We start from the raw sequence: 72,089 nt of genomic DNA, 5'->3' as shown, positions 1-72,089 counted from the left end.
AAGCTAGTTAAATAACGCATGAAGTTTGGGGGTGGGTATTCTTAAATTGAGTTTTCTTCTCCTTTTTTTTTTTTTTAAGCCAGGGATTGAACTTGTGCCCCCTGCAGTGGAAGCATGGGGTCCTAACCACTGAACCTCCAGGGAATTCCCTGGAGTTTTCTTCTTGTATCAAAATACAGTGTCTATGTGGTGAAGGTCAACTGGGAGTTAGCGTTGGAAGTTATTGATCAACATGTCTTTAGACTGGATTCCTCAGTGCCCTGGTGTAAGTTGATACTTAGAGCCTAGATTTTCTCTTCAAATGGTTATTACTGACACTGCCTTTGGAGCTTCCATACTTGACCAATTCCTTTTCTAAAGTCTATCCAAGCAGCTATGATGCCAGGCCAAATTTTGAACAAGAGGAGCTTGTCTTTCATGCCATCACAAGTTTCCCACGAATCCAGCTTCCAACTCTTAACCACATTCTACATCACCTCTTCCCTCCTGAGGAAACTTAGGGTCCGCCTATGTTCTCTCTGTCAAAATCTACTAAGAATCAGAAATTTATCAAAATGCAACTGTATGGCTTCCCTGGTGGCACAGTGGTTGAGAGTCCGCCTGTCGATGCAGGGGACACGAGCTCGTGCCCTGGTCCGGGAGGATCCCGCGTGCTGCGGAGAGGCTGGGCCCGTGAGCCGTGGCCCCTGAGCCTGCACGTCCGGAGCCTGTGCTCCGCAACGGGAGAGGCCACAACAGTGAGAGGCCCGCGTACCGCAAAAAAAAAAAAAAAAAAAGAAAAAGGCAACTGTAAAGGCTGACAACAACTAGAAGCATTGCCTCCGCAGAGAAAATTTGTATCTACTTTAAAAAGAAAAAATTTAAAACCCTAAGCTAAAAGATTCAAATATCCACTGTGAAATTACAGGTTTTTGGCAGAAGCAAGTAGAAAGATCCCTCAGTGTTTCTCTGCTTCCACGGTATAGATCAGGTTTCAGTGAACTACAGTCCCAGGGGCTAAATCTGCATGCAGCCCTTTTTGTTCAGCCCACATTTTTAAATAGTTGGGGGGAAAAAATCAGAAGAATATTTCGTGACAAATGAAAAAAACATGAAATTCAAATGTTAGTACTCATCAATAGTTTTATTGGCACACAGCCATGCTCGTTCATTTGCATACTGTCTATGGCTGCTTTCAGCTTCCACAGCCGACTGAGCATTTGTAATAGAAACTCTATGGTCCACAAAGCCTAAAATATTTACTATCTGTTCCTTTAGAAAAAAAAAAAAAGTGTGCCGAGCCCTGGTATAGGTGATTGCCCACATCACCTCCTTATAGGTATATAGTTGTGCATCTAAAACACTTTTCTTAGAGCTACAAAACAGGTCTGTGTTAGTCACAGAATCATAATATCATGCCTGTTTTACAGAAGCTTAGGAAATCTGTTATGTGAATAAATTATGTAAAAATCTAAACTGCCCGTTAAAGACACCCACAATAACCAGACTGGCTTCACATTTTATGCAGAAGGATGTTTCTACATAAGGATTATAGCAGCCTTCATACATGTCAGTCAAGCTACAATCAAAGATTATAATAAACGCTGCTGCCTGGGTCTCCCTCCCTTTCTCCTTCCCTCTCTCTCTCTCTTCCTCCTACCCTCCTTTCCTTCCTCCTTCTCTTTCCAATCTAGCTTCTCCACCCCCCAAAGATACAGAGATCTTATGTTGCACAGTCTGTAAGAATTGGAAGGAACTGTTAGAAAGTAAAATGCTTGACAAAATGCTTTAACAATCAGAGTAATATTTTCTCACACTATTGACTTAGTTCAGCCTAAGCCTGAGTGGAGACTAAATGACTAATTCAAGAACAGTATGTGTAGAATCATCAACACATATGTTCACAGGGTAAGTGTTATACCGGGTGAGTATGTAAGTGGGATTGGCAGGCATGTGATAAACCTATGCACTAATAATAGAATAATTAACATTTATGGAACACCTACAAAGTTCCATAAATGTGATAAACATATGCACTAATAAAAATTATTATTATTACCCTCACAACAAATCTATCAGGTAGATACTATTGTTTTCTCTGCACAACCAAGAAGTCAAAACTTAGAGATTTTTACCTGCCCAAGGGCACACAACTCATAAGTAACGGAGCCACGATTCTAAGCTAGCTTTGTCCATGTCCCGGGGTAACCTTATTAAGTGTATGAATGTGCCCTTTCTCTTCCTCCCACATATGTATTTTCATGTTGTATACTTTTCTCTCAGATGTATACAACCTTCCTCCTAGAGCGCCTAAGGAATATCAAGGACATGAATGAGGCAGGGAGCGGGTGAGAATGTGAGTTGGGATTGTTGTAACAGGAAGGCCAAAAAAGAGAGAGAGAGAGTTAATATTCAGCTGCCAACATCCAAAATCAGATTTTCAATTCCTTCGCAAGACAACAGGCTTGAAAGTCAGGCTTTGTCAATAGAGAACAGAATTTTTCTAAATTCTCTCACCTCTTGCTTTGCCATAACAAGAAATGCTATTTGGAAGACTTGATGCTGGACTTTCAGAGAGAGGCGTAGGTAAAACAGAAAAGCCTCCTCTCCTTCTCTCAATGGCCTGTGGTGAGAAGAGCAGAGCTGTAGTGGCAGGGAGAGATGTGTGTCCCAATCTTCCCTCTCTGTGCCAACGGCCTTGAGAGAAGAGTACTAGTAGACAGGGTGAAGGGAAAGACCAAATCTGAGGGGTTTCTGCCCTGCTCTCTGCAGAGGGCTCTGGGGAAAAACCGCCTAGGAACCACCCTGCAGCTGCCTGGAGGCCGCCATGTTGAAGCGAATCCAGGAGGCAGCGTGGTTCGGCAGGGGGAGGGCCCCACTCCAGTTCCCCTAAGGGTATCAGTTCCCACGCAAAATATTGGGGTTGGGGGAACAGGGGTGTGTGTTACAGACATGAGTTTAGAGACTGGTTGAAGAATTTGCCAAAGGTGTTGGTGTGCAAAGACCCCTCAGGCCCAGTGAAGACCGAGCCAGGGCCCAGGTGTTGGCGGTGGAAAGGGCTGCCTAACCAAGCCGAGAGAGACTACCACAGACCCCCTTCAGCCGCGGACACTGGTAGAGTACCCGGGGTCTGGTCTGTCACCCTTAACAGTTGCCAATCCAGGATGTAGCTCTGAGGACCTCACCCTTCTCCACCACAGACACTCCGTCACACTTCTCCACGCCCAGTCCCCCAAAACACTTAGCACCAACTGGAAGAGGGGGGCCAGAAATCTGACAGACTGGGCACTGTCCCCAAAGAAACAGAATATGTTAAGTCTAAAGAGACTAGTTAGTTAGGCTAAAATAGTTTTGCTGAATGCAAAACAGAATTTTCCCACTAACAAATACCATGGGGGGTTATAAAGGGTCTCAAATAGGCTATCATTGTCCATAGTCAAAAATCTGAGCATATAATGGGAAGCAGCCGCATAGCACAGGGAGAGGAGCTCGGTGCTTTGTGACCACCTAGAGGGGTGAGATAGATAGGTAGACGCAAGAGAGAAGAGATATGGGAACATATGTATAACTGATTCACTTTGTTATAAAGCAGAAACTAACACACCACTGTAAAGCAATTATACTCCAATAAAGATGTAAAAAAAATACAAAATAAAAAAAAAAACTGAGCATAAGGGGAGTAAATTTGTCCAACCTCACAGCCTGTGCTCTAAACCATCACATTTTGCTGCTAGCATATACTAATGGTAAAACTTTGGTCAAAATCTTAGGAAAGTGAAATCTTTTAACATTCTCCAAGCATACTTCTGGGCTGAAATGGGGGCAGAGGGTAAATAACGTGTTATAATAAATAATAACAATACCATTCTCATTGAGCAGCTGTGAGAATTGAGGGCTTAGAACAGAGCCTGTCGGGAAGCGCTACATGTTTGCTATCATCATCGTTATTATTTTCTATGGTAACCATGATGGATATTGCTGGCTGACTCCCTAGCCTCTGTGTGTCCCTTTCTCCCACTGGGTAGCAACCACAGTTTAATTGGGATTAAACCCAACCCCAGGTGTGGGTCCTGATTACTGCATGAATCAGGGTAATCCAGCCCCTTGTCAGAGTGATTGGTGTAAGAGGGAGCAGAGAGCCTAAGTTGGTTCAATCAAAATAAAAGCTGGGGCTTCTATCTGATGTTTTGGGAGGAAAACTCTCTCTTTCCTTTGTATAGTACAGTGAGCGACCGACCTTGTGATTTAAAATTGCAGCAACCAATTTTGTTACTATATTATTTAGGATATATTAGTGTTTCTCAAATTTTTATGGTTTAAGGATAGTTTTGCTCCCTTAAAAATTATTGAGGACCACAAACAGCTTTTATTGATGTGGATTATATTTATCAATATATACTGTATTAGAAATTAAAACTGAGAACTTGAAAACTATTAACTCATTTGAAATCACAGTGAAAAGACTTCTTCTTTAACGAAAGTCTTCTTTAATATAAAGAACATAGTTTTAAATGAAAAAAACACTAAAATTTCCAAAACAAAACACTAAAATTTCCCCCAAAAAACTTAGTGAGAAGAGTAACATTGTTTTTATATTTTTGTTAACCTCCTTAGTATTCAGTTTAATGAAAGACAGCTGGATTCTCATAGCTGATGCATTCAGTCCGTGCTGATAACACATCATCTATCCTCTGTAAAACTCCACTGTATGCTTGGGATAAAGGCAAATAACGTCTAAGCATTTATATTAGTTTCTGGTTGTTACTGTAAAAAATAAACTTAGCTGCTTAAAACAACACAACTTTTACCTTATATTCCTCAGTCAGAAGTCCAAAAATCAGCTTCACGGGGCTAAAAACATGTCATCAGAGACGGTTCCTTCTTGAGGCTCTAGTGGACACTCCAGTTCCTTGCCTTTGCCAGCTTCTAGAGGCTGCCCAGTATTCCTTGACTCGGGGCTCTCTCCTCCCACCTCCAGCGCCAGCAATGTTGTGTCATCACGGCTTCTCCTCTGACTCTGCTCTCTTATATCCTTCACTGATTATATTGGTCCCACCTGGATAATCCAAAGTCATCTCCTCTCAATATCCTTAATCATGTTTGCAAATTCCCTTTGCCATATAAAGTAACATGTTCACTGGTTCTGAGAACTAGAATGTCAACATCTTTGGAAGATCATTATTCAGCCTACAACAGCATTATTACAAAAATAGACTTGACCTCAGGGATCCCCTAAAAGGGTCTCAGGGACCCCAGGGGTTCAGGATGGATGCTCTAAATAATAGTTATATAAACAAAATAGGAGTGTTTCTTTCCTGTATTATAGTTAAAGCATAAGCAGTTCCAGACTGTCATGGCAGTTCTGGAATTCCCTGGCAGTCCAGTGGTTAGGACTCGGCACTTTCACTGCTGTGGCTGGGGTCTGATCCCTGGTTGGGAAACTAAGATCCCACGTGCTGGTGATGCAGCAAAAAAAAATAAAACAAAAGAAAACTGTCATGGAATTTCCAGTGTCAGGGATCCAGAATCCTTCCCTCTTGTTCTGCCTTAATATGTAGGATTCAAGATGGCTTTGTCCTCAAAAGGGTTGCCTTCATCTGTATAATTCAGTGACTCATTACCATGCCCAAAAATCTATCTAATAGGAAGGAGGATAAGGGTGGAAGGAGCCCACCCCCCTGGCCCCTGATTTCTAAAAGCAAGACTCAGAAATCACATACATCCCTCTGCTCATATCCTGTTGGCCAGATCTGGTCATGTGGTCACACCCAGCTGCAAAGGGGCTTGGAAAGTTAGCCGTGGCTGGGCCATCATGGATCCAGCTAAAAATTTTACTGGAATCGAGTAGTCTCTACCTCAGTTCTCGTGAGGAAAAGCTAACCTGATGATGGAGGACAGCAGAGCCAAGAAACTGTCAAAGAAATGAAGCCAGAAAAACCTTACGTGAAACCTACATTTGAACTTTTCAATTGCATGGGCTATTACTTTTTTTCTTTATGTTAAAACCTCTTTGTCTTGGGGTTTCTGTTATTTGCAGCCAAGAGCTATCTGCTTCAGTAACTACATAGTATTTCCCCAACCAAAGAGTGGGAATACAGGATTTTACAAGTTCCCGTGCACTGCAGGGACAATGAGACAGGTGATTTAAAATTAGAGCCATGGCAAAAAAATTGGGGGGTGGGGGATGGGATGGTCACTAGTTTTAATACTAATTCTACTTGTAACACAGGCTCCTTATTAGCTAAAACTCCAACCATAAAATTTTTTAAAGAAGCCTTGAACACTGTGGATTAATGAATCAAACTCTTTTACCTGGATAAGCCGTAGAACTATAATATAAGGTGGCATCATTCAACACAAAACTAAGGATCTTATTGGGGCTGGCACAGCGTCTTCATGGTATCAGGAACCTGGCTTCTTCCATCTTGTTCTGCTTCTCTAGAGCGGTTGCCTGTATTCACGTGATCCAAATTAACTCACTATCACATCTGAAGTCTCATCAGGAAAAAGGAAAGGAAGAGCATTCACTGGCCCTCTAAGGGGCATGGATTTTTGTCCAGGAAAATCATCTATCACTAGTCCTTTAGATTTTACTGAAAAATACATAAGAACATAGATAAGGGTAATGGCTCACAAAATGTCTTTTGAATTTTAAAATACTGTTTTATTCTCAAAGCTATAAATAAAACATAACATTGAATTACCATAGATATGGGAAAATGTTGAGGCGAAGGCACACTTTAGGCAGTCAAACCACATTGGATGATAAGAGACAAACCATAGCAAACTCATCAGAAAATTGCATCGAAATAGTGAGATGCTGATTTCCGGTAAATGAACCAGGGATCTTGCAACTGGTACCCATGAAACTCACTACAGATACGGGGGTGTCCAATTCACTTGTAAAATAGAAATTCTCTCCTCCCAGCAGCTATATAAACTTTTCCCTTTATAGACACAGAGAAGAAAATGTCTAAAAACTTGAATATGAGAATATGAGTTTTCTCAAATTAACAGGAAAGAAAGAATAAGAACAAAAATGAACATTTGCAGGCAGGAAGGGGTTAACAAATGGTTCTTAGCCTTCATCCCTGAAGCTGGTCTCATTTAATATCTCAATAGCATGCTCTGGAAGAGGGACCGCATAATCAAAACTTCATTTATGACAACATTGTGTTGGAGAGGGAAAAGACAATCCAGTGAGACCAAACACAATTTGGAGACTTTTTTCAAGGCTCTATAAATGTACAAAGAAGTAGAAGATGACATTTGGGCTTGATAACTCATTTAAATTAAATGTGAGATAATGGAGTGGAAACTTGAAGAATCCCAACATAGAATTGGACCCCCGAAAGGAGAATCCCACAGCAAGAGGAAAGAGAAGTAAAGGAACAGAGGTTGGCCTAGGCAGCTGCTGAGAGGAGAGAATTTTTATTTTACAAGGTCACCAACCGTCCCAGACACCCACCTAGAAGTTAAGCCTCGCACCTGGTCACCTGGACACCTGGACACTTGGCATTAGAACCCCAATTTGTCCAATGAAGAAAATGAGATTCAGGGAGATTAAATGTACTTGCTTGCTTGCTTCACCTATGATGCTTTTTTTGTTGTTTTTGTTGTTGTTGCAAACAGGTGGATTAAATTAATCAACACTAAATAAAAGCCACCTGCCCATGGCAACCCTGTAGACTCCTTGACCCCTGCGGTTCTGACCTGAAGCTGCCGCACATGTGAAGAATTACGTGCAAAAACGGGCTGTAAATAATTGAAGAGGAATTGCACCTTGTAATCAAATCTCTTGAAGGGCATTGAGGAGGATCCAATTTATAATTCCCAGCTGTACCTCTAGTGACTCCTTTCTCTCCTCCCTAATTCCATCCCTGATTTTCCTGGGCTCTGCGTTTATCACCCCCACCGGAGCCTCTACTCTCACCCAGCCCAGCTGGCTTTTGCTCCCCTCTTCTCGTCTCTGTTTTGTGTTCTTCTTGTCACTTAGACTTTTAACTTTTATACTCGCTGGAAGAGGTCTTTCAGGCTTAGATTTATGGCATGTGTAACTGTGCATACATCAAAAGGAAAATGTAAGTGAAAAAAAATCATTAAGGTATGTTCCAGGCAGGGGGACTTCTCTGGCTGTCCAGTGGTTAAGACTCTGCACTTCCACTGCAGGCGCCACAGGTTCTATCCCTGGTCAGGGAACTAAGATCCTGCAAGCCGTGTGGCACAGCCAAAAAATAAATTAAAATGTGAAAAAAAAAAAAAGATACGTTCCAGGCAACAACAACTATGTCATCATTGCCACCTGCTGACAGCAATTGTAAGATACTCTGATGTCAGAGTAAAACCCCTGTGACCCACCACCTTGCTGAAGCATTCCCAACACTATTGGAGGCTTCTGTGTCAGCCTCCATGGCCACCTCTCCATCCTTTCCACCCACAGAGGCAGCCATTCTCCTGGATTTTGTGTTTATCATCCCCTTGTTCTCCCTACAGTTTTACCAAATATGTAAACTACACAATACATTGTTTGGTCTTGTTTTTGATCTGCTTCATTAATGGAATTATATCATTAAAAAAATGTAAAGTAATGAATTTTTGAGCCAACAGTTATGTCTCTATGGTTCACAATAGCCTGTCCTCTGATTGGGGTTGCATTACGTGCTGGGTTAGCTTGGATCAGAAAAGTGCAACAGTAAAATAGATTTTAATGTTACTGGAACAAAAGAGAAAAGCCTACAGGAATCCTGTTTCCTATTTTTAGAAATAGAGCAATGCAGCAAAGTCAATTATTAATTAGTACTAGTGAATTTTGTCAAGAAAACGCCTCCATTTTCAATAAAGGAAGTCATTTTTCCTTCCCTTTCATAACCAGTTGCCCATGATTTATGTGTTCTTTCCCTCTCTGGTTCTAACACGTTGATTACATGGTAAAGAACACAGTAAAGTTGGCAGTACTTGCCTATTCAATTGCTTCATAATGAACTCAAAAAACATCCAATCATTATAAATACTAATAATACTAGAAGCAGAAGTTCTTAAACTTACAATGGGTTGCATTATTCAAAACAGTATAATAAATCAGCAGATTGTGAATCAAATCTGATTTTCTCATAGGAACAATGCTGCAAGAGCAGGGTTATGTTTGTAACCAAATGCCTCATGTTATACACTGTTTTTTTTTTTTAGAAATGACCACAGTATCGCATGTAGTCAATTCTGAATTATATGTCTATATGCTATACAATATACACTTTTTAATGTGTACATAAATCAATTGCCAATGAAGTCCAATAACCAAAGTATAAGAATTGTGTTTATTCACAAAGCCCTATGGAGAATTCTGGCAAGATGTGCAGGGAGGCTCTGATGGAACAGTTGAGCACGCCTAGAAATGATTGTGCTTGGGACTCAGGAAGAAAAGAGGCTCCTGGGAAATGAGCTGTGTCCAGTGAGGTAAGCCTCACACAGTAGAATGGGGAGTGCCCAGTGAGGGGGGCATGAGGAAGGGAGAGAGAACCTGAGGTCATAAATACCTGGTCCCACCAGATGGTATCTCCTTTCACACAAGCATTGGTTGGTTCTGGGAACCTCCTCCAAGGCTTCTCTGCTTCACTTGTTTTCGCTGGGTCCTCTGTTGGGCGATAGGAATAGCAACGTCTGCCTGTCCCACGAGCACATGCGGAGGAAAAATGGAATGTTTGCATCACGTCCACGAAACCCTTTAAAAATCTTCAAAGGTCAGTGCTATTTAAACAGATACAAAAGGTAAAAGGTTATTATAGTTTCTCTTCTTATCTAAATCTATTGACAAAACCAAAAATTCCATCTTTACTATCTCTTGATTGGCTTTGCTCGTTGACAAGTAAAATTGATGTGGTGAAATGCAACTTGCATTTTTATTGTGCATATTTCCATAAAATGTAATACCTTTTTTTTACAATGAGCATGTGTAACTTTTGTGCCAAAAGAAATAAAAATAGAAAATGAACATGGGAAGGAGAGTATAGAAACTTGGGCCAAATTAAGGGAAAATTAAAAGAACATGAGGTAGTTATGATAGAGCAAGATTTTTTCTTCTTTTTTTTCCTTCTAGTTTTATTGAGATGTAATTGACATACAGCACGTGTAAGTTTAAGGTGTGCAGCAAAATGATGTGACTTACATACATCATGAAATGATTACCACAGTAAGTTTAGTGAACATTCATCATCTCATGTAGATACAACATGAAAGAAATAGAAAAAAATTTTTTTCCTTGTGATGAGAACTATTATGATTTACTCTCTAAAAACTTTCATATATAATGGACAGAAGTGTTAATTATATTTATCTTGTCATACATTATGAAAGTTTTTCATACAAATTAAAGTTTGTACATTTTAAATGCTTTCATCCAATTCACTCTCCTCCCACTCCCACCTCTGGTAATCACAAATCTGATCTCTTTTCCTATGAGTTTGCTTGTTTGTTTTTGAAGCATAATTGACCTACAACACAATGTTAGTTTCTGGTATATAATATAGTAATTTGATATTTATGTACATTTCAAAATGATCACCATGATAAGTCTAATTGTCATCTGTCACCATACAAAAATATTACATAATTATTGACTAAATTCCCCACATTTCAAACCTGTGATTCATTTATTGTGTAACTGAAAATTTGTACCTCTTTATCTCCCTCACCTGTTTCTCTCCCCTTACCAATTCTCTCCCTTCCAGCAAACACCTGTTTGTTCTCTGTATCTCTGACTGTTTCTGTTTAGTTGTGTTTATTCATTTGTTTTGTTTTTTTAGATTCCATATGTAAGTCAAATCATACAGTATTTGTCTTTCTCTGTCTGACTTATTTCATGTTGTTACAATGTCAAGATTTCATTTTTTTAATGGCTGAAGAATATTCCATTGTATATATGTACCACATCTTCTTTATCCATACATCTACTGATGGCCACTTAGGTTGCTTCTATATCTTGGCTATTGTAAATAATGCTGCAATGAACATAGTGGTGCATATATCTTTTCAAATTAGTGTTTTCATTTTGTTCAGATAAATACCCAGGAATGGAATCCTGGATCGTGTGGTAGTTCTATTTTTAGTTTTTTGAGCAATCTCCATAATGTTTTCCCATAGTGGCTGTACCAATTTACATTCTCAGGAAGAGGGCCTGAGGGTTCCCTTTTCTCCATATCCTTGCCAACACTTTTTATTTGTTGTCATTTTGATGATAACCATTCTGACAGGTGTGAGGTGATATCTCTTTGTGGTTTTGATTTGCATTTCCCGATGATCAGTGATGTTGAGCATCACTAATGGTGATGGGAGAGGCTGGGTCAGATCGCTGGCTATGGGGGACTCAGGGGTCCCAGGGCTAGTGCTGGTCTACTAGTGGGTGGGGCTGAGACCTGGGCCCTCAGGTGGGCAAAGTCAGATTCCCATGTGGCCAGGGTGGCTCAAGGAATCCAAGGTGGCTGGCCTGCTGGTGGGTGGGCCTGTGCCCTCACCCAGCTAGATACTTGGCCTAGAACTAAAATATTCCCTCCCCTCCAGTATATGGGTTATTATTTCCATTTTACATATGAGGAAATTAAAGAGTGATTAAGTGGCTTGCCCAGGTCCTCATGGGAAATAAGTGGTGAAGAATCAGGACCAGGGCAGAGGTTGCCTTACGGATGGGAAAAGATGAAGCTGAGACACTGAAGAGAAAGAAGAGGATTTGGAGACACTACAACACAGTTAAAAATGAAAGAGAAATCAAGGCTGATTCCAAACCCTCAAGCTAGGTTGATAAGGAGAGTGATGTGGACAAAGTTGGGGAAACCAGGAGATGAATTTGTAAGAAAGAATGAAGTCATTTTATTTTTATTATCAATAAAACTGTAAGTATTTTCAAAAAACCGGCAAAACAATATGGTGTATATTGAAAAGTACAATCCTCAGGACTTCCCTGGTGGTGCAGTGGTTAAGAATCCGCCTTCCAATGCAGGGGACACGGGTTCAAGCCCTGGCCCAGGAAGATCCCACATGCTGCAGAGCAACAAAGTCTGTGTGCCACAACTACTGAGCCTGCACTCTAGGGCCTGCGAGCCACAACTACTGAGCCTGCGTGCCACAACTACTGAAGCCTCTGCACCTAGAGCCTGTGCTCTGCAACAAGAGAAGCCACCACAATGAGAAGCCCACGCACCACAATGAAGAGTAAGCCCGCGCCCAGCAACAAAAACCCAACGCAGCCAAAAAATAAAGAAATTTATAAAAAAGAGAAAAAAGGAAAAGTACAATCCTCTTCCCCATCTCATAGCCTCAGAACATAGTGACTATTAGCTGCTTCTTGTGTGTTCTTTCTTGAACGTTTTTTTTCCCCACAAATATGACCATACTCTATCAATTCTTATTTACATTACATTGAATAGTATATTTTTAAGACAGAGCTTTCCAGAGATGCCTTATTCTTTGTAAAAGCTACATAGTATTACACTGTATGGACATACTGTTGTTGTTTTTTTTTTTTTTGCTGTACGCGGGCCTCTCACTGCTGTGGCCTCTCCCGTTGCGGAGCACAGGCTCCAGACGCGCAGGCTCAGCGGCCATGGCTCACGGGCCCAGCCACTCCGTGGCATGTGGGATCCTTCCGGACGGGGGCACGAACCCGAGTCCCCTGCATCGGCAGGAGGACTCTCAACCACTGCACCACCAGGAAAGCCCTGGACATACTATGTTTAACAAGTCTTTCCTGATAAGTATTTTGGCTGTATTTATTGGGATTGTTTTGGTAGGGTGTTGTTGCTGCTATTTTTTAAAAATTTATTTTATTGAAGTATAGTTGATTTACAATGTTGTGTTAATTTCTGCTGTACAGCAAAGTAATTCAGTTATACATATATATATTCTTTTTCATATTCCTTTCCACTGTGGTTTATCACAAGATATTGAAAATAGTTCCCTGTGTTATATAGCAGGACCTTGTTGTTTATCCATTCTCTATATGACAGTTTGCATCTGCTAATCCCAAACTCCCAATCCATCCCTCCCCCACCCTCCCCATTGCTGCTATTATTGTTTACAACTACAAAACATTCCTGCAATGCAAATTCTTATATGCAATTATTTTTACATATTTATGGACACGTATCTCTAAGCTAAATTTTTAGACTAGAAAAGTTAGGTCCAATAATATGTTTTTAAAATTTTAATAAATATCTTTTAAATGTTGATAAATATTGCCAGATAAATCACATGCACTAATAAACATCTTGTACTCACGGAGCACAGACGGCCTTGATTCTCCACACTCTCATTAGAATGAATATTTTCAAACTTTTTGTCTTGGCAGACTGACACATGAATAATATGACTATATTATAGTTTTAAGTTGCTGCATGCAATTTTAGACATTCTGAGTTTGGGGAACTGCAGGCTCACTTAAAGGGAACATTCATGTAGGCAGCTACAAGTATAGGATCTGCATTTGAGTGGGGAGCATAAATGCTGATTTTGGAATCACAAGCATGGAAAGGATAAAGTTCTCTCCAGACTTGTGGTTGCCAAGGGGGAGAGGGAGTGGGGGAGAGATGGATTGGGATTTTGGGATTAGCAGAGGCAAACTGTCATATAGAGAATGGATAAACAACAAGGTCCTACTGTATAGCGCAAGGAATTATTTTCAATATTCTGTGATAAACCATAAAGGAAAAGAAGAAAAAGAATGTACATATTTGTATAATGGAATCACTTTGCTGTACATCAGAAATTAGTACAACATTGTAAATCAAGTATACTTCAATTTTAAAAAACAGCAAACAACAACAAAAACAACAAAAAAAGAATAAACGTCTCTCAAAGAGTGACTGTATTGAAGTATAGCTGATGTACAAGATTATATGTTTCAGATGCAGAGCATACTGATCCACAATTTTTAAAGTTTTACTATATTTATAGTTATTATAAAATATCAGCTATATTCCCTGTGCTGTACAGTGTATCCTGGTAGCTTATTTATTTATACATAGTACCTCTTAATACTTTAGCCTTATCTTTTCCCTCTCCCCTTCCCTCTTCCTCACCGGTAACCACTAGTTTTTTCTCTCTGTCTGCGAGTCTGTTTCTTTATTATTATAACAAAATTAAATTTAAAAAATAATAAAGTATACAGGAAGATGTGCATAGGTTATATGCAAATTCTACATCATTTTATATAAGAGACTTGAGCATCCACAGATTTTAGTATCTGGGGGGGAGGTAGGGGTACTAATCCTCCGTGGATACTGAGGGACAACTGTATATGTGGTTTAACAAAATATAATGGATAGTTAGGGTTTATTTAAATAAATAAACAAATAAATAAATGACTATTTGGAAGACCCCACAAACACACACACACAAAAACAAAGAGTGAAGGCAGAGTTAGAAAAGAAGAGGAACAAAACTAAACCCTGGGGAACCAGAAAGAAGGTGGCAGAAAGAAGAACTGGCTATAAGGAGACTAATAAGAGACAAGAGAATCAAGAGAATTTAAGATGATAGACAGCAAAGGAGGAGAGTTCCAGGAAGGAAGTGAACAATACAACATGTTACATGAAGAACAAGGGAGATGGCCAAGTAGGAGCCCTCTGATTTGGCAGAGAAATGAAAATGGATTAATTCAGTCTTATTATTATTCAGATGTTAGGACCCTTGTGGACAACATCCATGTTAGAAACGTTGACTGTTTACTAGAAAACCATCACCATGATGAAGCTGGTACAAAACCCAGCCAGCTCTTTAAACTCCCCCAAAGATGAAGTTGGCTCACTTCCAAAATGTTATATAATCTTGATAATAAAGTAGAATGTAGTTTCCAAATGAATGCAATCCTCCATTTCAATATTGCTATAAGAAATCTTATACTACTACACATAATAAAACGAGTTGAAATAACAAACAATAAAGGAAATGCGACTTATGCTTGGAATGAGAGTCATGAACCCTAGGTGACTGTTATCAAGTTTGTACAAAGTGTACTTCCTGCAAATGTCTCAGAATCACCTCCCACTCCCTTTCTCAACCACCCCCCACCCCCCATTTATATCTGAGGATGACCTTGCCTCCTCTAGGTCACTCTAATCCAAACTCTTCCAAAGGAGTATATTCTATAGGATGGCTTCTTCTTTCCCTTTGTACGCTTTTCTAAATCTGATTGGTAATTACTAGTTTGCTTTACTCTTTTCTCTCTGTTCTAAAATTTGAATTTCCCTCTGGGGTCTGGTCTCATCTTGACTCTAAGAGGGATTAATATATTGATTCATATTAAATTAGAAATTATTTTCTTTGATGGATTGGAATCCTTTGGGGGTCAGTCTCTATGAAATACAAAAGAATAACTGTCTCATTTCCTAACTCCTCAAGGAAACAGAAAAAGATGATCTAGATGGGCCAATTGGACCTTTGGAAAGGCAGCCTGGGTTCTATTAGAAAAATCAGTATGATTTGACATCTACACATAATGGTAAATCTCAGGGAGGTGAACTTTTGTTGTTCTCTCCATGACCAAGAGATTTGCCTCCTGGTGTAATTTCTTCCCACTTTGTCAGTGATAACTGGGGATGCACCTGCATTATGCCAAGGAATTTGTTTGATTTATTCAGGCAAACACTTGATTGGTCAACTTAGAAGAAGAAAAATCAAGTTAATTATTTAATTTAATGAATCAACTTACTGTTATGCACAAATTGATATAACTGACAAATCAATGTAGCCACATTATTAAATCTGTGAACTCTGCTCTATACTTTTTCATATTTCTTGGCTTTTGAAAATCTGATGAAAACTGGACCATCTTCCCTGAAAAATTCACACTTGTACACTCACACACACATACACATTTTTGCAGAACTTTAACAGAGTCCCTGAATCCCAACCACAGATCTAGAGGTACCAGACAGGCACTGCTGGTTTCATTTAGGTTGAGTTTGACTCATGAAAATTTTATCCAGAGGCTTTTACCTCTAGTAGAATTCAGTACAGCTGGAAGGCCATGCCTTCTGGTGTTGTAGAATAGGGTGATACAGGGCTACTAAATATAAAAATAGCCATCTCAAAAGCGTTATGAGTCATGAGGTATCACACCTGAAACAACCTTGTGGCTAGAAAATTGGTGGTTTCAGAGAACAGAAACAACAAATCACTGATTTTTTTTTTACAAATGCTAATTTTCTTCTTAAGCAAATTTCTTTCACTTTAACTTAGAACTAGAATAAAAAAAGATTTTATCTCAACCCAAATATGTAACTGAGGCCAAATTATGACTTAAGCACAAATCTGAAATTGGTTTTCTATTAAAAGAGAGATAAGTAGCTCTAGTCTTTCATATTTATGCTATATATCAGTATGCTTATTTGTTTATGCACTCAGCAGCCTTAACTGAGCACTGGCTATGTTCCCAGCACTGTGCTAGGTACTAGGGATAGAAAGGCAAATAAATAAAACACAGCCCGTCTTCAGAAAGTGGGAGAATGTTGAAAAACCAAGAGAAGTATTTAATTCAAGGCATCAGGTCAGTTATGAGGATAAAACCTGATGGGAGGGAAAAAGATTGTTTTCCTAAGGTATATGTAAAAATCAATACATTTGTTATATTCAGGCTCAACTGTTATTAATTTTTTAAGAGTGCCTCTAAGTTATAATCATATGATGGTCATAAAAATAATTTGCTAATATATACCACCAGAGCTTCACTCTAAACTTGGGCAAACCTTTTGAGGAATATTCCTTATTTTGTTGTTTGAGGGGAAAAAAAATTTTGCTTCTTTTTTCTTTTTTAAGAAATAAAACAAATACCCACCTAAAACTGAAAAGATCAATAATACCAAATGTTGGCAAAGGTGAGGAGTAACTGGAATTCTCATACATTTATGATGGGAATTTAAATTGGTCAAACCACTTGTGGAAAACAATTTGGCAGTTTAATATAAAGTTAAATATATTTCTATCCCCTGAGTCACCAATTTGCCTAGATTTTTACCTGATAGAAATTAAAAACGTGTCCAAAAAAGACTTGTGTGAGAAAGTTTATAATTGTCCCAGACGGGAAAAACCCAAATGTTTATCAGAAAGAGAATGCACAACCAAATGCTGGTATAGTCATACAATGGGATACTACTGAACAAGAAGAAAGAATGGGTGACTGATACATGTACAACATAGATGAACCTTAAAAATATTATGCAATGAGACACAAGCTACACACAAAAGAGAAGATACTGTATGTACCACTTATATGAGGTTCTAGAACAGGCCAAACTAATTGAAGATGATAGAAATCAGAACAGAGGTTGCCTCTGGTTGTTGGCTGGGATTGACAACAGAAGAAAGTGCAGAGAGATGTAACATTGCTGGCTTTGAAGAAGAAGGGTAGAGTTATGAGCTAAGGAATGTGGGTGGTCTCTAGAAGCTGGAATAGGTAAGGAAATAGATTCTCCTCTAGAGCCCCAGAAAGGACCACAGACCAATCAACACCTTGATTTTAGTTCAGTGAGATCTATCTCACACTTCTGACCTATAGAAGTATAAGATAATAAGTTTGTGCTGTTTAAGCTACTAAGTTTGTGGTAACTTGTTACAGGATCAGTTGAAAACTAATACTAATGGGTATACGCATTTGTCAAAACGCATCAAAATATACATTTTAGATCTCTATGTTTCACTGTATGGAAATGATGTCTTGTGATGGATTGAATCACGCCTCCTGAAAAGATATGTTCAAGTCCTAGCTCCCAGTACTTTAGAATGACCAGTATTTGAAAATAGGATTATTGCAGATGTAATTAGTTATGATGAGGTCATAGAAAATAGGATGAGCCCTTAATCCAAAATGACAAGCATCCTTAAAAAAGAGGAGAAGACCGAGACACACAGTGAGAACACCATGTGATGACAGAGGCAGAGACTGGAGTGAAGCAGCTGCAAGACAAGGAATGCCAAGGATTGCCATCCACCAGAAGCTGGAAGAGGCAAGGGGGGATTCTACCCAGCGTTTCACATAGAACACAGCCCTGTAACACCTTAATTTTGGACTTTTTGCCTCCAAAACTGTGGGAGAATAAATTTCTGTTGTTTTAGTTCACCTAGTTTGTGGTACTTCGTTAAGGTGGTGCTGGAAAACTAATACACATTTTAAAAGAAAAAAAGAAAGAAATCTGCAGTAAGAAAGATAAAATATTACAGATATAGTTGAAGCCCTCTTCACAGTCCCCACCCCTCAGCTAATTTTCTCCCTCTCACCATAGAGGTAACCACTATCCTTAATTTCTTGTTTATCATTCTATTGCTTGTTTTTTTTTTTTTTTTTTTTTGTGGTACGCGGGCCTAGGCTCCAGACGCACAGGCTCAGCCGCCATGGCTCAGGGGCCTAGCCGCTCCATGGCATGTGGGATCTTCCCAGACAGGGGCACGAACCCATGTCCCCTGCATTGGCAGGCGGATTCCCAACCACTGCGCCACCAGGGAAGCCCCTATTGCTAGTTTTTATACATTTGCTGTGTATGTATGAATCATAAGCATTTCACATGTTTTTAAACGTTATATAAACAGAATCATGTGTAAGTTTTCTTTCATAATATTTTTCACTTGATTTGTGCTTGTCAGATGAGTTCGTGTTGTTACGTGCAGCTCTGATACATTAATTTTCATCATTGTACGGAATTCCATTGTATGAACAAAGCATAATTTCTTTATTCACTGTTTTGTAAATGGGCTTTTAGGATATTCCCCACACACACACCCTTTTTTTTTTTTTTAACCACTATTACAAACATTGCTGTTATGAACATCTTGGAACACAAGTCAACGTTTCTTAAGGATGTATACCTAAGAGTAGAATTGCCAAGTCTTAGAAAACGTGTATCTTCAACTTGACAAGACAGTGCCAAGCATCTCTCTGAAGTGATGCCCCAATTCACACTCACACCAATAGTATGAGCTCCAATTGCTGCATATGCTCCTCTGTGACCTTTGGCATTTTCAGGCAAAAGAGATTTACCATGAAGCAAATGAAGCTTAAGGACCTTTCGTTAGCTTGGGCCCCTTCAAAAGGCCCATAGCTAACTTTGTGTTTGTAATTTTGTATTCTTTTTCTTAAAATGAGCCTTACCAATTGCATAAGCTCAGGGTCCACCAAATCTAGTTATAGTTTCATACCTCCTGACAGGTGTGAAATGGATCTCATTGTGGTTTTAATTTACTTTTCCCTGATTACTAGTGAAATCACTAGTGAAATTACTTGGGTAAAAGTGCGGACATGCTTACTTGTATAGAAAACAGTACATTCTACTGGACTCACATAAGTAAATGCTTTTTCTGTATTCAAAAGCAAAATTTTCCTAAAGCCCTGTGGTTTTTTTTTTTAAAGTAACTCTTTGTCTTGTTTCTCAGCAATTACTTTGTATTTTAGAATCTAGCCATACAGCCAAATGCGGCAAGATAAGCCCCGTATGAAGAGCATATACACCAGGTTAAGCCCTGCTCTCGTACCGACTTTTGGGGAGCCCATGCTGTGGGTCACCTCAAGTAAGGCTCACATTATGAAGTCTTCCTGACAGGCCACCTGGTAAACCTCCTTGGATAGGATAAATATGGATGCACTCCATTACATACTCTGGTTTACCATAAGGAATTTTCCAGCAGGCTATGCTTTATACCAGTAAGATATGGATATTGGTTGTGGGAATTAAAAAAATGAGTGAGTTTGCCATAACTTTAATTTTCTGGGTTAGAAACATAAAAACATGAAATGCTATTGTTTTAAGAGATATACCTATCCCTACAATAAGGAATATAACATGTCTGCCAGATCCGGTTTATAAAAATTGAAAAATATTAAATATACTAGAAACTCAAACCCTTGGAAAGCACAAAATAACCAACTAATTCTGGATTTACTTGATATACCTAGTTCAGTAGTATTTTGTTGAAAAAAGTTAACATTGAATGTTCATTAAAATGTACTCAAATATACATTACAGGGTTTTCATAGTTTTTTCTTTCTTTCTTTTTTTTTTTTTTTTGCGGTATCCGGGCCTCTCACTGTTGTGGTCTCTCCCGTTGCGGAGCACAGGCTTCGGACGTGCAGGCTCAGTGGCCATGGCTCACGGGCCCAGCCGCTCCGCGGCATGTGTGATCTGGCCAGACCGGGGCATGAACCCATGTCCCCTGCATGGGTAGGCGGACTCTCAACCACTGTGCCACCAGGGAAGCCCCTATAGTTTTTTCTTAAAGCAGTGACATTTTCCCAAATAATTTAAAAGTGATCCTCTTCCTAATGTAATGTAGTTTTCACAAGTAGTGTGTTTATTTGCTATCCTTACTATATTTCCAAATAGAATTAAAATGTTTGAGCACATCCTTTTCAGAAAGGTATGAAACTATTGTAAATAGAGCTGCAATGAACATTTTGGTACATGACTCTTCACAGACCTACTAGAGAATGGACTTGATGATATTGGGAGGGGGAAGGGTGAGCTGTGACAAAGCGAGAGAGAGGCATGGACATATACACACTACCAAACATAAGGTAGATAGCTAGTGGGAAGCAGCCGCATAGCACAGGGAGATCAGCTCGGTGCTTTGTGACCACCTAGAGGGGTGGGATAGGGAGGGTGGGAGGGAGGGAGATGCAAGAGGGAAGAGATATGGGAACATATGTATATGTATAACTGATTCACTTTGTTATAAAGCAGAAACTAACACACCATTGTAAAGCAGTTATACCCCAATAAAGATATTATTAAAAAACAGAAAAAAAGAAAGTTATGAAACTAAACAAAAATAATTTTAAATGCTCATTAGAATGAATACTTGTTATGCTCCTTTTTCTAGGAATCAAAACTTGAGTCATTATTCAGAAATGCTTTTTAATTTTAATTATCTTTAAATCTAGAATCAAGTGAAACATATTAAATGCTGGGTCCAGTTTTCTTCCATCTTTCAGAGCTTCATGGAATAAGAAACTAATCTAGTACAAACGGAAGATTAAATATTTCCGGGCAATGCAGAAATAGTGAATAGATTATGTATCCGTGGACTTCACATCAGTCCAGCAGAGTTGGAGTTCTGCACATTAGGAATGGAATAGGATCAGCCTAACATTGTTTGGGGTCGGTTTTCTTTTGCTGTATTTTTCTGAATGGGGATGGGGGCCCAGGTGTCCTTATGAAGCTGTGGTCGACAAGAGTTTGTGGGAGAAGCACCAGTGTTCTGCTGTGTCCTGCCTCTGGCAACACAACAGCAAGCACCAGTTTTTAATAGAGTAGCCCTCACATTAAATAAAACCATCATAGACTATATTGTGCAGTTATGTTGCTAATTTTCCTTTGAAATATAAAATATTTTAAGCTTTTTTTTTTGTTTTTGGTCAAAAGTGGTAACATCTTAATACAAATAAAAACCTTTTTGTGGTTGTAAGATTTAGCTTATAAATCATTCAGATTGAAGTGAAGGTTTACCAGGTCATTGTTAATGACTTAGTCTATTAAGAAGGTTTACCAGGTCATTGTTAATGAATTAGTCTATATGTATTTTTGTAAAGTAAAAGCACTTGTAGATATTTAATCAGTACTATATGTCTGTTTTGCAGAAATAAAATGCTGCTTAGAGATTCTCTTTAAATATTTATTTTTGTACTCAAATGTGTTTTCTGTTGATTTATGGAATGTTCTGTACAAAGCTGTATGGTTGTACTGTTGGGCTAGATACTTTTGTTTTTTAAGATCTGGACTTAGCCAAGTATATGTGACCATATTAAAAACAATATCTTTGTTATTAAAAATGTGATTGCATAAAAAAATAGTCTGATTACTAGTGAAATTACTAGTGAACATCTTTTCAGATGTTAGTTGGCACTTCAAGTTTTCTGTAGGTTGACAGTTTGTATTGAGTTTTTGCCTTTTGTCTTATAGACTTGTAGGAGTTCTTTATATACTCTGGACATTAATCCTTTAAGGCTTAATTGGGGCAAATATCCAGTTTGGAGCTTGTCTTCACTATTGTTATAGGTGTATTTCATGTTTCAATTTTAATGGAGTAGGATTTATCAATCTTTTTCTTTATGATGAGCACATTTTTTGTGACTTGTTTAAGAAATACTGTTAGCCTAAGGTTATAATGGTATTACTTTGTCTTCTAAAAATTTTGCTTTTTACATTGAGATCTTTAGGAAACTTGAAAATTTTTGTGTGTGTATGGTGTGAAATTGTATCTGTTTGATTTGTTCCATGTGGATCACCAGTTCTTTCAGTACCAGTTACTGAATAGTCCATCCTTTCACAGCTGTAATGCAACATCAATCATATCTCAAATTTCAATATGTTTCTGGGCCTTCTGTTCTGTTCCATTGGTATATTTGTCTCCCATAGCACAAATAGAGCACTGTCATAAGTACTAAAACTTTGTAATAAAGCTTTACATCTGGCAGAGTAAGTCTCCCCACTTTTCCATCTTCAAAATTGTCTTGACTTTCTTGGTTCTTTGTGCTTCCATACAAGTATTTCCATACATGTTTTATTTATGATAAGTATTTCCAGTCCTATAAAAAAACTTTCAGATTTTTATTGCAATAGCATTTAATGTAATAAATTAATTTGGGGAAAACATCTGCATGACACTGAGTCCTCACATCCATGAAGATGTATGGCTTCATATTTTTCTCAGATTTCCTTTTCATCCCCTAATGATGTTTTGCCATTTTCTCCATAAAGTTCTTATATGTCTTTAGATTAAAATTTATTCCTAGTGACCTTGTCCCTATGGTGAACCACAGCCACCCCCCTGCCTCTGCAGGACACCCTCTAACACTAGCAGAGGGCAGAAAGCAGAAGCAAGAAGAACTACAATTCTGCAGCCTGTGGAAGGAAAACCACATTCACAGAAAGACAGACAAAATGAAAAGGCAGAGGACTTTATACCAGATGAAGGAACAAGATAAAACCCCAGAAAAACAAATAAATGAAGTGGAGATAGGCAACCTTCCAGAAAAAGAATTCATAATAATCATAATGAAGATGATCCAGGGCCTCGGAAAAAGAATGGAGGCAAAGATCGAGAATACGCAAGAAATGTTTAACAAAGACCTAGAAGAATTAAAGAACAAACAAACAGAGATGAACAATACAATAACTGAAATGAAAGATACACTAGAAGGAATCAATAGCAGAATAACTGAGGCAGAAGAACGGGTAAGTGAAGTGGAAGACAGAATGGATGAATTCACTGCCACAGAACAGAATAAAGAAAAAAATATTAAAAGAAATGAAGACAGGCTAAGAGACCTCTGGGACAACATTAAACGCAACAACGTTCACATTATAAGGGTCCAAGAAGGAGAAGAGAGACAAAAAAGACCCGAGAAAATATTTGAAGAGATTATAGTCAAAAACTTCCCTAACATGGGAAAGGAAATAGCCACCCAAGTGCAGGAAGCACAGAGAGTACCAGCAGGATAAACCCAAGGATAAACATGCCAAGACACATAGTAATCAAATTGACAAAAATTAAAGACAAAGAAAATTATTGAAAGCAACAAGGGAAAAACAACAAATAATATACAAGGGAACTCCCATAAGGTTAACAGCTGATTTCTCAGCAGAAACTCTACAAGCCAGAAGGGAGTGGCATAATATATTTAAAGTAATGAAAGGGAAGAACCCACAACCAAGATTACTCTACCCGGCAAGGATCTCATTCAGATTCGACAGAGAAATCAAGAGCTTTACAGACAAGCAAAAGGTAAGAGAATTCAGCACCACTAAACCAGCTCTACAACAAATGCTAAAGGAACTTCTCTAAGTGGGAAATAAGAGAAGAAAAGGACCTACAAAAACAAACCCAGGGCTTCCCTGGTGGCTCAGTGGTTGAGAGTCTGCCTGCCGATGCAGGGGACACGGGTTCGTGCCCTGGTCCGGGAAGATTCCACATGCCATGGAGCAGCTAGGCCCGTGAGCCATGGCCGCTGAGCCTGCGCATCCGGAGCCTGTGCTCCGCAACGGGAGAGGCCACAACAGGGAGAGGCCTGCATACCGCAAAAAAAAATTAAGAAAATGGCAAGAGGAACATACATATCAATAATTACCTTAAATGTGAATGGATTAAATGCTCCAACCAAAAGACACAATCTTGCTGAATGGATACAAAAACAAGACCCATATATATGCTGTCTACAAGAGACCCACTTCAGACCTAGGGACACATACAGACTGAAAGTGAGGGGATGGAAATAGATATTCCATGCAAATGGAAATCAAAGGAAAGCTGGAGTAGCAATACTCATATCAGATAAAATAGACTTTAAAATAGAGAATGTTACAAGAGACAAGGAAAGACACTACATAATGATCAAGGGATCAATCCAAGAAGATATAACAATTATAAATATATATGCACCCAACATAGGAGCACCTCAATACATAAGGCAACTGCTAACAGCTATAAAAGAGGAAATCAACAGTAACACAATAATAGTGGGGGACTTTAACACCTCACTTACACCAATGGACAGATCATCCAGACAGAAAATTCATAAGGAAATGCAAGCTTTCAATGACACAATAGACAAGATAAATTCAATTGATATTTATAGGATATTCCATCCAAAAACAGCAGATTACACTTTCTTCTCAAGTGCACATGGAACATTCTCCAGGATAGATCACATCTTGGGTCACAAATCAAGTCTCAGTAAATGAAAGAAAACTGAAATCATACAAGAATCTTTTCTGACCACAGAGCTATGAGATTAGAAATCAATTACAGGGGAAAAAAACGTAAAAAACACAAACATATGAAGGCTAAACAATATACTACTAAATAACCAAGAGATCACTGAAGAAATCAAAGAGGAAATCAAAAAATACCAAGAGACAGATTACAACGAAAACATGATGATCCAAACCTAGGGGATGCAGCAAAAGCAGTTCTAAGAGGGAAGTTTATAGCAACACAAGCCTACGTCAAGAAACAAGAAAAATCTCAAATAAACCATCTACCTTACACCTAAAGGAACTAAAGCAAGAAGAACAAAGAAAACCCAAATTTAGGAGAAGGAAAGAAATCATAAACATCAGAGCAGAAATAAATTAAATAGAAACAAAGAAAACAATAGCAAAGATCAATAAAAATAAAAGCTGGTTCTTTGAGAAGATAAACAAAACTGACAAACCTTTAGCCAGACTCATCAAGAAAAAGAGGGAGAGGACTCAAATCAATAAAATTAGAAATGAAAAAGGAAAAATTACAACAGACACCACAGAAATACAAAGCATCCTAAGAGACTACTACAAGCGGCTCTATGCCAATAAAATGGACAACCTGGAAGAAATGGACAAATTCTTAGAAAGGTATAACTTTCCAAGACTGAACCAGGAAGAAATAGGAAATATGAACAGACCATTCACAAGTAATGAAATTGAAACTGTGATTAAAAATCTTCCAACAAACAAAAGTCCAGGACCAGATGGCTTCACAGATGAATTCTATCAAACATTTAGAGAAGAGCTAACACCCATCCATCTCAAACTTCCAAAAAACTGCAGAGAAGGAACACTCCCAAACTCATTCTATGAGGCCACCATCACCCTGATACTAAAACGAGACAAAGATACTACAAAGAAAGGAAATTACAGACGAATATCACTGATGAATATAGATGCAAAAATCCTCAACAAAATACTAGTAAACAAAATCCAACAACACATTAAAAGGATCACACACTGGGCTTCCCTGGTGGCGCAGTGGTTGAGAGTCTGCCTGCTGATGCATGCCCTGGTCTGGGAGGATCCCACATGCCGTGGAGTGGCTGGGTCCATGAGTCATGGCTGCTGAGCCTGCACATCCAGAGCCTGTGCTCCACAGCAGGAGAGACCACAACAGTGAGAGGCCCGCGTACCGCAAAAAAAAAAAAAAAAAAAAGGGATCATACACCATGATCAAGTGGGATTTAACCCAGGGATACAAGGGTTCTTCAATATATGCAAATCAATCAATGTGATACACCATATTAAGAAACTGAAGAATAAAAACCATATGATCATCTCAATAGATGCAGAAAAAGCTTTTGACAAAATTCAACACCCATTTATGATGAAAATTCTCCAGAAAGTGGACATACAGGGAGCCTACCTCAACATAATAAAGGCCATATAGGACAAACCCACAGCCAACATCATTCTCAATGGTGAAAAACTGAAAGCATTTCTTCTAAGATCAGCAAAAAGACAAGGTTGCCCACCCTCACCACTGTTATTCAACATAGTTTTGGAAGTCCTAACCACGGGAATCAGAGAAGAAAAAAAAATAAAAGGAATCCAAATCCGAAAAGAAGAAGTAAAACTGTCACTGTTTGCAGATGACATGATACTATACATAGAGAATCCTAAAGATGCCACCAGAAAATTACTAGAGCTAGTCAATGAATTTGATAAGTTGCAGGATACAAAATTAATACACAGAAATCTCTTGCATTCCTATACACTAAAAACGAAAGATCAGAAAGAAAAATTAAGGAAACAATCCCATTCACCATTGCACCAAACAGAATAAAATACCTAGGAATAAACCTACCTAAGGAGGTAAAAGACCTGTATGCAGAAAACTATAAGACACTGATGAAGAAATCAAAGATGAAACAAGCAGATGGAGAGATATACCATGTTCTTGGATGGGAAGAATTAATATTGTGAAAATGACTATACTACCCAAAGCAATCTACAGATTCAATGCAATCTCTATCAAATTACCAGTGGCATTTTTTACAGAACGAGAACAAAATTTTTTTAATTTGTATGGAGACACAAAAGACCCCGAATAACCAAAGCAGTCTTGAGGGAAAAAAACGGAGCTGGAGGAATCAGACTCCCTGACTTCAGACTATACTACAAAGCTACAGTAATCAAGACAATATGGTACTGGCACATAAACAGAAACATAGATCAGTGGAACAAGATAGAAAGCCCAGAGGTAAACCCACGCACCTATGGTCAACTAATCTATGACAAAGGAGGCAGGGATATACAATGGAGAGAAGACAGTCTCTTCAATAAGTGGTGCTGGGAAAACTGGATAGCTACACATAAAAGAATGAAATTAGAACACTTCCTAACACCATACACAAAAATAAACTCAAAATGGATTAAAGACCTAAATGTAAGACCGGACACTATAAAACTCTTAGAGGAAAACATAAGAAGAACACTCTTTGACATAAACCACAGCAAGATCTTTTTTGATCCACCTCCTAGAGTAATGGAAATAAAAACAAAAATAAAAAAATGGGACCCAATGAAATGTAAAAGCTTTTGCAAAGCAAAGGAAACTACAAACAAGACAAAAGGACGACCCTCAGAATGGGAGAAAATATTTGCAAACAAATCAACAGACAAAGGATTAATCTTCAAAATATATAAACAGCTCATGCAGCTCAATATTAAAAATACAAACAACCCAATCAAAAAATGGTCAGAAGACCTAAATAGACATTTCACCAAAGAAGACATACAGATGGCCAAGAAGCACATGAAAAGCTGCTCAACATCACTAATTATTAGAGAATGCAAATCAAAACTACAATGAGGTATCACCTCACACCAGTTAGGATGGGCGTCATCAGAAAATCTACAAACAACGAATGGTGGAGAGGGTGTGGAGGAAAGGGAACGCTCTTGCACTGCTGGTGGGAATGTAAATTGATACAGCCACTATGGAGGACAGTATGGAGGTTCCTTAAAAAACTAAAAATAGACCTACCATATGACCCAGCAATCCCACTATGGGGCATATACCCAGAGAAAACCATAATTCAAAAAGACGCATGCACCCCAATGTTCATTGCTGCGCTATTTACAATAGCCAGGTCATGGAAGCAACCTAAATGCCCATCGACAGACGAATGCATAAAGAAGATGTGGTACATATATACAATGGAATATTACTCAGCCATAAAAAGGAACGAAATTGGGTCATTTGTAGAGACATGGATGGATCTAAAGACTGTCATACAGAGTGAGGTAAGTCAGAAAGAGAAAAACAAATATCGTATATTAACGCATGTATGTGGAACCTAGAAAAATGGTACCGATGAACTGGTTTGCAGGGCAGAAATTGAGACACAGACGTAGAGAACAAACGTATGGACACCAAGGGGGGAAAGTGGCAGGGGTGGTGGTGGTGGGATGAATTGGGAGATTGGGATTGACATATATACACTAATATGTATAAAATGGATAACTAATAAGAACGTGCTGTATAAAAAATAAATAAAATAAAATTCAAAAAAACAATTTATTTCTACTTATCTCTGTATCTTTTGTTGCTATTACCAATGGTATCTTTCTATTATATTTTTAAATTTGGTTATTGTTGGTATATAGGAATGCTTTTGATTTGCCTTTTTTCAGCTTGTATCCATAAACCTTTCAAAACTCTCTTATTTGTTCTAAAATAAATAATTTTTCATCTGATCAATGGTTCTGAAATTGTATCTTTATATGCAACGTTTTCCAGTTCTCTCAGCAAGAAACCTAAAAACACAATTTGATCAATGCACAGTAGGTCTGAATAAATGCTGTACTTTTCTTTATTGAGGTATAATTGATGTACAATATTATATGTTTCAGGTGTACAACTTAGTAATTCACAATTTTTAAAGGCTGTATTCCATGTATAGCTATAAAATATTGGCTATATTTCATATACATACAATATATGTATTGTAAAATATATTGTAGCTTATTTATTTCATATATAGTAGTTTGTACACTGTACATTTTTCTTTAAAAACAGCAGTATTATGTACTTTAAATGATGACACAACTAATTCAGTTACGCAGTTAGTATATGTTTGAGCCAAATTTAAAAATACAGGTTAGATTAATTTAGAATAAACTCTAGTGACTGGTCCAAATTGTTTCGGAATTTTGTTGTACCAAATATAATTCTCTTATTTAACTGTCATTCAACCAGTTCTGTGGTAGATTCATTCTAGGTACTGGGGACAGAGTAGTGAATAAGGCAGTCAAGGTCACTGCCTGTATGGAGCTTTTATTCGAATGAGGGAGCCAAACATTAAACAAGTACTTGCAAAAATAACAGTTTATTTTTTAATTATGATGATACTTTAGGAAAGTACAGGACGCTATGAGAGAAATACCACAAGAGGAATTCACTTAGATTTGGGAGTCAAAGTGCTTCTCTCTGAGGAAGTGATATTGAACAGCCAGACAGGGAGGGAAGAGAGCATTAAAGCAGAGGAAAATATGCCTGGAAGGGGCGGGCAAATTCAGGGCACTGAAGATGCCACTATGGTTGGAAGGAAGAAAACAATAGGCAAAGCAGAGCCAGATGAGGTTGGAGAGTTGGGCAAGAGGTTATCATGCAAGACTTCGGAGTTCTTTTATCCTAAGTATCATCATTAGTTCCCTGAAGAGTCCCAGCACGAAAAGATCATTCTAACTATTGGGTGGTAAAGAGACTGCGAGGGCTAAGAGAGGAAGCGAGAAGTGCGGCAAGAAGCTCTTGCGGGGGATGGTGGTGACTTAGGTTAGGGAGGCAAAAGTACGATGAAAATTTGTGATATATTTTGGAGGTAGATTCAGCAGGACTTGGTGATGACGCATTGGCTGGGGGTGGGGCGATTGTTTGTAAGAGAAAGTGAGAAAATGACTCTCAGATTTCTGACATGAGTTGGGGGGCGGGGTTCTTTACTAGAATGGGGAAAACTAGAGATGAAGCAGATTTGGGAGGAAAGCTCAAGAGTTCAGATCCGGACGTGTCAAGGTTGAGAGGCCTGTGGGGCCTCTAAGCAGAGATACTGGGTACACAGTTAAATATGTGGATCTGGAGGGCTGGACTTAGAAATCTGAAAGTCCCTGGGAGCCACGGGACTCTTAGAGCAAGAAGATAAAGAGAGAGAATAAGATAGGCTGGGACCTGGGACCCGTATCTACCAGAGTGCTTGCATTTGCACCCAGATGAACGTCTCCTCCAGCAATAGAATGCAAATATAAGGGACTAAAAATAACTGTGTGCATGCGCCGTTGGGGCAAATTATGAACAATAAGTTACAAAAAGGCCACAAACCAACTGCCACTTCTGAGGTGCCGGGAATAAAAGCAGGGTACTGCACACGATCCCTGCACACAGCACCCCCATGGGGATGGGCTGACCACCCAAGCCGCTGCTCCCGTCTGACCCAGACTCACCAACTCAGCCCTGTCCTCGCCCCGCTTAAGGACCCAGCCCACCCTCCTCAGGGAGCGAGCAAAGGAACCTGTTGCTTGTTTTTGCTCCCTCACACTGCTGCAGCAGGGGCCCCAGTAAAGCCTTGCCTGAATTTCTCGTCTGGCCTCATCAGTTTCTATTGAATAAAGAGTCCGAGGACTCAAGCTGGTAGCAAGAAAAGACGGGAGTCCAGGACAGAGGGGAATGCCTAAAAAAAAAAGAGCTGGATAGAGGAGGAGTTGGCAAAGAAGCATGAGGTGAAAATGGGGAGAGGTATGATTTAAAAAATTAACATTTTTAAAAGAGAGGTTTTCCAGGATGAGTAGTCAGCACAGTCAAATGCTAAGAGGTTAAGTAAGATGAAAAAAAAAAAAATGTCATGAAGAACCTAGGGGTAAGACAGGAATAAAGACACAGACCTACTAGAGAATGGACTTGAGGATATGGGGAGGGGGAAGGGTAAGCTGTGACAAAGTGAGAGAGTGGCATGGACATATATACACTACCAAACGTAAAATAGCTAGTGGGAAGCAGCCGCATAACACAGGGAGATCAGCTGGGTGCTTTGTGACCACCTAGAGGGGTGGGATAGGGAGAGTGGGAGGGAGGGAGACGCAAGAAGGAAGAGATATGGGAACATATGTATAACTGATTCACTTTGTTATAAAGCAGAAACTAACACACCATTGTAAAGCAATTATACTCCAATAAAGATGTTAAAAAAAGAAAAAAAAAACACTCATTGGAGTTAGCAACGTAGGGTTTGCTGCCCTTAGCAGGAGCTGTGGTCGGGGCAGAAATTAGAGGGAAAACAGAGGCCTGTGGCCTGGAGTTAGGAGAGCTTCCTAAGAAGGGCCTTTATCACACCATGAGTTAGGCTGTGCACCGCTCTTTTGCATCTCATGAGCGTTCTTTGGAGTGATCCAGCCAAGAAATAACACCTCTCAACTCCCATCTAAACTAGTAGGTAAAATGTCAGGAAGATAACACTTGCTGAGATTTTTTTTTTTTTTTTTGCGGTACGCGGGCCTCTCACTGCTATGGCCTCTCCCGTTGTGGAGCACAGGCTCCGGACGCGCAGGCTCAGCGGCCACAGCTCACGGGCCATAGCCGCTCCGCGGCATGTGGGATCTTCCCGTGTCCCCTGCATCGGCAGGCGGACTCTCAACCACTGCGCCACCAGGGAAGCCCGAGATTTTTTTTTTACTTCTATGTACACATAGTCTGTGCAAATCTCTGCAGACCAGTGAAATACACACACACACATACAAGTGCAATGAGAGGTATAATCTCACAAGGAACTTGAGGAAGCTGTTGTCATCATCCCATCTGCTGATCAGAGTCTCAAAGGTCAAGACCACACTGGAGTCTTTCCATTGTTGTAAAAGTTAATGAAAGTTAATTATTAAAGCTGACAGAAAGGTGATTTCCCCACTGCTTTACATAACCTATATATAGATGTCTCTATACATATGGATGCGTGCAGAACCTATAGACCTAAGTGGATGGACACTGCCTCTTAGAACTGGGCTATTTTCCACCATCGCTGAAGGACCTCAATGAGTGTGTATCAGGTAGGAAACAAATGTATGATCATTTTACTCAAACTGGTTTTCTCTTGCAAATGTTATATTTTTTGATCAAAGCCGATTCAAAAGTTAGGGTTGCATTCTTGAGTTTATTCCATGAGCAGGAAATTTTGAATGATACCACTAACAGTAGGCTAAAAATGTTAGTCTGGAGCCCTAGCAATGTGATGTAAATACCTGAGTAGATTTTGACATGACCAAGTAAATGTTTGTATGCACTGTTAGGGCTTAAATAGCCTTTTCAATGATAGCAGGGTTTTTTGCATTCATTATTCACATATTCCTTTAATTCTGCACTCAAACCTGACTTTATTAGTAGACCATCTGTTCTGAAGTTTGGCAAATAAAGCAACATTTTAGGAAAAGTTTTTTTCCAGGAGATAGAATGATCTGTTAGAAGGTATTGAGAAAAGACTTTTGGTCCAAAAGTGAGGGATTTAGCTGCCAGACACTCCAGAAAGTCCAAGAAGGGAAAGCGGGGGTGGGGTGGCAGCAGGGAGAAAAGGGAATAGAAACAAGTAGGACAGACAGTAAAAAAGAAAGAGAAAAAAGTTGCCACTGGAAAGTAGCAGAATGTCACATGCCATGAGTAATATCATACCAGCAGGAGTACTTTTCCTATGGATTACCAGTCCTAACAGGAAAATTTATTTCGTTCTTTAAAATGTCAGAAGATTATAGGGAATTCCCTGGCAGTCTAGTGGTTAGGACTCTGTGCTTCCACTGCAAGGGACATGGGTTTGATCCCTGGTAGGGGAACTAAGATCCCAGATGCCATGCAGTGGGGCCAAAAAAACAAGATTACACAATATTCTTTAAACGTGAGTGTGAAAAACAACTTATTAAATCTTTGGATTAGATAGTTTTCTTTTCCAAAGAAAATGTGTCATTCAGAGAAACAGTGTAGTGAAAATTGGCCACATAAAGATCATTCCTACTAAGAGATAAGGAAGCAACTATTTGATTTCAGACAAAAGTATTAAATAGTTTACAGTGGGTTAACACACACCTTGCCTCCTCCACCTGGAAAAATGAATGAGTAGGTATATAAATAAATGAACAAATGTCTCAATAGCTACTAAATAGCTTATACTTCACTAAGGAACAAAACAGTTCACAAAATGAGAATGGATGTTTTTTAACTACTAGAATAAATGAGTAATAACTTGGTCCAGCTTCTCTCCATGATGGAGGTCCTTGGTTCTCCAAACAAGGAGAAAAGAGCCTTCCTCTAGCCTCTGTTTCACTTTGTTGAGTAGTAAAGGGAGAATAAACCAGTTCACTTCAGTGAGATTGAACTCCAGGCTACCCAGGCTCACATTTTGTGTACGTGATATTGAGAGCAGAAGCCTGGCAGGAGGGGCTCTTCTGCACAAGGGCACACTGTAGGTACCTCGTCTGGAGCTCTGTTCTCTTGTCTCTCTTGGGGATCACGGCTTATGGGCATCCCCACATCAAAAGGCAGAGAAGAGTGTGGATTGGAGAGAATCATTTACAAGACCTGGCTTCTTGTCCTGGCCCTGTCGCTTGCTAGCTGTGAGACTTGGGAAGTCTTATATCTTTTCTGACCTCAATTTCCTGCTCTGTAAATTGGTGATAATAACGCCTACCTTCTCTGCCTACTTCACAGGATAACAGTCAAGAAAGAAAAGTGAAAGTGCTTAGGAAGATGCAAGGCCTTAGAGAAAGTCAAGGGATTCTCTTTATTATTTTGAGAGCCTTGTGCATCTGAGATTCCTTCCTATAGCACACCTTAACATTTCTCTAGCAGTTCAGTCTTTTGGCCAACAAAGTCTTCTGTTCCAGTATTTGGCCGCTAGCCTTTGAACATGATGTGTTCATCCCCCACTGCTTTCCCATCATCTCTTTCAAACTTACCTGTTCTTTAAGGTCTAACTCAAGACCCACAGTCCCTTGATGAAATCTTCCTCAACACCAACCCACACTCACATTCCTTCTGCTTACAATTTGTTATCCATACCAATCGTTTGGGGCCCTCCTTCTATGCAAGTAAACTTTGGAATTTAGGACTACATCATTTCTATATCTTTTGCTTATAGTTCAGTTTATTTCAACAGGCCTTTCTGAGTAATTACTATGGTACAGGTACTATGCAAAAGGGAAAAAATGATTAAGATTTAGACCTTGTCCTTGAGGAACTGAGTCTTATTGGAAAGAGAAACTTATCAACAAATAATGACAATACAGTACACTATGGGAGAGAAATACACACCAGGTGTGTACAATAAGGAAATGATTAACTCTTTTTAGGAGATTCCATGAAGGCTTTACAGCATTGTCTTAGGAGCAGGGTTCCTAACAAACAATAGGATGATAAACGCTTGTTGAAGGAACAAAGGAACAAATCAATGGTCAGGGACAGCTGAGTATTTTTAAGGATGAATTGGAATTTACCAGGTGTTGGAGGAGAACACAGATAAAGAAAACAATGCATGCAAAGGAATGAGGGGAGGGGGTGTTAAATATCATGGTTTGTTAAGAAACTGCTGTAATTATGAAGGAGGAGTGAAGAGTCTTGAGGTAGGCCAGAGCCAAGATATGCGGGGCCTTGTATACCATGCTAAGAAGCTTAGATAGGAGATGCTTTAACATGATGTTAAAATAAATGGGTGGGAATGGAAAAGCTCGAATTCTGGAGAAGTCCAGAATAAACACAAAATTATAGAAAAGATGGCGGCACTAACATTTTCAGACAGCTTCCAGCTGACTGTCATGTAAGGTCTACCCAGTTATTAAACTCCATCCTGAAACTATTATCTGTGCAATTAAAGCTAAGAAGTCTCTCCTTACATACCTCACTTTCAGTCTGGACAACAGTCCTACCAGGGAGGTAATGACATCCCCTTTCACCATGAGAAAAACTAAGGCTTGGAGCACTTGCCCATAGCAACACAACGAAGCAATGGCAAAGCAAGGATGTGAAGGCAGGTCTACTTAGCTGCCCAGTTCCCACTCTTTTCTGTTGCATCTCCCAACTCAGTTAGGTTTGACTGAGTTTTTCAGCAGATGGTCAAGAATAATAATTGCCAATAAAAAGAATTGTCAATAATAACTATAGTGCCTGAACTAAGATTAAGATAAAACTGAGTTAAGTTCCTAGAAGACCACTATAAATCTGTGTCACATACGCAAATTTCTTGAATAAGCAATACAAAATACCTGTTATGTTCTCGCCCACTATGGACACTGAGCTAGAGCTGTGTGAATCATCCATATTATTGTGGCAAAAAAAAACCTTTGGGACTCTTTGGAGATACTGCCCCACACCCTCAGGATTCTCATTCCAGTCCCACCACCTTTAATTGCCTTCTACGTCACCATATTCCCTCTTCAGGGGAAGACTCTGGCTTCAAAAGCAATCTGGAAGGGTTTGTGAGACGCTCATAGCTTTCCAAGGATCATGACTAAAGGGTGGAAGGAAAACAGCAGTGCTTTTTATGTTCTAAATGATAATGGACACATTTATTTCTCCCAAAGAGCTACCAGATTCAACTTCACCTCTATACCATAGCTTAATTAATTACCTTACTGTGTTTCCAAAGTGGCCGAAGCACACAAGAACCACAGCATTTAGCTAGAAAGTACAGCCTGCCCCACCTCTGACCCTTCTGACCTTTCTTCGTCAGGATCAGCCTCCGCCCCGAGCTCTCTTCACCCGCATCCTTCCCACTCATCCCCAGCCCAGTGACTCCTAACCACCGCTCTGTCCCTCTACGATTTTGATGCCATTATCTCCCCGCTTCCATTCAGCTTGACATCATCCAGAATGTGGATCTACGTGCCCTTGATTTCTGGTTTCTTTTTGGCTGCGGAGTGGGGTCCCTCTGAAGGTGCTCACCAGAGCCGTTAGTCTGCTTGTTCTCCCATCTCTCCCCCAGATGTAGCTATCAAGACACGGCTGTTTTTCCCATTGTCCAAGGACCAATTCGTGAAATAGGCCTGGCTTACCTCTGGTTTTCCACCGACTGGCACAGGGGTATTTTGAGGTCTGATGGAGGGGTAGAGTCACTGAGAGCCAACCTTGTGCCAGGGTGGTAGAGGTTACCTACCATGACTGGGGAGGGGCTGGGAAATATTCTGCACACCTGCTTCCCTCCTGGTTTCAAGTTACCACCAATTAAAGAAAAATACTAGCATTGCTTATGAGCATCTTGGTTCAAATTAGTTTCCCACAGAAGGGGCAGACCCCTGAAAGACTAGAACACTGAATGGATAAATGCTGAGACAGGCAAAGGTCATGGCCATCGACACTTCTCAGGGGAGTGGGGCAGGCAGAATGGAGGTGCCCAGGTAGCTGGAAGCCAGGTGGTGACACTCAGTGCTGTGCTGCAGGGTGCAGATGGGTGGAGCTCAGAGGGGTTAGGGGGATGGGTAATGCGCATGACTATCCCTAATTCCTAGAAGTATCAAAATGTTATTAATAAATCAGAATAGTTAAAATAGAAAAAACTGAACTTCAGGAATTAATCCCAGGACTAAATTTCTGCTCAGAAAAAAAGAAAAAAGCAGAGAAAGACAAACGTGTATGACTAAGTCACAGGACCAAGATATGTAGGTATATGTATGTATGTGCATGTGTCTATGTATGTAATTTATATGTAATAAAGGCCAAAACATTTAAAAGAACACATCATAGGAAAGGAAGCAAGACTGGAAATGTACACAAACAAAGCTTAAAGTTCAAAAATTATTAGGAGGAAAAGTGCCTGAGAATGAATTTCAATCCCCCAAAAGCCACTGATGCCCTAAGAAACCCAGAGAAAAATTTGAGGCATGAAGATAAAACAGAACATGAAAAGGTGTACATTAATGAGGGTGTAATATTTGAAAGTGGAATTCATTCTAGGAACCAAGAAAACGTTTTCCAAGAATTTCTGGGGAAAAGGTAACATGTTCAGGTTTTTTTTTTTTTTAAGTTAAGAAAAATCATGTTTGAATTCCTAACTAAAGTAGGTCATTCTCAAGAATCCCAGAAATGATGAACTGGAGAATGACATTAATTTATGAGTATCTGGAGCTTTTCTCAGCAGAGGCACCATTGGGGTGGTTGATTTAGTGGCTCAGATGGTTGGTTACATGTGGAATATTTTTTCTTAAAAGCTTTTTTTTTTTTTGCTGTGCCACATGGCACGTGGGATCTTAAGTTCCCTCTGCTTTGGAAGCATGGAGTCTTAACTACTGGGCCGCCAGGGAAGTCCCTGGTTACATGTGGAATATGAGGCAGTAGCTTTTGGGAGAAGTGATGGCAGCTAGGGGAAAACCACGAGATTGGAATGGTGGCCCTCAAGCTCTCTCATTCTAAATTCTGAAAAGATTTCTTAAGCCACCCTGACGCCGGCCCTCGAGCACTCCCCTTGTAGTCAGCGCTTGGGCATGAGGTGGTGGCATTTCCCAGGCTGTGGCAGGATGGCCAGGGCTCAGGCCTTTGATCCACTGAAGAGCCAGGGCATGGTCATCCTCAGGGAAGGAAGCTTCATAGAGATATAGTTATATCTGCCATCATTGTCACTGGCCAAAAAAATTAGACTGTGACTTAGCAGAGAGAAAATGTGCAGCAGAAAAGGAAGAAAAAAAAGCACTTTCAGGATTTTTCTTAAGGAAGAGAACTAATGAGTTTCCCTGAACAACTTGATGAAAATATGAGTAAAGTAACAAAATAGCAGCATCTTTTTTTTTTTTCTGTCCATGGCAGCATCTGCCAGAAATAGAATGCACAGTACCCGAGTCATCTTCATCCTAAATTGGCTAGGTTGGGGAATTCCCTGTCGGTCCAGTGGTTAGGACTCCATGCTTCCACTGATATGGGGGCCAGGGTTCAATCCCTGGCTGGGGAAATAAGATCCCGCAAGCTGCTCAGCACGGCCTAATAATAATAATAACGTTGGCTAGGTTGCATACCTCAAGGATTAAAGCTCTTCTTGAAGACAGCCTTTGCAAGAGACCTAAGGTGTCAAGAGTCACTAACGTGGGATAGATCTCGTGTAAACGTCCCAACCATATGGTTGGTAGTTGGCAAACAAGGACAAAAATCCTTGCTATGCACAGCAATGAGTAAGCCAAGCCCCACCTTCACGTACAAGTTCTTTTGATAATGGAAAGTACTATATAGTTAGTGGGATATAACACCTGGAATTGAGTGTGGAGAGGTGGGAGTGGGAATAGAAATGAGAAGCAAGGAGGACAAGCAGCTTGGGGTTGGAGGAGGCTCAGAAAGAATAGCAAAGGCGGCCTCACAGTCATAACAAGGTTCACGGGGTCTCAAATGCTGGAGGTCAAGCCAGAGGCTGGGGCAGAAACACCACACTGTGGTCAGAGAAGGTCAGTAGAAAGGACGTTGGAGGGAGCTAGGGAATGGGGTGGGGAAAGAAATGGGTGCCAAAGAGAGATCAGGTGGGGTCAGAAATTGAGGCCAGCATCTGATTCCTGGTTATAACTTGAGCTCTGCAAACATGCTAAAAATCCCTTGAGCTATGGAAAAGCACCATGTAACAAGGTACAATCTAGTTTGAGATAATTCAATTAATAACTATGATACAGAACCAAGATTAGTGGGCAAAATGCTAACAGTTAGTTGGAAGGTTCTTCAATTCTGTTCACACTGGACAAAAGAGAAGCTGCGCGTTGTAGAAGAAACAGCAAAGTCTGAAAACAGAAGTTGTATTTTTGACAGTGTACTAGCTGTATGACCTGAGGAAAAGATTCTTAGATTTTTATGGAGACTTTTATGTGCTATTTATTGTCTTCTCATTTGTAAGAAGATGACAAGAATAATAATAGTAATTGCCTCAAAGAATTGTGAGGGCTAAATGGATAATGTGCATAAAAAAACTTTTGCAAAACTGATCTTTTAACTGTAGTAAAAAGGATTGAGATAAGAACCAAGGAATTAACAATCTTGTGCAGAAAATGCAAATAGTTAGAATAAGAACTACCATTTAGTGAATGCTTGTCATGTGCTAGGTGCTTTGAAGCAATGCTAGATGCTGTGAAAACATTCTCATTTAATTTTCATCATCCCCTTGTAACGAGTATTATTATTCCAAGTATACAAATGAAGCTCAAAAAGGTTAAGTAAATTGAGTAGTTTCCTCAACTACAAATGATAAAACTCTATTTAATTCCCAGAAATAATAAGAAAATACCTTAAATGGGCAATATCCTTGAATTTCACAAATTAAAAACATTTTATAATGTATTACAAAAATTCTGATGGGTCAAATGGAACAGCCTTGACTAGAGTTAGGGGCAATGAATAGACTTTAAATCTAACCTGTCCCAGTACCTCCAGTGCCATAACTTTGGAAACATTGCTGAAAAAAAATTTTTTTAAATAAATTCCTTTCTTGAGATCTCGCTTTACAAGTCAAAAATGCACTCACTGGTTAGTAAACTGAGTCAATTTCTATTGCTTTTTGGCAATCTTTTAAAAATAAATCAATCAAAGCCCTTGTTTACTTACCCAGAGGAGCTGTGTCCAGCTTCTTGCAGTAAAAAGCGATTATCACAGTCGCAAAATACAATCTAGGTCCCTTAATCCAGCCTCTTTTGATCTCAAAAGGTGGTAACATTCAGTTCAGAGCTCACTCATCTGTAAATTGCATCACATTATCTCCGAGTTATTTAAGAAGCAAGCTCTGTTTGGTTTCAGGCATTTTTAACCTGCTAAAGGCAAGAAGGGTTTGCCACATAGTTCCAAAGGTCTTCCACTTACCACAACGGTCAGAGAAAGCACAATGATTGAACCCATCGGGAATCAGTACGTCGTGGCCAGGCCAGTGTATTCCACAAAGGCTTTTGACAAAGAACATAAGAAGAAACACAGACATCATAAGACACTTCTGGATCATCTCAAAACGTGGTTCCGGTAAGATATTTTTTTAAGGTACTGGCATTAGGAGTAAATGAAGCACTTTCTCTGAAATTTTTAAGCTTCCAAGCTCTTCTTTCGGCTATTAGCCCACAGTCTCCAAAGTTGTTTTTTTTTTTTCAAACAGATATTTATAATTGGCTACTTATTAAAGATTTAAAATGTTTCTCTTTTCAAATATTTTCCCCCCTCTCCAAAGTCTTTTTATCTTTGGTTTCCAAACCTCCCACTTCCTGCCAGGGCTAGAAAAGTAGTCTCTGAAATTGAACATCAATCTTGGCTCTCCACACAATCTCTCCATACCAGAGAACTGATAGATGAGGACAGAGGAAAATTCTCCATCAAAGTGTTGTAAAGTCAAGCTGAGGATGACAGATAATTTCTATTGTGGCTAAAGAAAAGCAACATTTTTCTTAAAACAAAAAATCCTTTGGTGGTGGTCAATCCTTTGGGGGCAGTTGATATGGGTAAGGAGGTGAATGTTAGTGAGAAAGTTAGTGAAATGATAATATTATCTTTACCAATTTTCCATGTACAATAGGTACTAAACTTAAAATTGGATATTAATAACTGAACGGTGGCTTTCAATGTTTTCAGCTGTTCTGCACAAAAGGCCAAGAGAATTGCCCTCTCTTTGTTCCCCATAGCATCTTGGTTGCCAGCGTACCGCATAAAGGAATGGCTCCTCAGTGACATTGTTTCTGGAATCAGCACAGGGCTGGTGGCTGTACTGCAAGGTAACTTTTTTTTTTTTTGAGATATAATTCATGTATCATAAAATTCACCTTTTTTTTTTTTTTTTTTTTTGCGGTACGCGGGCCTCTCACTGTTGTGGCCTCTCCCGTTGCGGAGCACAGGCTGCGGACGCGCAGGTTCAGCGGCCATGGCTCACGGGCCCCGCCACTGCCCGGCATGTGGGATCTGGCCAGACCGGGGCACGAACCTGCGTCCCCTGCATCGGCAGGCGGACTCTCAACCACTGCGCCACCAGGGAAGCCCAAATTCACTCTTTTAATGTGCACAATTCAGTGTTTTTTGTGTATTCACGAGGTTGTGCAACTATCACCACTAACTGCAAGACATTTTCACTACAACCATCCCCCAAAATCTCTTGCAATCACTTCCCATCCCCTCTCCATCCATCCCTCGGCAACAACTTTCTGTCTCAATGGATTTACCTATTCTGAGCATTTCATGCAAACAGAGTCACAGAATATGTCGTCTTTTGTGTCTGATTTCTTTCACTTAGCATAACGTTTGCAAGTTTCATCCATGATGTACAGGTACTTCATTCCGTTTTATGGATGAATAATATTCTGCTGTATAGATATACCACATTTTGTCCATTCATGAGCTGATGGACATTTGGGTTGTTTCCATGCTGTGGCTTTTATGAATAATACTATTATGAACACTTGTACACAAGTTTTTGTGTGAACATGTTTCATTTCTCTTGGGTATATACCTAGGAGTGTAATTGCTGTGTCATATAATAACCCACTAGCAATGGTGAGGGTTCAAATTTCTCCACATCCTTGTGAACGCTTGTTATTGTCTGCCTTTGTTATTTTAGCTATCCTAGTGAACATGAAATGGACTCTCTTTGTGGTTTTGATTTGCATTCTCCCAATGATTAATGACGTTGAGCATCTTTTCATGTCCTTACTGACCATTTGTACATCTTTGGAGAAATGTCTGTGTAAATCTTTTGCACATTTTAAAATTAGGTTATGTGTCTTTTTATTGTTGAATTGCAAAAGTTAATTATATAATTCTGGATAATAGACCCTTATCCAAGATACGATTTGCAAATCATTTCTCCCTTTCTGTAGGTTGTCATTTCACTTTTTTGATAGTATCCTTTGAAGAACACATTTTTACATTTTGATGGGGCCCTGTTTATCTGTTTTTAATTTGGTTGCTTATGCTATAGGTGTCACTTCTAAGAAACCCATGCCTGATCCAAGGTCACGAAGGTTTACACCTAAGTTTTCTTCTGAGAGTTTTATAGCTTTAGCTCTTACATTTACATCGTTGATACATTTGAGTTAATAAAATAATTTTTAAGGTACAATCTTAAATACTTGAAGAGCCTAATGAAAACTTCTATGATCCCTTTGCATGAAATAAGGACACTGATGCTTGTGTATTTACAGGTTTAGCATTTGCTCTGCTGGTCACCATCCCCCCAAGCTATGGGTTGTATGCAGCCTTTTTCCCAGTCATAATCTACTTTTTCTTGGGCACTTCTAGACACATATCAGTGGGTAAGTGAACTCCTGGGCTAACTGATCCTTACATTGCTTTTCTTTATGAATGCCATTAGCCACGCATTGTATCAATTCCAAATTGTGCAGAATCCAGGAGAGGAGTCATAGTTTCTTGTAAGAATTAGGACTGGGGCTTGGGGAAGTAGACCAGAACTCCAGACAGCAGTCTCTTCATATGCTACATTATGGCTGAAAGACAACTGTGCTATAGGGAGACATAATGACTACAACTCGCCCTCTCTTTTATTAGGTCCATTTCCAGTTCTCAGTATGATGGTGGGAGCAGTAGTTGTGAGATTAACCCCAATAGCCGATACAGCTGATCCGACAGTCACTAATAGCTCAGTGGCTAATGAGTCATCACTAGATGATCATAAGGTGATGGTGGCTGCAACGGTCACAATTCTTTCTGGAATCATCCAGGTGAGTACTCTGTCACAGAATCTACGCTCCCCAATTTATGTGTCCTGACTGGTACACATCTTTGTGGTTTCTCTCCTTCCTGCCACCCCTCCCGACTCTTCCTGTTAGTTTACATGCCTCCTTCAATAGCCCATTGGAAATAATTTAAGAGTCACCTACCACAGCCAGAAGTGAAAGGGCAGGTCTACTTTGCAAAGATGATTGAACATGGGTCTAGAGAGAAGGAAAAAATAAGAGTGGGGAGGCACATGTGGTGACAGGTGAAATGCTGAATTCAATAATATACCTGGGAATTTATATATTCACTAAACAGAACTCTATGCAATAGAGAAACTGGCAGCTTGGGCACTTTTTTCTTTCTAATTCCTCATTGACTACAGTCTATTTCGAAGGGATGGGCGCTTAGTGCTTTGAATTGTCCATGTCAAAGATTTGGAGAAAGCTGAAAAGGATTATGGAAGGGTTTAAAGCCTCACTCCCAAGCCACACCCCTGTCACCATGCCTGGATTATGAAAATGTCCCTATCCTCAAGATGTTAGATAGTGAAAATGTCAGACTCCTCAAGATGTTGCCTAAGTTTATGGCTAATGATATTATTAGTTAAGACCATTCCTTAAAGAAAAAAAGAGTCAATTCAAACCAAGACGTAAGTGGTGGGTCTTCTTGACCAACAATGGGGTCAGTTCAACAATGGAGTCCGAGTGCATCTCTGATCCTAGTGCATTTGCAAACTCACAGCTCAGTTTGCATTCCGGGGTCAGGAGTGGAGAGGTAGGCCAAGCATCTATCCATTTACTTTCTTGCAAAATCCTGAAGCTTTGGGGGAATGAACCACTTTTGCCCTCATTTAAAATCAAGCACTTTTGATGTCATGAGCAGTTACGTATTTCCTAACAAAAATCAAGCAACTTGTTTGAGGGAATCTGAATGGATGTTCACCCATGCATGCGACAGCAGCTGTAAAGGGTAACTGAAAATTCCCTGGGAAAATTTATGAGGGCTAATGCTAGATAAGATTCTGCTATGAAAGGTTTATGGGTGAGTCTCCTAAAGATACCGCACCTTCAAAAGAGGAAAGAGAAGAAACCTGTTAGTTCTTGGGAGTATACTGGACTGATGTGCTATTTGAACACCATGTAACATTCCACCTTGGGGTGGGGGGTGTTGGGATGGGGGAGGGAAGCAGAGGGTGGTACCTTGCATGGGAGGTTTTCCAGGAGGCAACAACACTTGCTTCTTCAAGACACAGGGGTGGAGGCTGACCTCCACATTTTGCATCATTACAGTAGCTGATCCTTCAGTCTGCCGAGGTGTTCTCTGAATCTACACTAACAAAGGCTCTGCTCTCTCTCTTTGCAGTTGCTCATGGGGGTTCTGCAGCTGGGCTTCGTGGTGATTTATCTGTCCGAATCCTTAATCAGTGGCTTCACCACAGCTGCCGCTGTTCACGTTTTGGTTTCCCAGCTCAAATTTATTCTTCAGCTGACAGTCCCAGCACATGCTGATCCATTTTCAATTTTCAAAGTAAGTATTCCTTTTGCTTAAAAAATATGGAAATACACAAAATTCACTATCATGTTTCCAGGAGAACTTTCCTTTCGTGCCTTTGCTGCAGGACTTACCTATAACTTCCAAGAAATCAACGGGCTGTGAAATGTATTCACAGTAAAAAAAAAGTGGCAAGGAGAACAACCCTGAAAATCTACCACAGCTACCATATACCACATCAGCTGATGTGAATAACAGAAATTAACTACCACTTCTCTTAGATTTGAGTCTTCAGTATTTTTAAAAAGAAAAAACATCGATGCCCATTATTAAAAGTTTGTCCCAAGTTTTAAAATCTTTCTCAAAATCTTATTTTGGAAGAAATGTGCTGATTGAGTGGAAGTGCTTCCCTATTTCTAAAAAGCAGGTCTTGTTCTTTTAGAATTGAAGTTCTGCCTCTTATGCATCCCTGTTTATAAAACAAAAGGAAATTGGCCAATATGTAAATAGAACAGTGGTTCTTTCTTCTCTCCTCTAAAGGATGTTCTGTAGAACAGAGAGCATTCTTAGTGCCTCTGAATTTATGTATTTTTGTCCTCATTCTTTGTTCCTTTCTGAGGCTAGCTACAGGTTTGTCTCTTTTATCTTTTCAAAAATCCAGCTTTTAGTTCCATCGATCTTTTCTATTGTCTTTTTAGTCTGTGTTTCATTTCTTTCCACTCTGATCTTTGTTATTTCCTTCCTTTTACTGACTTTGGGCTTGTTAGTGCTTCTGTCAAGACAGTCTTTGGGAATCAGAGACAAACTCCCTCCAAATTGGAACCAGCCCTCTCTCACTCCCATCCAGAGCTATTCCAGAAGTGGAGTCTTTTGGGAACCATTTGGGATCCAGTTTGGACCTGCTTGAGCTGTCTGGATCCCACAGATACGGCACCCAACTGGCTTAGAGAACTGCACAGCTAGCCAGGAAACTAGTTTCCAAAAGTGACAGACAGAGTCAACGAAGAAATATGAGGGGTCTGAACATTAAAACAAAAAAGGCAGGAATTAAGGGGATACATGCTAAGAAAAACTATCAGAGGTCAAAGGTTATTCCCTGGACAGAGCAGTAGTGTTGATTGTGAAATAAAAAAGACGGCAACGACACCTAAGAGCAGAAGAGACCAGTTATAAAAATGTGAAAAACGTGCAAGAAAATTCAACACTAGACGAAGAGCATCCCTAAACCAGTGTGGTGACGATGCTGTGCTGACTTACCCTTCTCATATCTCCATGCTAGTCTCTACAATTACTCGTGGCTAACACAAGCAGAACAAGGAATTGCTATCAATCTGTCAGTCGTTTCACGTCTATGTTTATTTTTATCTATTTGGAATTAATTAAGTGTTATATCCAAATTACACATTAATGTAGCACTTGGATGTTTTTTACTTTTATACTCTAGGTACTAACTTCCATATTCTCACAAATAGAGAAGACTAATATTGCAGACCTTGTGACATCCTTGGTTATCCTGTTGGTGGTATTTGTGGTTAAAGAAATAAATCAGCGCTACAAAGCCAAACTTCCAGTGCCCATTCCAATTGAACTCATCATGGTAACTGATCGTCCCAAGACTTTCTTTCATAATTCGTTAGTCTTGTGTTTTTATGTCTAAAGCCCTTCACCGTCTGTAGATCAAGAGGCTTTAGTGGGACCGGTGACCTCTCTGCAGTTTCTGGGTATCATATTTAGTATGGTTTTCTCTTTATTCAGAATTTAATAACTTGCTTTGATGACTTGGGGTTTATTCTTTCCATGTAAGACAAGGATGGGGCAGAGAGCAGACCTCTGAGAATCCTAGTGAGAGACCCATTGGAATGGAGCTGTGGTTCTCAGCTTTGGTGGCACATTAGAATTGCCTCGGGACTTTTCAAAAAGTAGCCAAACCTGAGCTGAGATTCTTATTCAATAAGTCAAGGGGTGGCTTTTGGCAATGGTATTTTTTTTTTCAAAGCAAGACTCTTAGTTACATCTCCCATTTCTAACTTGGGCAATTTGCAACTTTGCAGACTGTGATCGCAACAGCTGTGTCATATGGCTTTGACTTCAAAAACAGGTTTAACGTGGCCGTGGTTGGGGAGATGGAAAGTGGGTAAGTGTCTCTCTTATTATGGCATCTCCAAGCTCTAATTAGAGAGTAAGCAGTAGTGACGAACGACTTCAAGCTGAAATGCATGAATCGAGCTCAGAACCCTCCCTGTATCTGGCATCCATCATGCACCCAGGAGGAGGGCTCACTACTCTCCTTCTAGGAGGGAGTCACAAAGGACATAGGGTGTGCAGTTCTTAACATCAGAAAGTTTCTCTGTGCGGAAGAACTCACAAACCAGAAGGGGCTCACACGCAAGAAAAGTGAGATAGTGAAAACAGAAAAATAGGCAAAGTAAACTTGCTCCTCTCCTTAAAAGGAACCGAGGGAAACCAGATTTCCTTGGCCATAAATTACTATAAACAATACGTAATGTTTTGTTTGAGGTTACTGGAGCCAAGTTCCAACAGTTCAAAGGAGACACTGAAGGAATACCTGCCACACGCTGCTTGAGCAATCCAGATGGGCACACTCTGTCCTCTCTGAAGATCAAATTCAAGACAAGCCCAGAGCAACTCTTAGCGCTGCAGAAGGATGGGAGGCGCAGCTTGTACAAGGAATTTGAAAACGTATTCCATTGCATTTATTGGATTGAGGAGGGAGATCCAGTTTTGTGCTCTTTCCTCTCTCTGCCCTCTGGCCATAGCATCAATTTCTTTCAACTTGCTTACCCCTAGGAAAGGTGGTATTCCTGTAAAAAAACAAAAACAAAAAAACCCTCCCTCCCTCCCCATGCTTAGGAGTATTTGAGAATTATTCCAGGAATCAGCATGTATATGCATTGCATTGTTGACTTAAAACTAACTAAATTCTATTAAAAGCAAATATATAGGGCTTCCCTGGTGGTGCAGTGGTTGAGGGTCTGCCTGCTGATGCAGGGGACATGGGTTCGTGCCCCGGTCCGGGAAGATCCCACATGCCGCGGAGTGGCTGGGCCCGTGAGCCATGGCCGCTGAGCCTGCGTGTCCGGAGCCTGTGCTCTGCAACGGGAGAGGCCACAACAGTGAGAGGCCCGCGTACCGCAAAAAAAAAAAAAAAGCAAATATATATTTTTAAGCAAAAAATATTTTTATCATCAGATAAAATTGTGTTACCACTTGTAATATTTGGATCACAAATATCACTTTTAACTTAAATGGGAGAAATTAGGCTGAAGCTGAAAGACTATTTCTAGTGTTTCTCTCCACTCTGCAACTTTCAAGTGATTATGCTTTTTTTTTTTTTTTGCGGTACGCGGGCCTCTCACTGCTGTGGCCTTTCCCGTTGCGGAGCACAGGCTCCGGACGCGCAGGCTCAGCGGCCATGGCTCACGGGCCCAGCCGCTCCGCGGCATGTGGGACCTTCCCGGACCAGGGCACGAACTCTTGTCCCCTGCATCAGCAAGTGGACTCTCAACCACTGCGCCACCAGGGAAGCCCGATTATGCTTTATTTAAACATCTTGGGAGACACAAACTAGATAGATAAGTAGATACAAAATTAAAGAGGATCTTGCCAGAAAGGTTTTGAAATAAAAGGTAAGGACACTGAGTTACAATCTTAGAGACATTACTTAGTAAATATACTTTAAATGTCAATGGACCTCCTTCCATAGTGTGTGTGGGTGGGGAAAGGGGTAACTCACATTTATAGGTCTTTACACTCTACAGAGAGGCAGTGTAGCCCAGTAAGCAAACTCATGCTTTCTAGAGGCAGAGTGCCTAGGATTTACTTCAGACTCACTTCCTCATCTTGGGCAAATAAACTCTGTGCCTTAATGTCTTTGGCTGTAAAAATGGGGCTAAAAATAGCATAGGTTATTACATAGGGTTCTCGTAAGGATTAAGTGAGTTAATATGTGTGATGTCCTGAAGTGCCTGGCCTATTGTAAGTGTTCAAACTGCATTACTGCTGTTCCTAATTTAGCACCTAAATTAGGTACTAGGCACTTTACACGCTTTTTTTAAAATTAATTGATTTATTTATTTTATTTTTGGCTGTGTTGGGTCTTTGTTGCTGCGCCTGGGCTTTCTCTAGCTGCAGCAAACGGGTGCTAATCTTCTTTGCAGTGTGCGGGCTTCTCATTGCGGTGGCTTCTCTTGTTGCGGAGCACGGGCTTTTACGCACGCAGGCTCAGTAGTTGTGGCTCGCGGGCTCTAGAGTGTGGGCTTCAGTACTTGTGGCGCACGGGCTTAGTTGCTCCGCAGCATGTGGGATCTTCTCGGACCAGGGCGCGAACCAGTGTCCCCTGCATTGGCAGGCAGATTCTTAACCACTGTGCCACCAGGGAAGCCCCTACATGCTTTTTACAGTCCCATTTTTTCTGAGTGATAATCGAGTGAGCATTTTAGATTTCTGATGATTGCAAATAGAAGATAACTGGAAGGTAACGATTGCTAATTATTGCTAATCTGTTATTAATGAATATGACACCTTAGAAGTGACTTTGTGAAGCTACATACACTGAATGCAAATAACTTGGCTGAAGGAAAGAGATCATTGAAATAGTAAAGGAAACACAAAGGATATATTCAGATTCCAGAGGGACCCTGTAATAGTAGCTTACAGGTACTTTGTACTTTACAGTGTGTCAACAGTAGTCACATTCATTATTTATTTGACCCTCCCACAAAAATTATGAAGAAAAGAGAACAAGTGTTATTATCATCACTTTACAAATGAGGAACCTGGGTAAGTAGCAGAGCCAGGAAATGAATCAAGTTTTCAGACTGTAAATCTCCATCACACCACTCTGCCTATGGTGATTAGAGGCTAGAAAAAAAGAATGATAGCAGGCTTCTGGTTATTTTGGTATAAAATGCAGATTATAATTGTACCACTGGTTTTAGATTATATATAATATTCCAAGCTAACTTTCTGATTTATGAAAGCTGCAGAATATGAAATAATAGTACTTCTTCAAAATTAGAGCTAAAAATTTATTAACATTCACAAAACATGAGTAGCAATTAAAAAAGAGTTGAATGGACCCAATTAACTTACCTCCAATAAGTTTTAGGTCAGAAACAGATGTTTATAGGAGCTGAGCATTTTAGTAAATTGATGTTGACTTTGGGATATTTGGACTTTATAATGCAATTAGTAAATATTATTTAACTGCTCTAAGTTCATGAGACACAGGCACAGGAGTATCCTCTGTGACGTGAATGTTTCCCTGACACTATCTCACTTTAAATGGAAACCCGCCCTCCGTCAGGGCCACAGTTGGCTCTAGAAGTTCTGTGGAGTGCGGGGCAGAGTCTACGCCCATCTGTTTGCTAAGGGTTTTCCATGAAAGGTTATCATTTTCAATGAAGGGAAGAATTTCTTGCTTTCCTTCTCTCAGAATTGTGTTTGCTCAAAGAGCCTTCATCCATGGATAGCTATTGGAGGCATAATGAGTGATACCTTGCAACCCAATGTAACAATACAAGTGGATCTGAGACATTTTGCACAAAGCTTATATTGATCTAAGTGTACACTATAGTGTGGCTATGCTAAAATCATATCAGATTTATCACTATCACTGGACTAGATTTACACTCATATCAAATACAGGCGGCATTGCTTTTCAACAGTAAGATAACAGATTCCAAGGCTTTCAGTGGTGCTAAATTCTTGCTAGTCATACTCCAAAGGCACAACTCAGCCTAGATTGCATTCATTCATTCGCTGACTTGCCCAACAATTACTGACCACCTGATATATGCTGTGAAGGACCATTGTTGGTCCTGGTCATAGAATAATGAACAAGTTACAGTCCCTGCTCTGGGTCTGGATGGAGAGTTGGGGGAGAGAGGGGCAGGGATGGAAACAGGAGGCATCAAGAACTGGGGAAGCGTAGAGAATCTTGCCTAACCCTGACCTTGGGGGTGAGAGAAGACCTTCTGGAGGGAAGGATAGGGATGAGGGGAATGGTTCAGGGAAAGGCAACAGCAAATTAGAAGCTGTCAAGGTGAGAGATGATGGGTGATGAGAAACAAAGAAAGCTTGGTATAGCTGGAGTATAAATTCTGGGAAAATGGTAGTAATTAAGCAAGATGTGGAGGAGGGGTAATTGGGACCTTGCTAAGGAATTTGCACTTTTCCTGAGAACAAATGGATACCGTGGAAGGTTTATAAGCAGGATGGTGGCATTCTGACTTGTTTAATTTCAATTTCAGGTTTCAGGCCCCTATCACACCTAATGTGCAGACTTTCCGAGATACCATCGGAGACTGCTTTGGCATTGCCATTGTTGGCTTTGCAGTGGCCTTCTCTGTGGCCAGCGTCTATTCCCTCAAATACGATTATCCCATTGACGGCAATCAGGTAAGTATAAACCGATGCTGGGTCTAATTAGGCAACTTTATATACTATTCTGCATGCATAATATCAATGGTGCCGCATCTAAGGAAGATTCTTCCTTGTTCTCCCATCAGGAGTTAATCGCCTTGGGAGTGAGTAACATATTCGGTGGATCGTTCAGAGGATTTGCAGCAAGTACAGCCCTCTCCAGATCAGGGGTCCAGGAGAGTACAGGAGGCAAAACTCAGGTACTGGAGGATCTTTGCTGTGAGGGTCGTCCTAGCTTGAGTCACTGGGGATGCGGATCCGGGGAGGAAAGTTGAGTCTGTGATGAGAATGTTCTCATCTTCACAGGTTGCTGGCCTTTTCTCTGCTGTCATCGTGCTGATTGTCATCCTAGCCATTGGATTTCTCCTGGAGCCTCTGCAAAAGGTAGCACTCCTCTCTCGGACTGACATCTCTCTCCTTTGGGTGATGAATCAAGGACCCTGGTTCTTAAACTGAGGAAGCACAAACTAAACTAGGGAAAATGAGTATCTACAAACTCTCAGGTCCTCTTCTTAGCCAATACTCTATGGGCCAAAACTATTTCTTTTTCTCCTGGCACTATCTTATGAATGTTAAGAATGCAAATATCCAACAGCTCTACCCTTGCAACTCATACTCTGCCTTATCAACTCTCCTCTTCAACCGCTATGTTTGTAGTCCCAGATATAATTAATGTTTACATAGGAAGGCATCCTGGCACTGCAGCTTCGATATGGATTGACTAAAGTGAAGATTTTCTTAAAGGTTGAGGTCATCAGGGCCTCTATCAAATTCAGAGAATGGTGCTATCATCCACACAACCTGTTCTTAGGAATACGCCCTGCAGCTCCCAGAGTTTGGTTTGACTCCAAGACCAAAGCTGTCAGATTGCTGGATGGGAGCCAACAGCTAGACTTTGACCTTGTACCTTCACCTCATGCTCCTCTCTCCATCTCTCCTGAACTGTAATTTTTGAGGGCGTAGTTTAATGCTTTGTCCACCGTGGCAGCATCCAGGTTACAAAAATAACAGCAGGCCCTAGAAAATACAGGATCTGTAGGAAACCAGATGATGGTCAATACCTTGTTCTTTGTGGTGTTAATTTGACTTTGAGGGAGTACGGGGGCACTGGCTCTAGTCCTGTAGATGTACTTCTAAGTGGCTCTGCCGCTTATTACCTGTGTGTTTTGGGCAGATTACTTAACCTCTCTGAACCTCAAGTTGCCCATTTGTAAAATAGGGAGGGAAATAGTCCCCACCTCACAGAGTTGTTGCAAAAATTGAATGAAATAATGCACGTGAAATATTTAGCCCAGGGTGCGGCACATGATAAACACTTAATAAATAATAGCCTTTTTTTACATTTTAGTTATTTTTGGCTGCGTTGGGTCTTCGTTGCAGTGCAGGGGCTTTCTCTAGTTGTGGTGAGCAGGGGCTATTCTTTGTTGTGGTGCGTGGGCTTCTCCTTGCATGGGCTTCTTCTTGTGGTGGCTTCTCTTGTTGTGGAGCATGGGATCTAGGCACGTGGGCTTCAGTAGTTGTGGCATACGGGCTCAGTAGTTGTGGCTCGCAGGCTCTAGAGCGCAGGCTCAGTAGTTGTGGCGCACAGGCCTAGTTGCTCCGCGGCATGTGGGATCTTCCCGGTCCAAAGATCGTACCCTTGTTCCCCTCATTGGCAGGCAGATTCCTATCCACTGTGCCACCAGGGAAGTCCCAATGCTAGCCTTTATTATAAAGATTATTATTGTTGTTATTCTTATTCTACAAACATTCTATTCTACCTCTGACTACAAAGGACATAGAGATAGGACACAGCCCACCAAAGTCTGTTGGTTGTTATCTAGGCCTTTTCCCTTGTTGATTAGTAGCTGGAACATGAGTTTTGTCCAAGGTTTCTGGAGTCCCAGTGCAGTTATCCCGAATGTGGCCAAGCAGTGCACAGTACTCTTTGCTAAAATTGTGCGTTCTTCCTATGCTAACCTACTGATTTCCAGAGGAATGGCATAAAATGGGTCAAAAAGTCACCATCAAAGAAATAATGTGTGTAAGAATGTATATCTCAATAAAAATAAATGCACACACAGCTCCCCGAAATAGAGAATTCTGCCCTGTGTGCTTCCTCCCATGTGTATCCCTGGGCTCTACCTCACCCACTTCAATTGGGAGAAACTAAAAAAACAATTGCCGTTTAAAATCCTATCTCTTTCGTGAATAAACCACACCAGTGACACTGTCCAGGATGCTAATCAAAGGCCCTACTTTGTAAAGGAACCATGTGACAATTCCTTCTTGGACCATTGTGTCTGTAATGTTTTTGTTTCATCTGAATAACTGGTCTACTTCTTTTTATCATATAAGGACAAAATAACCCTTCATGATAGCTAAGAATGAACGTCCCTTGAGCGCTTACTAAGCATCAGCAGAGTTCTAAGCATTTTGTTTACAATTAATCCCTTATATCAATTACAGTATGGATACCTGGTTCCTGGTAAAATGATTCCCCTTTTCCTGTCTATGGCTTCTCAGGGCTCTGTAATCTTTATTTTTCTTTAAAGGCTCTATTGTGTATGTATTTCACTGTAAATGTTTCAATTTTTTTTTAATTTTTAAAAAAATTTAAATTGAAGTATAGTTAATTTATAACGTTGTATTAGTTTCAAGTGTACAGCAAAGTGATTCGGTTATACATATATATGCTGTTTACCCATTTTCAAGTTGTTTTTCCATGGAATACTGACCAGGTGGTAAATAATGCCTAATGAAAAGAAAAAATATGTCTCTTCTGCAGGTGGTACTTGACGTGTTTTATAGTAAAGTCCCCCAAAGCAGCAGGCTTATTGTACAGAGTACTGTGAACCTTTCACGCAGCTACCATGGCAGGGGGGCAGGGCAACTACATAGCTACACTACAATATCAAAACGAGTACATTGACATCGGTACAGTACTGTTAACCAGATTACAGACTTTATCCAGTTTCCCCCATTTTTTAACTGGTGTGCATTTGTGTGTAATTTCCTTTTTAAAGTCACTTAAGACAATATTTAGTTTTCTAAACAACCACCTGTATTCTCACAGTGAGTAAATGAACTAGTCAGGCATTAAATTATAAACATAACTTGTGAAAATAAAAAATGTCTAGATCAGTTAAACTATATTTGAGATAGGAAAACACCAACTGTGTTTGGTTTTTCTTTGTACATTTCTTTTATGGTGTGAAAGTAGTCAGTATACAAATTCCATAGTCCATTCAGAATCGAACAGCTGAATTGGGGGCAGGGGTTGGGGGCCTGTTCCTACCATTGTGTTAAAACCCAAATAAGGAAGAGAGGGTGCCATTCAGCATTTTTCACCTTAATTATCATCATTCCTGCAAGACAAATTATCTCATTTTGGCATGCCAGGAAACAAAAACTTGAGCTTAGCTGACCACCCAGACCCCTCTTCGTGACTCTACTGTTCAGCAGTATCACCATCAGGCTTCTTAAAGGAGGCTGTGTTACTGCCTCTTCCACTCACTAGTTCACCCACTCATTCGCTGAATAATTATGAAGCCCCTCCCACGTGCATTTACCACAGTACGTTCTGGGGATCTAGTAGGGAACAAGACAGATAGGGTTCACACTGTCCCAGAGAGTCGGCGTCAAATCTTTGCGAACCTCTTTGTGATCTTCGGCTTCCTCATACTAAATGACATGATCACTGATCATCATCCAAGGTTTGAATTCTGATTCCAAGACCCCAAGCTCCCCAAGTTCCTTTTTTTTTAAAAGATATTTTTGATGGGGACCATTTTTAAAGTCTTTATTGAATTCGTTACAATATTGCTTATGTTTTACGTTTCGGATTTTTGGCCGCGAGACATGATCTTATCTCCCCGACCAGGGATGGAACCCGCGCCCCCTGCATTGGAAGGCAAAGTCTTAACCACTGGACCACCAGGGAAGTCCCCCCAAGTTTTATTTTTAAACAAAGAGCAACCCCCTCTCCCTACCTACAGTAAATAGACATACACTAGACCACCTCTGCTTGGGAAGAATTTCTTTTGCTCATAGGTCTTCAGATCTGCCTTTCTCTGACCCAAGGTACAGGCGAGTAAATGCTATCAGATCATCTATGGCATGTCCCTGTCACTGTGGTGGGGACAAAATCATGGCTGGGGACAGCTCACAGTCCTGGGTCTGGTGTATCGTGCATGGCATTGCACACCAGAAAAGGGTGTATCCTTTGATAGGCCTTGAGGCCCTGGAAAGGACTCACTTATTTACAACCTTCACCTTTGCTTCTCTATGGTTATTGGATTATCTCAAAGTACATCTGCTCTTTATGTTTTTCACAGTCTGTCCTGGCAGCTTTAGCCCTTGGAAACTTGAAAGGAATGCTGATGCAGTTCACAGAAATACGAAGATTGTGGCGAAAGGATAAGTATGATTGTGTAAGTAGAGGCGATGGTATTTGAGAGAGAGGAATCAGAATGACATTTTAATGCTGATGTAAAATGCATATTTATATTGCAAACAAAGTGAAATTTTGTTTCTATCTGTCTGTTTAAATAACCTGAGTTTGTTTTATTTGCTATCCTGAAACTACATACTCTAATGATTATTCTCTGGGATTTTAATGTAAAAGGATGAGCTACTTACAAGTAGGCAATGGTCCATGAAACACAAGGAGAGAACTTCTTAGATCTGTTCTAAAACTTCTTGAAGTCACCTCTAACACCACAGAAACTCTCTGAATCTTAGGGTATGCATTGCTTCTGTTCTTCATTACATCATATGTTAGTTTCCAGAGAATCTGTGAAGAAAAATTCTGAACGTTCCTTTTGGAAACACTCTATAAAGGCTCCCCTCTCTCAGCATGCCTTACAATGAGAAGCCCATGTCTCTAATTATATCAGGGTCAAAGTCTGTGGTGTAAAAAGGCTTGTTAACATAGCTTATGGTACTTAACAAGCATAAAGTAATAAACCACACTTGGTTTAGTTTTGCTGCTAATAGATCAGTGTTAGGGATTTTAACACTTTTTTGGCATGCTAGGAGTCTGGTAGAGACAGTAGCCTTTAATTAAATCAGAGGACCAAAAGTAAGAGATTAGTCCAGGCTCTACCAATTAATTTGCTGATTTTGACAAAGAGCAGCTGGTTCTGGAATTTTCGCTGTGACAGATTCGATCATTTCCTTAACTGGCCCAGGGATGGGATTAGAAATGGATACACTCTCTTGGGATTTTTGAAAAGATTTGCTTGTGTTTCTGCAGCTCAGAACCCGAGCCAGCAGAAATGACCTCAAGGCAGGTCCGTTCTGCTGTGCACTCCCAACTTCTGCTTTGGGCCCTAGAAGTTCATGCTTTCTCATAGCTCTGGACCTAGGACACTGTACTTAAATGAGAGTAAATGGTGGTGTATGTGTTGCCTTCTTTTGACAGCTAATTTGGGTCATGACCTTCATCTTTGCCGTTGTCCTGGGCCTCGGTTTAGGCCTGGCTGCTAGTGTGGCGCTTCAGCTCCTGACTATCGTCTTCAGGACCCAGTTGTAAGTGCTCATTGTGGTCTGCATCCTTGCAGGCTTTGACCTGCCCAGGTCGGAGGAGAAAAAAACCTGTCACTTGTTAAGGGAAAAGCAGTTTAGTTGATAGGTATGCAAATCTATCAAGATTGGCTAAGCCTGGGATTTCCCTGGTGGTCCAGTGGTTAAGACTCCGCGTTTCCACTGCAGGGGGCGAGGGTTTATCCCTGGTGGGTAACTAAGATCCCACATGCTGTGCCGTGTAGCGAGAGAAAAAAAAAAAAAAAAAGGAAGAGAAGATTGGCCAATCTGTTCTGCCTCACCCCAAGGCCTGAGGGTGAAAGAATGGCCCAACCTTAGAGCATCAGCCAGATCCCACCAGTTATTGGTCTGCTCCCTGCTTTGACACCAATTCAAAGAAATCATAAATCTCTGAGTCTGTTTGCCCAGCTGTAAACTGGTGGTAATTCTATTCTGAGCAGGTTTGGTGTCTTTGTCTCAGACTTGTTAAACATGGGAAAGTGTTTCTGAGAAGATTCTGAGATTCTCCGTGTCTGGGGGAGTGGTGTTGTTCCTCTGGATGGGTTGTTAGATTGGACTCCCACCTGAAAATCAAGGAGCTGGATTAGAAAACTTCTCAAAGGCCCCGCTCATCCCGAAATGCCACAAAAGCTACTTAGAATTCTTGATTTTTAACAGAATTCCAGTCCAAACATCTTTGGATTCTTAAATCTCTGCCGTGTAATGTCACCACCGTGTGGTCACTCAGCCTATGTTGGATTACATGGCGTGACAGAGAGATAAGGCTTGTTGGGATCTAAGGTGTTCTAGAACAGAAGGTGTTATCATAGTTAAGGTTGATCCTGGACGGAACACATTTACATTGAAATGTTCCTGCCCTTGTTTATTCACTTATATTTTCATTCATTTCTTGGGGACCCATCAAACACAGAGACAAACTGAGTGGTCATAGGCAAATCATGATACTTCTCCATGTCCTTATCTATACAACAAGGTGACTGTATCTGCCTTATTTCACCCACTAACTGATATTCAGAATCAAAATGGCAAAGCATATGGAAGTGCTTTGTAAACTGGATGTGGTAAATGGGAGGAGAGGCACGGTTCCAGGAGCTGTGGGAGGGTCAGTCAAAGAAGGTGTATGCCCTCCAGGGCATGATGGCGTGAGGATTCCCCAACCTTTAAAATTTGGAAAAGTGAGCCTGCTTTGGGATGCTGGGAAAACATCGACGTTAGCCTCATAGGCCTAACGTATATGCATGAATGATTCACTCGGTGTTGATTTTTCCTACAGTCCCAAGTGCAGCACGCTGGCTAATGTTGGCAGGAGCAACATCTATAAGAATAGAAAAGATTACTCTGAAGTAAGGAAAACTCATTTTTCTCTTTGATTGGCTAAATGATATTAATATAAATCTAATGGGCACCATCTACTATGACTTCTCTGCCTTACAGATGTATGAACCAGACGGTGTGAAGATTTTCAGATGTCCATCTCCTATTTACTTTGCAAACATTAGTTTCTTTAAGCAGAAACTTATCGATGCTGTAAGGTTTGGGGTTATTAATTTTTTTTAATTCCACTGAATATCTAGGGAAGAAATGCTTGTTCTGTAACAGGAGTGTCATTCATTTCACATATGTTGAGGCTGGGTTGTGTTTGTGTTTTTGTATCCTGTGTCCCAGGGCAGGTGGAACTACATTATAAGGGGTCCATTAACATGTTGGGAAATGAGACCTTTTTTTTTTTTTTTTTTTTTTTTGCCGTACGCAGGCCTCTCACTGTTGTGGCCTCTCCCGTTGTGGAGCACAGGCTCCGGACGCGCAGGCTCAGCGGCCATGGCTCACGGGCCCAGCCGCTCCGCGGCATGTGGGATCTTCCCAGACCGGGGCATGAACCCGTGTCCCCTGCATCGGCAGGTGGACTCTCAACCACTGCGCCACCAGGGAAGCCTGAGACTTTTTGTATAAGGTCCAATATAGAGACCCTTTTTATTAAATTCTGCTGTAAAGTAAAAAGATTTACCACAAGATTTTGGGCTGCTGGTTTTTAATAGATGATCTCCTACAGATTTTCTTTGGGAATCAACTTCAGAAACAACACGAGTCCTTAATATTTGACTGCATCCTTGAAGAGATTCAGGATAGCAAATGAATACTTATAAGTGAAATGAATAAATATAATATAAATGAATATTTAACACTAAATAACAACCAGTGTCCCTGGTGGACTGGAGAGAAGCTGACAAAGAAGCAGACTTTAAGGTTAAGAAACAAAAGCTCAGCACTCACTCTTTCACATGCCTTCTGGTCCACTCTGTACCTTGCACAGAGCTTCTGCCTTAAACCCTAACTATTTTTACTCATTTGTTATGCATCAAATACCTTTCTACCCAACAAGTTTTTTTTTTTTTACAAAAATGGGATCATACTGTCTATCTGGCTTTAGATACTGTCCTTTTCACTTATCTTTCCATCTCACTACATTTTTTTGTCAATGATTTTTTTATTACATAATTTGATCCTCCTTACTTATTACTCTGGAGCTAAATACTACCACAATAAGAACACATTTGTTTTGAAAAGGGGAAAAATGAACGTTACTCTCAGATCTAATACTAAAAGTATAAAATAAGACATATAATAGTAGATATTATAAAATATAATCATACAAATTTTAATAGAATAAAAAGTATCCAGAAGCAGGATACTAATTAGATGCCACTCATATTCAACAAATAGAAAAAATAAAATAAAATAAAATTCCCTAAGGGTTGTGTGGGCCAAAAACAAAAACAAAAACTTCAAATAGAATTTAGACCCATTAATGGATACTTTAGGGATAAAACCTGGATGGTACAGAGGTTTTTGAATGTTAACTGTATACAGGCTGAGCAGACCATAGGTCTGATACAATGCTCTCAATGATGATGTTTGGACCACTTGTAAATTTTATTTCAAATATCTGCTTTATGTGCCCCAATCCCTCAACCCACCCCGCTTAATTATGCTATATAAGTAGAATTATGCCATTAACTAGAATTATGCTATATAAGTAGCAGAATGTTTAGCATTCTTGTAACACAGCAATGGGCTTTTCAGGTTGGCTTTAGTCCACTTCGAATTCTTCGCAAGCGCAACAAAGCTTTGAAGAAAATCCGAAAACTGCAGAAGAAAGGTCTGTTGCAAGTGACACTGGTAAGCTTCTTGCCCACATTTCTGCATATTGTACCTAAAAGCTTAGTAAAATGTAGTTCAAGAGGTTGGTTCCATTCCTTTAAATGAAATGCCGGATAAACAAGGTACTTTGTGTGTCAATTAGTGTCATGTTTTTAAGGGTCTCCTTAAAATTGTATTCTCCTAAGAAATTTTTTTTTTACGGTATGTGGGCCTCTCACTGTTGTGGCCTCTCCCGTTGCGGAGCACAGGCTCCAATCGCGCAGCCTCAACAGCCATGGCTCACAGGCCCAGCCGCTCCGCACCATGTGGGATCTTCCCAGACCGGGGTACGAACGAACCCGTGTCCCCTGCATCGGCAGGCGGACTCTCAACCACTGCGCCACCAGGGAAGCCCCTAAGAAATTTTTTATTCTCCAAATAAAACAGTTTACAATCCCATCAATTGACCCAACTCTGAATCTATGCTTCAGAAATTCACTACTTATCCCTCACATACAGTGTTTTGTTTAACATCTTTAGTGGAGTATATTTGCTTTACAATGGTGTGTAAGTTGTTGCTTTATAACAGTGAATCAGCTATACGTATACATATATCCCCATATCCCCTTCCCTCTTGCGTCTCCATCCCACCCTCCCTATCCTCCCACCCTCCCTATCCACCCCCCCCCAGGTGGACACAAAGCACCAAGCTGATCTCCCTGTGCTATGTGGTTGCTTCCCACTAGCTATCTATTTTACACTTGGTAGTGTATGTATGTCCATGCCACTCTTCACTTCTTCCCAGCTTACCCTTCCTCCTCCCCGTGTCCTCAAGTCCATTCTCTATGTCTGCATCTTTATTCCTGTCCTGCCCCTAGGTTCTTCAGAACCATTTTTTTTAGATTCCATATATATGTGTTAGCATACGGTATTTGTTTTTCTCTTTCTGATTTACTTCACTCTGTATGACAGTCTCTAGGTCCATCCACCTCACTACAAATAACTCAATTTCCTTTCTTTTTATGGCTGAGTAATATTTCATTGTATATATGTGTCACATCTTCTTTAGCCATTCATCTGTCGATGGACACTTAGGTTGCTTCCATGTCCTGGCTATTGTAAATAGAGCTGCAATGAACATTGTGGTACATGACTCTTTGAATTATGGTTTACTCAGGGTATATGCCCAGTAGTGCGATTGCTGGGTCATATGGTAGGTCTATTTTTAGTTTTTTAAGGAACCTCCATACTGTTCTCCATAGTGAATGTATTAATTTACATTCTCACCAAATTGCAAGAGGGTTCCCTTTTCTCCACACCCTCTCCAGCATTTATTGTTTGTAGATTTTCTGATGAACCCCATTCTGACTGGTGTGAGGTGATAACCTCATTGTAGTTTTCATTTGCATTTCTCTAATGATTAGTGATGTTGAGCATCCTTTCATGTGTTTGTTGGCAATCTGTATATCTTCTTTGGAGAAATGTCTATTTAGGTCTTCTGCCCATATTTGGATTGGGTTGTTGGTTTTTTTGATATTGAGCTGCATGAGCTGCTTGTATATTTTGGAGATTAATAATCCTTTGTCAGTTGCTTCATTTGCAAATATTTTCTCCCATTCTGAGGGTTGTCTTTTCGTCTTGTTTATGGTTTCCTTTGCTGTGTAAAAGCTTTTAAGTTTCATTAGGTCCCATTTGTTTATTTTTGTTTTTATTTCCATTTCTCTAGGAGGTGGGTCAAAAAGGATCTTGCTGTGATTTATGTCACAGAGTGTTCTGCCTATGTTTTCCTCTAACAGTTTTGTAGTGTCTGGCCTTACATTTAAGTCTTTAATCCATTTTGAGTTTATTTTTGTGTATGGTGTTAGGGAGTGTTCTAATTTCATTCCTTTACATGTAGCTGTCCAGTTTTCCCAGCACCATTGAAGAGGCTGTGTTTTCTCCATTGTATATTCTTGCTTCCTGTATCAAAGATAAGGTGACCATATGTGAATGGGTTTATCTCTGGGCTTTCTATCCTGTTCCATTAATCTATATTTCTGTTTTTGTGCCAGTACCATAATGTCTTTTTTCTTTTCTTTTATTTATTTTTGGCTGCGTTGGGTCTTCGTTACTGCATGTGGGCTTTTCTCCGGCTGCAGCGAGCAGGGGCTACTCTTCATTGCAGTGTGTGGGTTTCTCATTGTGGTGGCTTCTGTTGTTGTGGAGCACAGGCTCTAGGCGCGCAGGCTTCAGTAGTTGCAGCATGTGGGCTTAGTTGGTCTGTGGCATGTGGGATCTTCCCGGACCAGGGCTCGAACCATGTCCCCTGCATTGGTAGGCAGATTCTTAACCACTGCGCTACCAGGGAAGCCCAGTACTATACTGTCTTGATTACTGTAGCTTTGCAGTATAGTCTGAAGTCAGGGAGCCTGATTCCTCCAGCTCCCTTTTTCTTTCTCAAGATTGCTTTGGCTATTTGGGGTCTTTTGTGTTTCCATACAAATTGTGAAATTTTTTGTTCTAGTTCTGTGAAAAATGCCATTGGTAGTTTGATAGGGATTGCATTGAATCTGTAGATTGCTTTTGGTAGTATAGTTATTTTCACAATGTTGATTCTTCCAATCCAAGAACATGGTATATCTCTCCATCTGTTTTTGTCATCTTTAATTTCTTTCATCAGTATCTTATAGTTTTCTGCATACAGGTCTTTTGTCTCCTTAGGTAGGTTTATTCCTAGGTATTTTATTCTTTTTGTTGCAGTGGTAAATGGGAGTGTTTCCTTAATTTCTCTTTCAGATTTTTCATCATTAGTGTATAGGAATGCAAGAAATTTCTGGGCATTAATTTTGTATCCTGCTACTTCATCAAATTCATTGATTAGCTCTAGTAGTTTTCTGGTAGCATCTTTAGGATTCTCTATGTATAGTATCATGTCATCTGCAAACAATGACAGTTTTACTTCTTCTTTTCCAATTTGGATTCCTTTTATCTCTTTTTCTTCTCTGATTGCTCTGGCTAAAACTTCCAAAACTATGCTGAATAAGCATGGTGAGAGTGGGTAACCTTGTCTTGTTCCTGATCTTAGTGGAAATGGTTTCAGTTTTTCACCATTCAGAATGACGTTGGCTGTGGGTTTGTCATATATGGCCTTTATTATGTTGAGGTAAGTTCCCTCTATGCCTACTTTCTGGAGGGTTTTTTATTATAAATCGGTGTTGAATTTTGTCGAAAGCTTTTTCTGCATCTATTGAGATGATCATATGGTTTTTCTCCTTCAATTTGTAATATTTGTTAATATCCTTGCATTCCTGGGATAAACCCCACTTGATCACGGTGTATGATCTTTTTAATGTGCTGTCGGATCCTGTTTGCTAGTATTTTGTTGAGGATTTTTGCATCTATGTTCATCAGTGATATTGGCCTGTAGGTTTCTTTTTTTGTGACATCTTTGCCTACAGTGTTTTTCTCGGTCACAGTTCTTATGCATATTAGTATCCTCTCTTGCAGAAAGGATATATATGTACTGTTGATGGCTTTAAAGATTCTGACGAAGAGCTGGACAATGATAATATAGAAGAACTGGATCAGCCCATCAATACAACAGACCTGCCCTTCCAGATAGACTGGAACGCTGATCTTCCTTTCAACATCACGGTCCCTAAAATCAACCTCCACAGCCTCATTCTTGACTTTTCAGCAGTGTCATTTCTTGACATTTCATCAATGAGGGGTCTCAAAATGGTAATTTCTCTTTTCTGAATGGAAACAGCTAATCAGTCACTAAAGGTAAAAAAGGTGTATTTGTGGAAGGATGCTCCTTTAGATAACACATGCTTAAGTAGAAGTAAATTTTAATCTTAGAATATTTCATGGAGGGAGTGCAGGTGGGGCATGTTCAGAGAACTCTTTCAAAGTGCATTTCCCATGAGACTGCATATAATTTCTAATGTATGCTTATAGACAACAATGCTCATAATCCTATTAAATTCCAATTCTGCAGTGCCTTCAAATCCTTGTGGGTGTTGTATCTAAATTGTCCTGAAATAGAGGAGGTCTTGGGAAAAAGTGGAACAAAAAAGTGGCCTTTTGTTTTTATCCTCATCTTTCATAAGCCAGTGAGATTTCACTTGACTATATAATAATGTGTGGTTTTTTTTTAAGTAGATATGCAAAAGAATAAATGTCACATGTGATTTTAAAACGGAACTTGTAACAGTCAGGTTGCAGGCTGTTTTCTTTGCACAGTTTCGTCAGCATTTCTAAAATAATGAGTTTCTAACAGAAATGCAGAAACAGATATCAAGAGAATTTAAGAATTCCAAGTTCCCCTCTTTTGCTTATTTTTTTATAGAAATCTGCCTACATAAAAACTGACCTAAGATCTATTAAGTATAGGTGAACTGGATATAAAATTCAAAAATAGGATCAATTTTATTTCCTTCAAACTATCTTTAAAAAAAAATCTAAACATCACATAACTTTTGAGACTGCTTGCCTTTTCTTTTTCTTTGCTTCTGTCTATTTTAGCTTTGGAGGAGAAAATACACAAAAAGTTTATGTTTTGATCTTGGCAGTATAGCACAAAGGATGGGGACTCTGCCTTAGGTTTCCTTAAGGTCCTAATTCTTACTTCAGCCCAGTAGAGGCTCTAAAAGTGTTTACTGATGATAATAGTGATATTTATGATCGCTAAACTGATCAACAGTACAAGATACTTTTCTTAACCTCATATGACCTTTCTCATATCACTACTGGCCTTTGTTCTTAGCCTAAAGACCAGGAAAACGGATAAAGATTCATTGGTGCTAGATACCTCCAGGCACTGTGGACAGGAATAAAAAGAACAATGTGTACGGGTCATGGGGTTTTTCAACTTTTATATAGATGAAAGCTCTAAGTCAAGATCATCCCATAGAAGAAAATTTTAAAATTAAATCAGAGTTCATCTTGTGAGTCAAGGCAGAACATTTTCCCATCATCCTTCCTTAGAGTTCTTTCCTTTGGATTTCTTTCTTTCTGTGATAGAGCCTTGTTATTAACTTTAGTATCTCTATACTATTGTCTCTTTTCAAAATGTAAAAGGCTCTGAAAGCAACATATCACCCTAAGACATAATTATGATAGTTTTCTTTATGATTCTGACAAGTGAAACTGTTCCCTAAGGAAGATCTACTTTCTTTTTAACAGATCTTGCAAGAATTTATCAGGATTCAGGTAGATGTGTATATTGTTGGAACTGATGGTAAGTTGTTTTGTTTTTATATTCTGACAATTTCTTTACTGCTAACTCTCAATCTAGACAGCTTCTCCAAAGAACAGGCACTTTTTATGATCACCAAGAAGGAAATCTAATTTGTAGATTTCCAATAGAAATCTCTAGGGAACAGCATATTTATATTTGAGTTGTATCAATATGTAATTAACTTTACAATTTGAATCCTAGTTTAACAGGCAGCAAAGGAGTGAATATGTAACCACTGTTTACCCTAAACTTCCTAGAAAAGTAGGCTTGTTTTCTTTTCCTCACCTCCCTCGATTCATCGGCCCATAATTACCTGGTTTCTGCTTCACCTCACTGATGAGGTTGCCCTTGCCAAGGTCATCAGTGATGTCCAGGTTGTCAAGATCAACCACCCCCAGCCCAGCCTCATTCTCTTGGAGCTTACTTTAGCATTGAGGTACCTTTCTTTAGCCTCTGTCTCCCTGACTTCTGCAAGACCATTCTTCTGAGTCCTTTCCCACCACTCTCAGAGCTCCACAGTGTCTGACATTGTTTCCTCTCCACACCGCAGTCGGTCTTCCCCAAGGTTCAAACCTAAACCCTATGGTTCTAATTCTATCAACTCTTTCTAAGCCAATCTCTTAGCATGCTTATGACTGCAAGTATGTCTACAGGTTAATGAATCCGCTAACTACATCTTCAGCCCAGACCTTTCTTCTGAGCTGCAGACCCTGTATTCAACCATCTGGATGTCCTCCAAGTACCTAAGATACATGTATTCAAAACTAAATATATTACCTTCCCTCCCAAAACTACTCCTTCTCCTTTTCTATCTTGATCACTGCATCACCACATACCCACCCAGTTGCCCAAAGTAGAAACCTTAGAGCCGTCTTTAATTTCTCCTCCCCATCCCTCTATATTCAGTGAGTCACCATAAATATTCCCTAGGGAGTCACTCTTCCTCTCCATTTCTACAGCCTTAATCCAGATCCTTATCAGTTCTCATCTAAGTCCTCTGCAAGAACTAATCAGTGTCCTTGTCCATGCCTAGAATATTCTCCCATCCCATTTTCTGACTCATCCCATTAATCTTTCTCATGAAACTTATAGTCTAGTGGGAAAGCCCGATAATAAACAAATAAAAAGATATTTCAGGTAATGATAAGCACTGTGAAGAAAAGAGCAGGGTTAAGAGACATAGAGCCACAGAGGTAATGCTATATTAGACAGGTGATCAAGGATGTCCAGTAATGCAACATTTGAGCAGCAACTGGAATGAAGTGAGGGAGTCAACCTTGACAGTATCTTGGGGGAAAACATTTTAGGGAGAGGGAGGACAAGTGAAATTGAGGGAGGCGTGAAATTGGCATCTTTAATTTTTTGCTCTCTACTGGCTCCTATCCATAAAATCTACAGATATACTCTAGTTTCAAGGCTTCCTTATAATTAAAAATATTCTCTTAATCTCAGTAACCCTTTAATCTCTTAAACAATTTTATTCTTTCTCCATCATCCCAGGTTTTTTAAGATTGTCCTTTCCTGCTGCCTCTGCTGCCTGGCATCCCTCTTGGTCCTCAACTAAGATCATCACCTTCCCTCTCACTGCACACCACCACCCACCTGCATCCTGGGTTCTGGCAACCACAATGCCCTCCTCTCTCCCTCTCCCTCAGACACTGCTAGGTCTTGTCGATATTGAAAGTTTGCCTGTGAACAGACTTTCCCATCTCCACCCTTTCATACCTTCTCTTCATCCTTCTTTCTCCAGATCCTAGGCATTCTTTTAAACGGTAACTGCTTCATCAAGTTTTCCCAGAATCCTGCCAAGAGGAAACAACCTTTACCCTTCTTTCTCTGAATTTCCATAGCACATGATCTGTGCCTCTCTTATTCATTCTTCAAAAATCTGAGGACCTACCTTGTGCTGGGCATTATTTAAGACCCCAAAAAAACATTAAAGAAAAAAATCAGATTGCTTCCTGCCTTTATGATTCTACAACAATTTCCCTTTCATTAAGATAGTATATAAGAGCTCTACCTTCACTCCAGGACAAGATTCATGTCTAACTTAGGTTTTGATCCTTCATATTAAACAGCCAGAGCTTTGCATATAGTAGACATGATGTAATATTTGGTTATCTGTGCAAACAATGCTGGTTAGTGCCTACAAGAATAGAATTCCTCAAAGATGACTGGAGAGGTAATGTACGGTGCCAAGGAAGATGTTTTCTGATAGTACCCAGCACCTTTGGGAAAATGGACTAAAGCAGTAACTAGTAAATCCAGAACCATGGCACTGGTCCATGAGTATACGTTCTATTTTGGCAGAATCTCAGCTTTTAGTAATAAGCTACATTTGATGCTCCAGTCATTAACGAGGGAGATTAACTCACAAGTCTCCTGCCAGAAGTTTTTCTCATTTGAACCTTTTCCTTCTTTGTTTTTACATGAACACATTATATGTGTAATTTTCTTAGAAAGGTGTCCTTTAGTTCCAGAAGACATTGTACTAATGGTACACTGGTATCGTACCATTGCAACCCCCAAACACTTAACCAAACATCAGTGAAATGCACATTTGCAAATGTAAATTCAAATCCCCAACCTCAAGGAGAAACCCATAGCCAAACAATTACTTCTTCCTGTTATTCTTTCTTTCTTCTCTTCAGATGACTTCATTGAGAAGCTGGCACGGTGTGAATTTTTTGATGATGAAGTCAAGGACTCAATATTCTTCTTAACAATCCATGATGCTGTTTTGCATATTTTGATGAAGAAAGATTACAGTACTTCGAAGTTTAATCCCAGTCAGGTAACAGCTTTTTGGCGACTTTCACATTTGTATAACCAACCATCTGTGCTTCTTAAATTTCCCTTTATTTTTCAACATTAAAAAAATATATTCCTAATCCATATTTCCATCCTGGTTTTTCAGGAAAAAGAAGGAAAATTTGATTTCACCATAAACACAAATGGAGCATTACGTAATCGGGAATGTCAGGTAAGATTCCTCAGCAGGTTTACCTGTATCTAGACATTAGGACAAAACACTTTTAAAAATAGTGAGGCCTCTTCCAGCACACTGCAGAAAGTCCAGCACCTGTTTGAGCCTCTGTGCCTCATCCCTACAAAACTGAAGCAATAACAAAAAAAAAAAAAGAAAGAAAGAAAGAAAGAAAACTGAAGCAACGTCAATCTCATAGGGACTCTGGGGGGAAATAGGCTCAGACCAGTACAAAAAAAGGATGGAAAATAGTGATACTCGATCTCTTAGCACAATATTGAGCATAGAGAGAGAGAACGTTTTGTTTTCAAAGTACTTACAACAAAGATCTTATTCTGGTCTTGTCAATCCATGAGGCAGGGAAGGAATTACTGTTTCCATCTATAGATGAATCTGTGATGGAGCTGAGAAGCTAATGTACACCTCCTGACCCCCAGATGCATGGGAAGCCCCTAGACAGTGCCTAGCCCAGCACTGAAAGTTAGGTTCCTTTACTTCCTTACTTGAAAGAGTTGCAAATCATCATTTAACTGGATAGTGCCATTTCATTCTAGAATATTCATTTCTAGAATATTCACTCCTATAAGGGACTGTCTCTAGTTTGGGAAAAGCAGAACTACAAATCAAAATGGGTATCTGCTGTAAGGCAAGTATATGGTAGGTGCATTACATTCATGATCTCAATCTTTACAACAATATGCAAAGAAGATATCTTCATTTCACAAATGAGGAAATTAGAAGGGCTCAGAGAGCTTAACTAATTTGCTTAAGGTCACACACTAAACTGACAACAGGATTTGAAGCAAGATGTGTCTGATGTCAAGATCTATGTTCTGCACACTATGTTATACTGGCTGTTTCCTTTGGTGAAAAACTAATGGATGTGAGGGTCCTGGGAAAGAATCTAATGATTGTCTTCAAGTACGGGAAGTGGCTGGTGGTATTTCTCTTATTTGAAGAAAGGTCTAAGAAGAATAGCAAAAAAGAATTTAAATTAGAAATGAAGCAATGTATAGCATAAGATAAGCCTGGATGATTATTAAGAGTTTTATCAAACAGAAAAAGGTTAGATGAAAAAGCCATTCCAGAAAATTAGACCTGGTGGGGGAGAGGAGAGCCATGATTCTGTTTCCCAGGGTTGTTTTCCAGAAAACCCCACATCTAGCACCTTGCCCGAGGCCCCCACAAAGAGAGCCTTACCAGAAACCCTCTGCCCAGTTGTTGGATTCAGAATTGTCACCAAGTTTTAAAGGATCAAGTATAGGAACAGAATTTAAATCTGATGTCCAATCATAGCTTTAGAACCAACTGTCAAACAGAATGTAGTCAATACCATCCTGTACCTGTTTCCCTATATTTAAAAAAAAGAAATATTTAACACAAGCTCTTTGCATTACTTAGAGGAAGATAAATCAGCAGTCGTGGTTAGGCCACCAGTGGTAATTCATGTAAAAGCTGAGTGTCCCTGACCAGCACACTTGGCCCCTTTGAGTTTGTATGGCCCCTGTAACAAATGTGAAGAAATATGTTACTACAACACATTATATTCTTATTTTGGTTAAGTTAAATTAGGCCTTTGAAAGATACACTTCTATTACAACATGGTATCACATGGTTCTACGTTAACCAAGTAGTCGTGGAAGGTATTATTTGATCATTAAAATTGAAGACAAAAAACTTGTTGGTGACTCTGGTAAGTTCTAGCTCCCAATTTTAATCAGATTGACCACATTTACTCTTCTTAAATACAAGATATGATTATTAAGAGGGATAGAACTTAACAAGTCTTTTAAAGCAAGAACTTTCTGTCTTCTTCCAGGTACCCAGTGAAACAAAATTCTAATCAAAATATAATTCAGAGGGATCCTCATCTGACTGTCACATAAAGAACAACTTTATACCCAGAAAGTTATTGATAAGTTCATACATTGTATGAAGAATATTTTTGTTTGACAGAAATTATGTTTCAAACTTTGGAACGAGATTGTTCTAGCATGGTATATTTTTCACATATCTAGTAGGCAATTATGTAAATACTCTTAATTTTATACCTTGTAGATTTATCAAAGGAAAATTATTGTTTGTATGTATTTTTATAGCACTGACAGATTTCCATCCAAGTCACTACCTTTGCGCATATTTTGCAGTGCATTTGCACCACTGCTTTGAATCTTGTAATTTGTATAGTTCATACTAATATATATCCATTTTAAAAAAATCAATTGTACAGTGGGTGTGTCTTGCTTTGTTAAATTTGTTAGTTTTCTGAAACATGCTTGCTGTGGGTCCTCTTTATAGTGATCTGACTGGAAACCTGCTACATGAGAATCTTCTAAACCCCCTGCAATGAGACTTCTTTGCCCAGATTTTATGATTACTATAGCTTTTTAAAGCACTCAACCGCCTATCCAGATTTAGATACAATCCTTCTAATGCCCTATCTGTAACTATAACTAGTTTTTGACTCTTTCTTCACTGCTGGTCATTATTTGTAACTCACAGGGTAACAGCTCTAGAGCTCAATTCAACTGGAGAATGAGATTCAGCATGTTTCTCTTTTTTGCTGGAACTGTTCTTGGTACAAATTTGTATTTATTTTATGTAATAGAAATTAAACATCATCACCAACAGAAAAAGATTCAGTGGCCTCTGTTCAACATCAAACCACTTTGTCAATGGGAAAAGTTGCCCCAATTGTTTTAGATCTCACCTCTGAATGTTTATTGTCAAAGTACCCTTCTAACCTTTGTTAATGTCTTTACTGAGAGGGCTTGTCTACTGGACTTAAAACCAATTACAGAAAAATAAAACAAAGGCTTATTTGCATAGCTACTCTTAATTAAAAACTAGAATGTCAGCACTCTTTATAGCAACGTGTCTTAAACTTTTTGAGTCATGGACACCTTAGAGAGCCTCATGTACCCTATGGACTTTGGGAAAAAATACATATACACATATACCTTTGTATATGATGCCCTATGAATCTCAGGTTAAGAGCTCCAGTAGAAATTGAAAGCATGAGCCTATTTAATTGGTCATTTGGCTTGGGGGTGGGGCAAAAGCCTTGCACAGAATTGTCACTGATGTCTGCATCTTCACAAGCAAAGGTGCCCTCTACCCTCTTCTTGCCAACCAATATGTCATAGAGCAGGAAAAAGCACTCCAATTACCGTGCCCCCATCACAATCCATTCAACCTTAACATCTTGAGTGAGGTTCACTTATCCTCATCCTTAAATGTTTTTTCTCTGAGGCCTCTAAGGTGGATATGCTTTGGGTAAGGGGTACGCATGGGGCTGGGCCTCTATTTGCCTGCCTCAGAGCAAATATTGGAAACTGACCAGGGCAAAGACTCTGAGCCCTGATTTAGGAAGAGGTTAAGAGATTGCGTTGGAAGATAAAAATAAAACTTATGGGACTTCCCTGGTGGTGCAGTGGTAAAGAAACCGTCTGCCAACGCAGGGGACATGGGTTCGATCCCTGGTCCAGGAAGATCCCACATGCCACGGATCAACTAAGCCTGTGCGCCACAACTACAGAGGCTGCGCTCTAGAGCCCGTGGGCCACAACTACTGAGCCCGTCTGCCACAACTACTGAAGCCAGCGCGCACAGAGCCCATGCTCCGCAACAAGAGGAGCCACCGCAGTGAGAAGCCCGCGCACTGCAACGAAGAGTGGCCCCCGCTCACCGCAAAAGGAGAAAGCCCGCACGCAGCAACGAAGATCCAACGCAGCCAAAAATAAATAAATTTATAAAAAAAAATAAATAAAACTTACAAAAAAATAAAACTTACACAAATCAGAGCAAACTGAAGGGGAGAGGATATCCAGTGATGAACTGGGAGACAGAACCACTTGTGAAGAAACATATATTACTGAAATTAAGAAAGGTTGGAGCTCATACATACATGTTGAGCAGTTTATCTTCAAAATCACTTTCTAATGCTAATTTATGCATTTGATACATATTCTTGTTTAAACACAGTAACTTACCAGTTAGAAATGTAAATGAAATGTCTTAAATGCAAGCTGGACCATACACTGCATAAACAAGAGCAGAGAGAGGAATATTTCATATTTGTCTGCCATCTTCATTTGGACAACTTACATGTTAAAACTGATCTACTGATCCTCTCCCCCTTATCTGTTCTACTAGCACCTTTCCACCTCAGTTAATGCCAACTCCAGCCTTCCAGCTGCTCAGGCTGAAAATTTTGTTAGGAAATTCTATTGACTCTACCTTTTAAATATGTCTAGTATCAACTCACTTAACTCTCAAAATAGTCCCCCTAAGATAGGTACTATGTTTATCCTCATTTTTTAGAAAAGCAAAATAAATCAAGGCTCAAAGAGCATAAGTAATTAGTCTAAGTTATATACGCTTGCTAGTTCTATAGGTATAGAACCAGAATTCAGTCTAGATGGTCTGACTCCAGAGCCCAGGCTCTTAATCATTAGGAAATACTACCTCTTCAAAGAAATAAAAACCTAAAAAAAAAGAAATAAAAACCTATCTAAAAACTGATCTAGCACAAGGCAGGACTAAACTCAGGAACAGTATAGGTGCATTCTGCAGATTTGTTCCAAAGTCACTTATTTAGCACTGCACAATTAAGTATACCCAGAAAAGCTATTAGGAAATATATTATTAATTCCAGAATCAAATAAATTATTTCTCTCATTATGGTTGTATATCTGTATACTTTTATAAAACATTTTTTACTGTTTTTCCCCACCCTGGCCGCTATACTTTGAAAAAGAACATAATAAAATCTTTTGAGGAAAATTCAGGGGTTACTATCAAGAACAATTCCTGGGTAAGTTAGAAATGTAAGCTCCTAATTAGCAGGGATCATATCTAGTTGGTTCATAATTATATACCCATGTCCATCATATA

General features: G+C 39.8%; 1 protein-coding gene across 1 annotated transcript; it reads left to right on the top strand.

The window, feature by feature from the left end:
* Nucleotides 1–39,562: 39,562 nt before the first annotated feature.
* On the top strand, nucleotides 39,563–71,426 carry SLC26A3 (solute carrier family 26 member 3; the record flags this gene model as incomplete). The annotated part of the gene is made up of 20 exons (XM_082661716.1): nucleotides 39,563–39,693; nucleotides 40,294–40,433; nucleotides 41,853–41,963; nucleotides 42,217–42,389; nucleotides 43,750–43,914; nucleotides 45,323–45,475; nucleotides 45,930–46,012; nucleotides 50,151–50,298; nucleotides 50,409–50,522; nucleotides 50,629–50,706; nucleotides 54,639–54,734; nucleotides 55,727–55,833; nucleotides 57,122–57,191; nucleotides 57,283–57,375; nucleotides 58,930–59,025; nucleotides 62,473–62,706; nucleotides 64,153–64,207; nucleotides 66,859–67,001; nucleotides 67,125–67,190; nucleotides 71,349–71,426. 20 exons carry the CDS (start codon nucleotides 39,563–39,565, stop codon nucleotides 71,424–71,426), a joined length of 2,334 nt encoding a protein of 777 aa, XP_082517842.1.
* Nucleotides 71,427–72,089: the final 663 nt, after the last annotated feature.

Source organism: Grampus griseus (genome assembly GCF_964374135.1).
Source record: "Grampus griseus genome assembly, chromosome: 9".
In the NCBI taxonomy this organism is placed as follows: Eukaryota; Metazoa; Chordata; class Mammalia; order Artiodactyla; family Delphinidae; genus Grampus; species Grampus griseus.
This window is presented reverse-complemented; position numbering and strand designations above follow the sequence as displayed.